The sequence below is a fragment of the Lactuca virosa genome, chromosome 2 (assembly GCF_052849685.1).
Source record: "Lactuca virosa cultivar CGN04683 chromosome 2, Lactuca_virosa_CGN04683_v6, whole genome shotgun sequence".
In the NCBI taxonomy this organism is placed as follows: domain Eukaryota; kingdom Viridiplantae; phylum Streptophyta; class Magnoliopsida; order Asterales; family Asteraceae; genus Lactuca; species Lactuca virosa.
This window is the reverse complement of record NC_136427.1, coordinates 248,785,570-248,857,658: the sequence shown is the minus strand read 5'-3', so window position 1 is coordinate 248,857,658 and position 72,089 is coordinate 248,785,570. Positions and strand designations below refer to the sequence as shown.

The window sequence follows — 72,089 nt, the reverse complement described above, 5'->3', positions numbered from 1 at the left end:
GGACAGTGGGAGTCTTAAAGATCCTAAAAAGAATTTCAAGAACTAATCAAGAATAAAACCTGAGTTTCTTCACTAGCACACGACTTGAGGTTTATAACCTATCGTGCTGACATATTCTGTGCCAATTCCAGTTAAAGTTGGCTTTGCATAGGAGTTCTGAAAGTTCTCAGTTGGTTGCATAACAACTTGGAAGCAATGGCAGGCCCTGTACTGCCAGGTGGCAAGAAGTTAAGATTGCATAAGTTCAGTCCATATGAGTTTGGATTTGTCATTATCCTTGTCTTGTGACGATGGTTTTGACGATTCACATGGATAAGAACACATACACCATAAAATCTAAGGGTCATAAGGTTTCTCTCCGATTCATGAAAATGATGGTGAGGAAACACTTCCACCAAGTAGATTTGAAGCAGATGGCAAAAGGTCTAAACAATTGAGACTACGGTTACGGCATCCCTTTTCATAGTTCTGAAATTGTTTAGACACACATGCATGCTATCTAAGGAAAGATGTATGATTTTGATAAAGTTTTATCAAAGCATCTCGTATCAGAAATCTGAACTTTGGTAAGAAAGTCAATAAAGTATTGATTTCTAGAAGTCCAGCTGATTTCTGAGTACATGTCAAAGCTAGTGGGAGCATAAGTGTTATGCTAATAATCATCATGTTAGTGGGAGCATGATAATTATTGTTAGTGTTGCAAGTTAGCAATGTTAATTATAGAAAACAAAAGTTTTAATTCGTGAGGCTGCAGGGATTGAAAAAGTTGTTTTGCTATAATTAAGGGAGAGGATATACTTCATTTCAGTTCTAAAGGCTTAGATTGAGACCTTAATCATCTTTAGTCAAAAATATATATATGAATTTCATGTTGGATTGGTTCAACTTAAGGAAATTCTATATATTGCGTTCTCAAAATTCGATTATGATTACGACATCCCTCTTCATAGTCAAATTTTGAAAACATGGCAAATAAAAATATTGTAGCAAAAGACTGGTCTAGAATCATGTCTTTATGTGAGACATCATGAATCGTGTACCATTTGCTTTGGGTACAGGATCGATTGCATGTGCTATAATATTTGTCATTTCTAAATTTTTCCAAATGCCCAGAGGCATTAAGAAGGGAAAAGGTCTAGAATTGGATATGACTAAAATGATTAAGCAATTGTCGAGGACAATCTGAGGTTTACCAAAGATTGGTTGCTCAGGGACAGTTGGAAGTATAGTGCTAATTTTGGAAGGACCATATTGACATATTCTGAAAAGAGGCATCTCTTATTCAGAAGTGATAGTCAAAATGAGAATATGGAGTTGTCTCCATAGGTGGAAGTTATCTGTGTAAGATTAGAAAACTTAATGCAAGAAGCATGTCCAAAGCAATGTACTTTGAATATGAGACTTAGTTTCCATGGAGTTGATCTCCATTGGAATACCATATAATGACTGTTGACAAGTCTTTGTGACTTTGTACATATTCATTACAGGAGGGTCAGTGCATATAAGTTTAAAATCTAAACAGATTTCGATAAATGATAGGAATTTGAAATTCTCACATTTTTCGATAAGGATTTGGGAGTGTGAAATTAGAATCATTGAAATTATGTTCAATTGGTTTATTTCACAAAGTAAGGATCATAGACAAACATAGAGTGCATACTTGGTGTATGGCAAAGCTATTGTTTAAGAAAAACATAGTGTACATGCTTGGAGCATGGGACAACTAGTGTTTTTAATTCAAGTATAAAGTTGATAAAACCGAAACAATGAATAATGAGTAATCAGTATGGTGATAAATAAAAGTGTTTATTTATATTCATAGGGTTTGATACCATATTTGATTCATTTATTCTTGTGTTTCACTTTGCATGTTTTGACTTCCAGAATAACTAAGTCGCTCTTCCTGAATGATTAAGTTATTCAAACCATCCACAGTCGGTCATATGTTGGAAGTAGATATGAATCAAGATTGTCATGGGTTGGTTTGTAGAGGTCCAAGTTGGTGGACAAAGTGGTGCTACAACACTCATGAGTGCTCATAAGTTCTGAGTATTGGATTCAACCCGCGCTCATTTGAATCACTTCATGGATTTTATCACGATTGATCATGAGACGATAATATCTTATATTCTTCAAACCTAGAGATATGAGTTGTTACTATGAGTTGGTTATACATTGATTGTACGAAAACGCATTTGGTAACTCGATGTTATAAAACGTGCCTTTGTGTATGATTCAACAAGTAGTAGAACAAGCCATATGAGTCGAAGTTTATCCATTCCTTTTACCTTCGGGATAAAAGCGATATCTGTGGGCCCCTCGATGATTTAGCGATGACACATGTGAGTGCTTGGCCAAGCCAGGACTGATTTGATTTGTTCAATCAGTCAGTCATCATAAATCGAAAATCGGGAAACAACAAATGGACAGAGAGAATGATTATAATCCATGTCTCAGTCCATATGATATCGAGAATGGAAGAATATATGATCCCTTATCTAATGGACAAGTCATTGACAAGGTCAGAGTTCGACAGCGGCTTTAAGAGCTACGATTGCTAGTTAGGTTTTGAAGTCATACTCAATAATAGTTTTAGACTTATCCAAGTGGGAGACTGTTGGATTAATGTCTAAGTCCATAACTATATTTGGTATGTACTTGACCCGACCCGGCATGGTCCATTTGGGTTGCACTTCACCGGCACAATTTATATGGATAGTCTTTTGAGAATAGTATATTTATGATTTATATTAATATATTATAAGTTATAATATATTAATATGGAATCATATTATTTAATTAGTATTGATCAAGAATTAATTTAGAATTAATTAAGTGATCAAAAAGAACTAATTAAATATGGACTCTTATATATATGGAATGGGCCAAGTTCATTTAGGTTGGGCTAAGCTTTCATGGATGGTCCATGGAGCTTTTAACCCATGGATCCTATGTAAATGAAAGGTCATGGGTATTAGGGTTTACATGGATGTAACCCTAATCCTCCATAATATATAAAGGGGTCCTTGGCTCACAAAATTGGCACAAGTGTGTGAAAATAAGAGTGGACCGATTTTAGTGTGCATACATATTCTCTCAAGTTCTTCCAAGGTGTTTTGGTGATTTGTGATTCCATTTGAGGCTTCCACACTATTGGGGCTAAGCTCTTAAAGCTTGAAGACATCAAGCTACATCAAAAGGTATGTCATCTAACTAGAACTTTGTAGTATAGGTGCTTAATAATATGCTAGTTAGGATGAAACCTTGGAATAGTTAATATTTGCATGTATAATAGAGAAAACATAGATCCAAGGTTTATAGGGTTGCATGTACACCATAGGAGTGTTAGAATGCTCAAAACCCAACAGTGGTATCAGAGCCATGGGTTGTTTTCTGTTATATTGATGCAAATGTTTTATTTTCAAGTTGGAAAAAAAAGGAAAAAAAAATGACGTTTGTCAAATTTTAAGATAATTACTTGTTTTGTGAAAAACGAATTATTTGTAAAATTTGAATCATTTGTTATATGAGTTGAATTAGGTCAAATTTAATAAAAGATAAAATGATATGATTATTTTATTAGTTTTAAAAGTTTGATCTAAATGTTTTAAGGAGTTACAAATTTTGTCATAAAATTTTGGAGCTCAAAAAGTTTTTTTTTTAAAGTTGTGATCTTAAGGGTTTTTGAAACTTCCATAAGTTATGGATATGAAAGTTTTTTTTTTAAAAAAAAAAAATTTAATTCAAAGTTTTTATGGAGTTATAAAATTTGGTGTTAATGTTTTAAAGAATTCCATAACTTGTTCTTAAGTTATGGAACATGGAAAGTTTCATCATAAAACACCATTAATTCCATAAGTTATGGAATCCAAAGGTTTTCAAGAATTACAAAACTTGCCCTCAAGTTTTGGAATTTGAAAGTTTTTTATGAAAAAAAGAATTGAATTCTAAAACTCTTGGGTTCATAACTTAAACAATTAATTAAATGGTTTTAATTTTGAGTTTAATAATTGGGAATTATGATGTTTTGTTGAATAGTTCAAATTAACTCTTATGGACTTTATTAATAGTTAATTAAAGCGTTTAATTAAAAGAGTATTATTAATCCATAAATATATGGTTTGAGTTTAATTAAATTAAAAGTCTAGTTTAATTAATAGATTAAACCACCAAGTATTTTAAATGTCTAAAATACACCCTTATACTATTATAATATTAAAAGTTTAATATATTATATGTATAAAAGCAAGTCGTCTTACCATTAGTAGACCTCATTCACGAAGCTGGTATATAAGGGGGGTATAAGGTTACTGCTTATAAAATGACAGTTTAATGGGTGTCCACTCTCACTCACCGCTTCCTTGACCGGTGGAGGGTCGTTAGCCGAACAGGTAGGACAAGGACTATAATTCTCCATTCATTATAAGTATAATGATAAATAGTAAGTAACTAAACACTTATAAATTCTCAATCTTAGTTACTTAGGAAAATGTGAATAAGGTGCTAATCCATGAAATTACACTTTGCACTTTGTTTAAGCTGTTAGTGGAGCGTGTGTGGTTAACCGGCAGAACGAATAAGTAGAATGTGGTTATACTTACAAGATTAAGTGTAATTCTGAATCATTGAAAAGTTTCAATGAATGGCAGAACGAATAAGTAGAATCAATGAAGGCAGAAAGATAAAAAGTTTCTCCAATCTAAGAAGAAATAAGAGTACTTTTGTATCGTGTTTTATGATCGTCTTGGTAATTGTAGGAACCATATTACAATTCATCCTCTAAGGACACCTTAGTGCACTAGTTAGGCTAAGAAGAGGAATGGAGAATTGTTGTAATGATTAAGTCAATAAGATGTATCGTACTTCGTTCCAAAATCAAGTCTTAGAATCATACTCCAAGATTGTGACTTGAGTGACATAATCTTAAGTAGGAATGTTCTTACACTTGCACATTTTGGTAAGTTGTGATGTCTTGAATAAGACAAAGACCAACTAGTACCAAATTGTGTATAGGTTTTGTCTTGATATAGACACACACTAACTCTTGGATTCTTTTTTTTTGTCAAGAAATGTTTCTTGATAGGAGAATCTAATATGTCAAGAGGTCAGTGGGAGTCTAAAGATCTTGAAAAGTTTCAAGAACAAATCAAGAAGTAAACCTATTAAACACTAGCACACGACTTGAGGATTGTAACCTATCGTGTTGACAAAATTTTATTTTTGTGCCAATCCAGTTGAGTGATTATGCATATGAGTTCTACGAGTTCTCAATTGAATGCATAAGGGAAAACACCTTGATCAATGAAAGTACATTGACTGACATAGGTGAGCTGCTAAATAACTTGGAAGCAATGGTGGGACCCTTGATGGCAAGAAATTAATAATGAACAAGTTTTGTCCATAAGAGTTTGAATTTGTCACAAACATTATCTTATGATTATGCTTATAACAAATTTGCATGGATAGGAACACATGCACCATAAAATCTAAGTGTCATAAGGTTTCTCTCCTTCATGAAAATGATTGTGAGGAAATTCTTTCACTAATATAGATTTTAAGGAGATAGTGATTATGTAAATTGCATTCTCAAATTCGATTATGATTACGGAATCCCTCTTCATAGTTCGAATTGTGAGATTTGACAATTAGTCTGAACATTTAGGACTTAGTAATATAAGTTTTGAATTAGTTTAGACACACATGTGAGCTGTCTAAGGAAAGGTGTGTGAGTTTGATAAGCTTAGATAAAAGCTTATCGAAGCACATCGTATTGGAAATATGAACTTTGGAAGTCAATAAGTATTGTCTTTTAGAAGTCCAACTGTTTTCTGAATACGTGTCAAAGCTAGTGGGAGTATAAATGTTATACTGGAATTGATATAATCATCATGTTAGTGTGAGCATGATAATTATTATTTTAAGTATTGCAAGTTAGCAATATTAATTATAGAAAAACAAAAGTTTCACTTTGCAAAGTTGCAGGGGTTGAAAAGTTGTTTTTGCCATAATTAAGGGAGAGAATGTTGTACTTCGTTTCCAATCTAAAAGCTTAGATCGAGAAATTTTAATTGAATTTAGTTAAGGATGTATTTATTATTTGCATTCTCAAAGTTCGATTATTATTACGGCATCCCTCTTCATAGTTCAAATTTTGAGAACACGGCAAATAGAAATATTATGACAATATTATAGCAAGAAACTGGTAAAGTATCACGTTTTTCATTTTGAATCGTATCCCATACACTTCGGGTATAGGATCGATTGCATATACTGTAATATTCGACCGTTCTAAAATTTTCCAAATGCCTAGGGCATTTAGAGGGAAAAAGGGAATAGAACCGGTTTTGACTAAAATAATTAAACAACTGTCAAGGACAATCTAAGGTTCGCCAAGGATTGGTCGCTTGTGGACAGTTGGAAGTATAGTCATTGATGGACCCTATTGACATTATCATGAATAGATAAGATTCTATTTAGAATGAGTTATCATATGGCAAATATGGAAATGTTTCAATATTGGGAGTTGGATATCGAGAATCAATGTCTAGATTATAAACTTTTATGCAAGAAGGATGTTCAAAGGAATGTACTTTGAATGTGAGACTTCATGACTATGGAATTGTCTTGTAACAATCTCCAATATAGCACTTTGTGATTTCATTGGCAAAGTCTGGTGACTTTGGCGCTATGATATTACGAAAGGACCGTTGCATAAAAATGTTAGAATCTAACATATTCTATAAGTGGCAAGAATTTAATATTCTCACACTTGAGGTAAGGGTTCGTAATTGTGAAATGAGTGTGATTGAGAATGTTATTCAATTATACTATTTCACAAAGTAAGGACCATAGGTAAACATAGTGTGCATGCTAAGAGCATGGGACAATTGTTGTTATAATTCAAGTAAGAAGTTGATTACCCGAAACAACAAATAATGAGTAATCAATATGATGATTAAATAAAAGGTGTTTTATTTATACTCAAAAGTTTGGGGCCATATAGGATTAGTATTATTCTTGTGTTTCACTTTGCATGTTTTGCCTTCACGAATAATAAGATTATTCAAACCCTCCACAGTCACTCATACTTTGGAAGTAGGTATGAAAGGAGACTGTCATGAATCCGTCTGTAGATTGCCTAAAGTGCTTAGACATAGCACAAGTTTGTTGCAGAGTTCATGAGTGCTGCTATAAGATTAGAGTATTGGATTAAACCCACGCTCACTTGGATCGCTTCATGGATTTTATCACAAGTGATTGGTGAGACGATAATATCTTATATTCTTGAAACCGAGATGTGTGAGTTATATCTTGCGAGTCGGTTACACATTGATAATATGTAAACGCACCAGTAACTTGGTGTTATAAAACGTATTGTTGTGTGTGATTCGGTGAGTGAGTAGAAGCGAGCATTGAGTCGAAGTTTATCCGTTCCTTTTACCGAAAGTGGGATAAAAGCGATATCTGTGGGCCCCTCGATGATTTAGTGATGACACCCTAAGCGCTTGGCCAAGCCGGGACTAAGTTGATATGTTCAACTATAGTCTGTTGTCAGTCGTCATAAATCGGAAATCGGGAAACAACACGTGAACAGAGAGTATGATTACAATCCATGTCTCAGTTCATACGATATCTAGAATGGAGGAATATATGATCCCTTATCTAAAGGACAGGTTACTGATAAGATCAGAGTTTGCCAGCGTCTTTGAGAGCTACGATTGCTAATCGGATTGTACTTACATTATAGTTACTAGACTTATCCAAGTGGGAGACTGTTGGATTAGTGTCTAAGCCCGTAACTATATTTTGTATGTACTTGACCCGGTTGTGCATGGTCCTTTTGGGTTGCCTTCACCAATGCAACTTGATAGGATGATTTATGGAGAAAGAGGATTAATTATGATTTATTAATATATTATATGAATAATATATTAAAGGAGAAATCATATTGTTTAATTAATATTAGTCAAGAATTAATTGATAGTTAGTTTTGTGACTAAAAGACATTAATTAAACTTAGGGGACTGGAATTGTAATTATAAGATAATTGCAATTGGGCTATGGATCACCTTGGAACATAGGTTGGACGAATTCTATGGGAAGCCCATAAGGAATTCGTCCAAGGGGTGTTCTAAAGGGAGTCCATGGGCTGCTTAGGGCCTAAGCAGTCAAATTAGGGTTTCCTAGTTGAAAACCCTAATAGCCTCACTATATAAAGACCCCTATGGCCCCAAAAACGTGGTGAACTCCCTTGGAAGAACCCTAGGACGTTTTTGGTGATCCTCCTCTTTCTCATAAGTCATTATTTTGCTCTTGGTGTTTGTAAACCATTAGAGGAGTGACACTTGTGACTCTAAGCTCCAAAGAAAGAAGATTAAAGAGTCTCAAGCCATTCTACAAGAGGTAATCATCTAGATTTGCTCTTATGTGATAATTTCGAAATGCATATGCTAGATTAGGGTTCTTGAGCCTTGGATGAATTGCATGTACAATAGAGAAACCTAGATCCAAGCATTAGGGTTTGCATTAGCACATAGGATGTTCTTTTGTATAAAACCCATCAGTGGTATCAGAGCCTTGATTGGTTTCTGTTGTATGTGATGCAATGCTTGTTTATCTGCTGAAAATCGAGTTTCTGGCCTCTGCCCGACCCGACTCGACGAGTCAGTATCTGGACTCGGCGAGTCAGCCCAACTCGGCGAGTCCGGGAGTCAGGCAGAGGATATTTCGGGATTTATTGTTGTTTTGCTGAAGGATAATTGCTAAAATCGTTTTCTTATGATAAAATCCGAATTTTATTATTTCTATTTGATTATCCTTATCAAAACAAAAGATAATTTCAAATTGTTTGAATAATAATTTCCTTGTATGATAAAAGTTGATTATTTAAATTATTTGGTAAATTATCTTGTAAATAATCTTGATTAGGTCAAATTTAGATATTCATTAAATTAATTGTTTAATTTAAAATTATTTGCTATTTGATCCTTTGTGTTTTGAAAGGTTTCAAAACTTGCCCTCAAGTTTTGGAATTGAAATTTTTGATTAAAAAGTTTAATTTTGAAATATTTAAATTCTAAACCCTAATGATTTGAAATGTTTCAAAACTTGCCCTCAAGTTTTGGAATTTAAATTTTAATTAAAAGTTTAACTTTAAAATGTTAAATTCTAAACCCCTAATTTTTGAAAAGGTTTAAATTGCACCCATATGGTTTTATTAAATTAATTAAGTGTATAATTAAAAGAGAGTTAATAAATCCATAGTGATATGATTTACATTAAATTAAATTAAAAGTGTAATTTATAAAATTAGACCACATAGTATTTTAAAAGTGTAAAATACACCCTTATATTATATAAAATTAAATGTCTAATATTATATATGTATAACTTAAATGCTAGTCTTACCGTTAGTAGGCCTCATTCACGAAGCCGATCTATAAGGGGGTATAAGGTTATGACCTATAAAATAGCCGTTTAATGGGTGTCCACTCTCACCCACCGCTTCCTTGATTGGTGGAGGGTCGTTAGCCGAACGGGTAAGATAGGGCAAACCCTCTCCTCATTAAAAGTATAATGTTAAAGTAACTAAATGTTTTACAAAAAATTCCCAATCTTAGTTACTTTAGGCAAAAGTGAATTGATGCAATTCCATGAAATTAGACTGTGTACCCTTGCTAAGACGTTAGTGGAGCGTGTGTGGTTAACCGGCACACTAATTGGGTTCTAAGCAAAGGTGGCAAAGGGTGACTCGATGTTTTTCATAGTTCGGTGGAGCGTGTGTGGTTAACTGGCACATCGAATAGGTGACTGTAACATTAGGGGCACCATGTAAGTTTGCATGGTTATTCACACCCTGTTTTGTGATCCTCGGCATCCCAGTCGCAAATCGAGGGGCATATTGAGATTTAAACATGCCATTGAAAAGTTCAATGAATCTCAAAGGATCTAGGAGTTTTTCAATACATTTAAAACTTAATCCTTTTTTTCGTTTTTCATGGTGGAAAGTTAGTGAATCGTCATTCACTTACCTTCAAATGTTCTGCAATTTGGGTTACGGCATCCCTCTCCCAAGTTGTAGAATATTGTGTTGGGTCCTAGCCTTATATTTCATTTAGGAGTTTTATTAAGGACTCAATCAACTGACTTGAATTATTCTTCCGTTTTGTAGATGTCAATGTCTGAATCTAACCAAGGTCTTCCCGAATCCCATGGAAAAGGTTTTCCTGCTCAAAGTGAATGTCTGTTCCACAATGAAGGTGAAAGATCAATCCCTTCCTCGTGGACTAGCTTGGTTTCACTTCCTCCACCTCCTCCCGTTGTTCTCCCAAACCCACAAAATCGAAGACTTGAAACGTTCAAGATCACTGAAACCCTGTTGGCAATGAAACATGAAGATGGAAAACCCGTGTGTGCTCACATCCTAGGGATGAAATCACACATTGATAGGTTGATAATGTTGGGTGCGACTTTTCCCAAGAAGTTGGCTGTGGACTGGGTTCTTCAGTCACTCCCTGAATCATATAATAAGTTCAAAAGAGAGTATTATATGATGGATCTTGACACAACCCTCATTGACCTAACTTACATGCTCATTGCTGCTGAATCAGAAATGATTTGGCAAAGCAATGGGGCATATTTGTCTGGTATATCAACCTACCATGCTTCCGTGGACATTCCAGAAGAACCCACCTGTTTCTGCTGCCAAGAGAAGGGGCGTTGGATACAAATCTGCCCTGAGAACCTGAAGAGTCCAAGAGATGGGCGAGTCAAGGAGTATGGCTCTGCTTCAGGTAAAATCCACTATCTAACTCTGTTAAGTTCCTATTCATTGATTCTTAATACATGATGTGATAAGATTACATTTGGATGTTTCTGCAGGATCGAAGAAAGGAAAGGAAGCTTGATGGAAGAAGCAAGATGAGTCTGATCACGAAGAAATGGATTACGATCGCATGGATTCGAAGATCAGATTTTGAGCTTAGAAAGTTATGATAGATTTGTTAGGGATATTTAATTACATAGTTTTTCATTTGATTGTTGCATTGTAAGGACATGTTTTCCGCTGCTTTTATGAATAAAATAAATTTTTGGTTATGACTTATTTATTTATATCCTTGCAATGACATGTATGAAAAATTGATGGTTGTGTATTTCTATGATTAGCAATGTTGAAATGGATGTAATTCTTGGTCATGTTATTTATGGTAGTGTCATAATTTTCTAAGTAAAGAAAGATTCCCATCGCCCAAGTTTCAATTGGACAGAAACTTGGAATCTTACAACCTGTATTGTGTGATGTATGGAAATCTTGGTACTTAAGTAATTAAGACTAATTCCTTGTTCACATAAGTATGTGAGTCAAGTGAAAAGGAACTAGTACACAATGTTGTGCACTAGTCAAGTCCACCATAAATAATAATAACATAGCACATACATATCACATAACAACATACATCACATATTCTGCACAGCATATAAGACCTTCCGGTCACACATAATTACCACTCTAGGTAAAGTATAGTGAGAAGACTCACCTCGTACGATGTCGGATAACCTCTCGTGCTCGATAACCCGACCTAGCCTCCTCCTATTAACATAATAACATCTCTAATCAATACTTTCTCTTGTCCTCATATCTAAGGAGTGGGTAAAAGACCATCCCACCCCTCCCAGATCTCTCTCAAGAACCAGCTTGACCAAAACCCTAAGGTCAACTGAAGTCAACTCAAGTCAACGGTCAAACTTTGACCAGACTCGTCGAGTACACTCGTGTGACTCGGCGAGTCCAGTCGTCTTCATAATCCTCATATATCTCCACTCGACTCGTCGAGTTAACCCTTTACTCGACGGTTACCACTGGTCATGAATCGCGGGGCAACCCCGACTCAACTCATCGAGTGCACTAATGGACTCGGCGAGTTCCTTCCATAGCAACACTCAAATGACCTTCTAAGGTCAGATCTGTTTCTCTAACCTATAGATCTGACCTTACCATACCCAAAAATCACGTAAAGGTCCGACCTTTACACTCATGCAATGTCCATAAAGCTTCTTTTGGTGAAATAGCCTCTAAAATGGCAACCTAGGTTCAAATCTCTAATGGAATAACATAAAGCAAGATAGATAGGACTCTCTGGACCTCTTAAGGTCCAGATCTAAGAAGAACTCCACCTTGGGACCTCACATACTTCGAATCCAAGCTAAAGAAGGCATAATAAAACCCTAGATTCAAGTAGATCACCAAATACATGAGATTGAGCACAGATTTATACCTCTAGCAGCCTCTTCTGATCAAATGGTGGTAGATCTGAGCTCCTCAATCTTCCTTGCTTGCCCTCCTTCCTTCTTTCTTGCAAAAATCACACTTAGAATGATGAAAACAGCTTCTTCTCTCTCTCACAACGCTCTCAGGTGCTCTGGTGCTTTCAAGGGTGAAGGTGGTCGCAAATGAGGGCCATAAGGTCCCTTAAATAGGGCACAAGCCCAGGGATTTAGGGTTTCCACCCACAGTGCCTACTCGGCGAGTCTACTCTTGGACTCGTCGAGTAGTTCATTAAACTTACGTGGCCACCCCGCTCCTACTCGACGAGTTATCGCACCAACTCGTCGAGTAGATCAAAGATTCTCAAAAATAAATAATTAAAAATAATATACCTGGAAATCCGGGTGTTACAATTCTCCCCCACTAGAATCAGACTTCGCCCTCGAAGTCTCGCTCCGCAAATAACTCAGGATGCTGCTCCCGCATCTCCGCCTCCGGCTCCCAAGTCAACTCGGACCCTCTCCGATGTTGCCACTGGACCTGAACCAGGGGCACCTCCTTGTTTCGCAGGACCTTGATCTTTCGATCGAGGATCGCGATCGGTCTCTCAACATAATTCAGTCTCGCATCCAACTGAATATCCTCCAGCGGCACCACCGCCGACTCGTCTAAAAACTTCGTTTTTGCCATAATTAAGGGAGAGAATGTTGTACTTCGTTTCCAATCTAAAAGCTTAGATCGAGAAATTTTAATTGAATTTAGTTAAGGATGTATTTATTATTTGCATTCTCAAAGTTCGATTATGATTACGGCATCCCTCTTCATAGTTCAAATTTTGAGAACACGGCAAATAGAAATATTATGACAATATTATAGCAAGAAACTGGTAAAGTATCACGTTTTTCATTATGAATCGTATCCCATACACTTCGGGTATAGGATCGATTGCATATACTGTAATATTTGACCGTTCTAAAATTTTCCAAATGCCTAGGGCATTTAGAGGGAAATAGGGAATAGAACCGGTTTTGACTAAAATAATTAAACAACTGTCAAGGACAATCTAAGGTTCGCCAATGATTTGTCGCTTGTGGACAGTTGGAAGTATAGTCATGGACGGACCATATTGACATTATCATGAATAGATAAGATTCTATTTAGAATGAGTTATCATATGGCAAATATGGAAATGTTTCAATATTGGGAGTTGGATATCGAGAATCAATGTCTAGATTAGAAACTTTTATGCAAGAAGGATGTTCAAAGGAATGTACTTTGAATGTGAGACTTCATGACTATGGAATTGTCTTGTAACAATCTCCAATATAGCACTTTGTGATTTCATTGGCAAAGTCTGGTGACTTTGGCGCTATGATATTACGAAAGGACCGTTGCATAAAAATGTTAGAATCTAACATATTCTATAAGTGGCAAGAATTTGATATTCTCACACTTGAGGTAAGGGTTCGTAATTGTGAAATGAGTGTGATTGAGAATGTTATTCAATTATACTATTTCACAAAGTAAGGACCATAGGTAAACATAGTGTGCATGCTAAGAGCATGGGACAATTGTTGTTATAATTCAAGTAAGAAGTTGATTACCCGAAACAACAAATAATGAGTAATCAATATGATGATTAAATAAAAGGTGTTTTATTTATACTCAAAAGTTTGGGGCCATATAGGATTAGTATTATTCTTGTGTTTCACTTTGCATGTTTTGCCTTCACGAATAATAAGATTATTCAAACCCTCCACAGTCACTCATACTTTGGAAGTAGGTATGAAAGGAGACTGTCATGAATCCGTCTGTAGATTGCCTAAAGTGCTTAGACATAGCACAAGTTTGTTGCAGAGTTCATGAGTGCTGCTATAAGATTAGAGTATTGGATTAAACCCACGCTCACTTGGATCGCTTCATGGATTTTATCACAAGTGATTGGTGAGACGATAATATCTTATATTCTTGAAACCGAGATGTGTGAGTTATATCTTGCGAGTCGGTTACACATTGATAATATGTAAACGCACCAGTAACTTGGTGTTATAAAACGTATTGTTGTGTGTGATTCGGTGAGTGAGTAGAAGCGAGCATTGAGTCGAAGTTTATCCGTTCCTTTTACCGAAAGTGGGATAAAAGCGATATCTGTGGGCCCCTCGATGATTTAGTGATGACACCCTAAGCGCTTGGCCAAGCCGGGACTAAGTTGATGTGTTCAACTATAGTCTGTTGTCAGTCGTCATAAATCGGAAATCGGGAAACAACACGTGAACAGAGAGTATGATTACAATCCATGTCTCAGTTCATACGATATCTAGAATGGAGGAATATATGATCCCTTATCTAAAGGACAGGTTACTGATAAGATCAGAGTTTGCCAGCGTCTTTGAGAGCTACGATTGCTAATCGGATTGTACTTACATTATAGTTACTAGACTTATCCAAGTGGGAGACTGTTGGATTAGTGTCTAAGCCCGTAACTATATTTTGTATGTACTTGACCCGGTTGTGCATGGTCCTTTTGGGTTGCCTTCACCAATGCAACTTGATAGGATGATTTATGGAGAAAGAGGATTAATTATGATTTATTAATATATTATATGAATAATATATTAAAGGAGAAATCATATTGTTTAATTAATATTAGTCAAGAATTAATTGATAGTTAGTTTTGTGACTAAAAGACATTAATTAAACTTAGGGGACTGGAATTGTAATTATAAGATAATTGCAATTGGGCTATGGATCACCTTGGAACATAGGTTGGACGAATTCTATGGGAAGCCCATAAGGAATTCGTCCAAGGGGTGTTCTAAAGGGAGTCCATGGGCTGCTTAGGGCCTAAGCAGTCAAATTAGGGTTTCCTAGTTGAAAACCTTAATAGCCTCACTATATAAAGACCCCTATGGCCCCAAAAACGTGGTGAACTCCCTTGGAAGAACCCTAGGACGTTTTTGGTGATCCTCCTCTTTCTCATAAGTCATTATCTTGCTCTTGGTGTTTGTAAACCATTAGAGGAGTGACACTTGTGACTCTAAGCTCCAAAGAAAGAAGATTGAAGAGATTCAAGCCATTCTACAAGAGGTAATCATCTAGATCTGCTCTTATGTGATAATTTCGAAATGCTTATGCTAGATTAGGGTTCTTGAGCCTTGGATGAATTGCATGTACAATAGAGAAACCTAGATCCAAGCATTAGGGTTTGCATGAGCACATAGGATGTTCTTTTGTATAAAACCCATCAATGAGGCCTCGCACCCCCGCACCATCCTTCGTATTACGCCCAACGTAATCCCTTGATACGCCCCACATACCAGGGTTCCCTCTAAAACCCTAAATACTCTGAAGGCCATAACTTCCTCGTTTTAAGTATGTTCCCGTCGAACTTTATATCCACGAAAAGGTGACGAGAAGCCCTACACTTCCAGCAACCCGTCATAGCCTTGAAGTTCCCCGAAGCAAACCCAAAATTCATTAAGGACCGAGATAACAAATTACAATTATGCCCTTGGGCTCTGAAACACCTTCGAACACTTAGATCACTTAGACTTTAACACCCTCATCCAAAAAGGGCCAAATCCTTTCTTCCACAAGCTCCCAAGCCTTATGATAACTGGTGATCGGGCCACAACCCCGAATAATGAGGCGATTCGAAATCGGGTGTTACAACTCTCCCCCACTTAAATTCGATTTCGTCCTCGATATCATTCCTTACCAATCCCGGCATGTCCGATAGCCTAAGGGGCACAACCACAACCTTGAGCATACATCGACCTTCCTAGAGCAACCGGACCCATCAGAATTTCCCACTCAAAGAATACAAAATCCACAATCCCATACAAAAACCCAACCTGTATATCTGAAGCCTGAAGACTCGAACTGGTCTGACTCCCTGACAGACCGCCCAAACTGAACCAATGCTAAATCCATGACACGTATCCATCAAACTATCTATTCAACTCTTAATGACAACAAAAAGATACAAGATATAGATTTCCTTAACCGTCGGATCGACGCCCTGCTGCTAGAAGCCTGAAACCTCATCACTTGCCCGACCTTCACACAAGTAGAACCATCCTATAGTACAGACACATAGGCTAAATCCTGAACCCTCCAGCTGATGCCCTTGACATACAGATTTCTTAATCCACATCTTTCTGAGCACAGACCTTGCACGGACACACTCGCGATTCCCAACACGAGTTTTCACCAAAAGCCCACTCGAAAATGGCTACTCATAATCTTCTCGAAGACCCTTCTCTACAACTGAGGAGCATCCATTTATGAATCTACCCCCAGTCCCTGACTGGAGACACTACCAGAAACACGCATAGTTGATCCTCAAAACACACCGATCTTGAACTCCACCCAAAAGCACGTAACCCTAGAGAGATAGCTGAAATTCTCAATCTCCCTTCTCCTATCTCCTCTCTCATCCTCTTGCTAGTGTTGGGTGTGATCTACTAGAGGCACAACGTTTTTGGTGCTTGCTCTCTAAGCTTCAACAACACAAGGGTTTCTTGTTATTCATCAATAACAATTAAAGGTATGTATTCTAACCCTAGTTACTATTTTCGAAATTAATATAGGTTTCCTAGGGTTTTCCTTTTGATGTTCAAAGTTGTTTGTTCAATTAGAGAAAACATAGATCAAGAATTATAGGGTTGCATACACACATAGGAATTTTGTTTGTTATGCTCAAAACCCATCAATATTGAAATCCCTACTAAAAGACTGAGATACAAAGGATCGTCTCGCGCCCGAGTCAAATAACACAAGAGCAGGCAAATAATTCAGTAAGAATGTACCTATCAGAAACATAAACATAAGCATATAATAAAATAATTGACAGAATGATAAATGGAAACATACCAGTAACGACGTTTGGCGCCACCCTGGCCTCCTCTACTGTGAGATGGAAAGCGCGACCTCGAGCCCTCGGGGCTCCGCCCTACCCTGGAACCCATCGATGATCCTCAAAGTAGCTAGCACTGGAGCCTGCGCCGATCTTGCATTGAGCAAAGGACAGTTGGCCTTAATATGGCCAACCCGCTCACAGTGATAATAGATCATGGTGGTTGGTGCGGAAACCTGTTGGCGACAGTCCTTGGCGTAATGCCCCTCCTTGCCACATTTGTGGCACCCAAAAGTAGATCGACAGGGACCCTCATGAACCTTTCCGCACTTCTCTAACTCCCAGATCTCACATCGGCGGCCTTGAACTGCTTCGTCGCAGGCTGCGACTTCACCAGAGCCTGCCTCCGCTCCCTCGTCTGGAGCTCCAACTCAATCTCCAACCTCCAAGCGGCCTCCTGTAGCTCCACAAGTGTACCATAACGCTGAGTAGACACAAACTGACGGATGTTCGTCTTAAGCATGCTCAAGTACCGGGTCATCCGAGCTTGCTCAGAAGCAACAAAATCATGACAAAACAGTGTTCTCTCAGTAAACATCTTGGTGATCTCGGTCACCGACTCAGTCTCCTGCCTCAAGTCCAAATACTCCTGGGCTAGTCTCTCCCTCTCAACTAATGGAACATATCTCGTGCGGAACATCTCAGAGAACTGCTCCCATGATACAACAGCCCTCTGCTCTGGAGTGTAATAGCTAGTAACCAACCTCCACCAATCCTTCGCCCCCAACCGGAGAAGGTTTAGGGCGCACTTGACCTTCTGGTCAGCTGGACAGGAGCAAGTAAAGAAACATCCCTCGACATCGGACACCCACCTCAGCAATGATCGGGTATTGAACCCCATCGATCATCGGGGGCTTTGTATTGTCGAAGTGAAACATCCCAAAAATACGGTCCAAAAAGTTTGTTTTAAAACCATTTAAGAAAACCATAATTCATCAACATCATAATAAAATCACAAGTCATGTATTCCCAAACATCATATCCAAATATTGTATCAAAACCATGTGTCAAAACATCAGAGTCTAAAACATCCCAGGCTATAAACTATGGTGTGTGTCATGCAGTCATCCCGAGCTCTTCCCCTTGCTAGTGGAAGTACCTGAAACCAAAATTGAAAATTGTAAGCACGAAGCTTAGTGAGTCCCCCCAACTACCACATACCATACACATAACATGCAACTAGGAGATACGGGCCCCGCCCACTCTCTAGGAGATTCGGGCCCCGCCCACACTCCGCTGTCTAGGAGATGCAGGCCCCGCCCACACTCCGTTGTCTAGGAGATTTGGACCCCGCCCACACTCCGCTACTAACATGCATACAAGTATCACCCAGACAACAAGTATATATATTCATATCAAGCAGTCACATACCTATACTCAAATATACTACGATATTCGGGCCCCGCCCACACTCGGATACTATGAGATTCGGGCCCCGCCCACACTCAGCTACTAACATATCACATATACGGGCTGACCTTGGTGATGTAGACCCGTTCCTACTGAAGGAAACTCACCTTGCAAAGCTGACTGCTGAAATATCAAGTGAGGAATCTCCGACGGCTGCTCCAACGACTCCCCGACTATTAATATCACAATAACACTTAGTCAAAACCTAATAATCCTCCTTAGGGTAAAATGACAATTTTACCCCTGGTCAAAGTCAACGCTTTGGTCAAAGTCAACCTTCAGATTGACCCAACTCGCCGAGTTGCTCCATCAACTCGTCGAGTCCTAGAATCCTGAAATCGCGATCTAACTCGTCGAGTCACCTCCCCAACTCGTCGAGTTCCCTGGCTACTCTTAGTCGCGATTTATCGAAACAACTCGTCGAGTCCCTTCACCGACTCGTCGAGTTCTACCTTAATCTAAAACGGGACAACACAACCCAACTCGTCGAGTTCCTCTATGGACTCGACGAGTTCCTCTGTCTGTTTGGCCATCTTAACAGATTAAGCCTCTACTCTCCAAATCCAACGTCCATACTTCATCTACATACTGGAAATGATCTTTTAAGGGTAAAGTTTCCAACTTTACCCGTTGATAACCCTTCTTAAAGGGTTTAGCTAAAACCCTAGTTCTTTTAGGACATAGATCTTTATCCAAAAGCCTTATCACCCCAAACCAAAGCATGAAAACCCAGATCTAGGTCCTAGATACCAAAATAACACGTAAAGCCTCAGACTTTCCTTCCATGCATGGCCTTTTGGGCTCAAAAGGCCATAACAACACCTTAGATCTTGCATGTGGGCTTCAATGGCATAAAGTTTGCACCTTTATGCCTTAACAACCCTTAATGATCCCAGATCTGAAAGGATCCTAGCTTGGGACGTCCAAATCCCAAGGTTCAAGCTTCTTGGACCAAAATCCTCAAAAAATGGAAATAATGAGATCTAATGAAAAAATGATCAAGTTAGAGACTTGATTACCAGAAAGTGAAGGGGGTAGAAGGAAGTCTCTGGATCTACTATCTTCTCCTTGAACCCTCTAACTCCTTCTTCTTCTTCAAGCTTCAAGAATACACAAAAGTTACTCAAGAATGGCTCACACACTCACAAAATGCTCTAGGGTTTCGAGGATTAGGGTTTGGGACTTGGAGGTTGGAAATGAGGCCAAAAATTGGGTATTAAGATGCTTAAATAGGGTGCAAAACCCCTAAATTAGGGTTTCACTCTGGCAGACCTACTCGCCGAGTTGAGGGCTCTCGACTCGTCGAGTAGATAGCTTAAAACTCACGTCCGAGACTCGTTTCTACTCGACGAGTCTGGGACTTCCAACTCGTCGAGTAGCTCTATTAAAATGAATAATTTTATAAATAAAAGCGTACCAGAAACTAGGCGTTACAAGAAGTCCCGATACTGGAAGGCTCTCTCTCTCTCCACGAACCCCAACGGTTACAACGGTCGCAAAGGCTCTCTCTCTCTCCACGAACCCCAACGGTCGCAATGGCGGTCTTGATAGACCCGAACAGATCCGGTATCTGCCCCCGGATAACAGTTACAACCTCAGATTAAATCAACACCCTAATCTCATCCTCAGTTATCCACGACCTATCTTGGCCACTCGTTCCAGCTCCTAATCTGGATCCCCTCGTGAACACCATACTAAAAAATAAACCAGAAAATATCAGATAAGGCGCATTTCATACCATAAGAGCTATTCTAAATAACGAACCCTAGGGGTTGTGACTTCCCTGTTACGCATACGGGTCTTGTGCTTCTGGTAGTACGGGCTCATACTATCTTCCACACCCACCCGTATTTGTCTCAGAATATCATCACAACAACCCTAACAACGCACACTGGAATACACATACATCCTATTCTCACTCCCTAGAGAAAGGCTAAACATTCCTCAACCGGTCGGCTGCTTACACATAACTTATCCATGGAACTTCCAACACTTGCAAGAAAACGCATCATGAGTACTACATACTCCCTAGGCTATCCTAGGATCCACACCTCACCCTATCATCAACTGCCAAACGACCCCCTTGGTGCCAATTAACTATTGCATGTATACAATCACATATAACATAACTTAAATAATCTTAGATTAAAAGACCAACCCTACGACGGTTGGACTCAGACAAGAGCTGTGTCATAAGACCAAATCCTTCACTCTAAAATTATTAACCCATGCAGCATGTGACTTAACGTATTCAATTAATAGTCAATTCACACCCGAAAGAGTCCTACAACAATAAGCAAGAAAACTCTATAGGAAATAAGACATCATACATCAGACAGTTCTATCATGTAATTCCTAAAGATCCCTATCCTACAACTAGAATGTTGTTCTACCATATCATAAAAAATAACAGTGTGGGTAACTTGGGGTATACTTTCTTGCTCTGGATGATCATACACATCGCATCCTTCCTTGGTTATTTTAAAAACAATTTTGAAAACCATTTAAAAACTTTTGGAGTTCCCTAGTTTGAGTCTGGATTCACACGAATGTTCATCCAATTCTCTCAAACCAAGGCTCTGATACCAACTTGTAACACTCCAAAAATCAAAAAAATTTAAAATTTTCAAAATCAACCATTAACCAACATTGTTTACAAAAAGAGTCATTGTTTCAAAAGCATTATTTCAAAATCAGAGTTTCCCCAAGACCTAGTGACATAAAACCGGAAGATGTGCACGATCACGCCTTTACTTTCCCACGATCCTCAAAAGTACCTAAAAGGATAAACTACAAATTGTAAGTCAAAGCTTAGTGAGTTCCTCCAAAGTACCAGCACACCATATAGCAAACAAGCATACAAATATGAGCAACCATCCTGACTGGACCGCCTCGCATGGCCTACAACCTATCCGGACTGCTCTACGGGTCGTCGGCTTGACTGGACCGTCTCGCAGGGTCTACAACCTATCCGATCGTCCTCAGGTGTCTTAGCCTACAACACAAAGCAGGACCGCCTCAACCCAACACAATATGTCGACATATGCAATAGATAAACATAAACATATAACCAACAAATACATGTAATCATACGGATCTATTGAACAACTACAAACTATCATAACACTATCCCTTCCTCTTGGTGTGGAAACCCATTATTTCATGGTATCAGGCCAAAAACCCCTCCCTTCCTCTCCCTCTTCTTAGCCGATCATTCTCCTCTCTTCTTCTCCTATCTTTCAGTTTTTTCTTGTCACCATCACAACTTCATCCATGGCTGGATCCTCCACTGATGCTACTCTATCCATGAACACTTTCCTTCACCTCATTATCATCCGCCTCTCCTCTAACAATTATCTCTTGTGGGTGAACCAAATGACTCTCCTCCTTAACTATCAACAACTCCTTGCTCACGTTGATGGCTCCTTTGCAGCCCCTCCTTCACACCTTCTGGTTGACAACAAGCAAGTTGAGAACCCCGCTTTTGCGGAATGGCATGCTGAGGATCAACGGGCAGTCATCATTCTTCAAGCCTCTCTCACGGAAGAAGCATTTTCTGAGGTCGTGGGCCTCTCTTCCGCTCGTGATATATGGACCGCTCTTGAATCCGCCTATGGGAACTCTTCTATGGAACGTGTACAAAATCTTCGTGATCAACTACGGCTTCTCTCTAAAGGCACCTCCACCGTCTCCGAATATGGCGGAAATTTAAGGCGATTTGTGATCAACTTGCGGCTATCGGCCAAGCTGTTACCGAATCTGATAAAAATCATTGGTTCCTATGTGGTCTTGGCAGCGATTTTCAAGTCTTCTCCATTGGGGTTCGGACCTCTCGCCTCTCTCCAACTTTTCGGGACCTCCTTGCTCAAGCCGAAAGTCATGAGCTTTTCATGAAATCCCTCCACGCCAACTCCACACCTGCCGTCGCTTTCTCTGTTGAATCAGCGCCCATTGGGGCTGCTGCCTCTGCCTCTGCTGGTCGGGGTCGGGGTGGTGACTCCGGTGGTCGTGGTGGTCCTCGCGGTGGTCGTGGTCGTGGCCGGCGGTCACCCCACTGCTAACTATGCCGACAAAACGGTCATTTTGCTAATGCTTGTCCACAACTTCCGACCTTTGCTTCTAAGTCTGCCCCTAGTGAAGCCGATTTAGCAAAAGCTTTCCTTGCAAATTGTCGTGTGACCCCATCCGGCCCGGATTGGTATGTTGATTCCGGTGCCTCGGATCACATGGTTTCTTCTTCGGGCTCGGTTGCTAAACCCGAACCTTTTGTTGGTGATGGCTCGGTTCACTTCGGTAATGGTAATACTCTTCCCATTGTTGCTATTGGGACTTCCTCTCTTCCCACTGATATTCGGTTGCGGGATGTTTTAGTGGTTCCCCGTCTTACTAAAAATTTATTGTCTATTAGCAAGTTAACATATGATAATAACGTGGATATGCTTTTCTCCAAATCTTTGTTTTCCATTCAGGATCGGGCAATGAAACAAATTCTGGCTCAAGGAACGTGTGATCGGGGGCTTTATGTTCTTCCAAATAAGCCAATGGCTTGTGCGTTTTATGCTAAGAAGCGACCCAAGGCGTCTTTTGAATTATGGCACTCCCGTTTAGGGCATGTGTCTTTTGATGTTATTTCTATATTAAATAAACTTGGTCATGTGTTTGTTTCTTCTATTTTACCTAAACCGGTTACTTGTTCTCCTTGCCAACTTGCTAAGTCTCATCGGTTGCCTTTTGACAATAATGACCAACGTGCCGCCCATGTTTTAGATTTGATCCATTGTGATCTTTGGGGTCCTTCCCCGATTGATTCGGTTGCTTCATACCGATATTATGTCACATTTGTGGACGATTTCTCTCGCTTTACATGGCTTTACCCGCTCAAGTCTAAATCGGATTTTTTAGCATTTTCGAGTTATTTATCACCTTTGTAGAGACTCAATTCTCTACCAAAATCAAAAAATTTCAAAGTGACGGGGGTACGAAATTTCTAAATAACAAAGTAAAGGCGTTATTGCATAAACATGGTATATTTCACCGCATCTCATGCCCGGATACCCCCCAACAAAATGGGCGGGTTGAACGCAAACATCGTCACGTTGTGGAGACGGGACTCGCCATGATGTTTCATGCTCACATTCCAGTTTCTTATTGGGTTCATGCTTTTAGCTCTGCTGTGCATGTTATTAATCGTCTCCCCACAAAGGTGTTGTCCATGAAATCACCATTTGAGGTCTTGTTCGGACGGGTGCCATCTTATGAGAATTTTCGCATTTTTGGGTGTCGCGTCTATCCGTATTTGTGTGACTATGAGTGTCTAGATCTATAAGAAAATATGATCAAGCTAGGAGCTTTTTACCTCATGAAGGTTGCTAGCAAGGTAAGAATCCCAGATCCAAACTTCCTTCAAGCTCCAAAGTCCTACCACCTTCTTCTTCTTCTTCTTCTTCTTATTCTTCTTCGAGAACACCACCAAAACACACAAGTGAGCTCGCACTCTTCACACTTAAGGTTAGCTAGAGGGACGATTTTTAGATGGAGATTGATGAAGGTGAAGGTCTTGGGGCCATAAAGGGGATTATATAGGGTGTAAACCCTCAAAACTAGGGTTTTGATCTGAACAGGGTACGCGCGGCGTACCTGCTGAGTACGCCCAACGTACGCGCGCGATTCCCGCTTTTCTCATGCATGAGTACGCCATGCGCACACTCCAAGTACACACGGCGTACGGACCAAAAAGGCAAACTTAACATATTTAGGGTTAAAAACGAACCTTCTCGGGACGGGTGTTACAATATTATTTCGCTACCTTTTTTATGTGTATTTGATGCTAATAAAACCCAACAACATTAAAACTTTTATGTATTTTGTTACTTCTTACCTATTTATATTATATTTTTATGTGCTAACCTTTTATGATACAAAATAGGTTCATAAAGAGGCAGGAAAATGAAGAAATAAGATATTTCCTCATTTCGACGATTTATGTATCCTTTTTGGAAATGATAGAGCTCAAGGGAATAAAGGCAAAGATTTTGTCCAAACGGAAGAAGATGCAAACAATGAAATACAATCCAAACAAATAAAAGACGGTTTTAAAGAACAAACCATAGAAAATGAAAAATCTCTAAACGCATGCTCAAAAAAGAGAAAAAATAGTGTTGATTTTGTTATTAAAGGAATAACTATTGCATCTAACGTCATTGGAGAAAAACTTGAAAAAAAAAACAACGAATAGCATGAATCAAGCAATTCTAGGAGAAACAATAGTACCAAAAAAAAAAAAAAAAAAAAAAACAACAACAACACTTCTATGGTAATTCATGAAATTTCAAAAATGTTGTCATTTAGTGTCTTGGATAGGCTCAAAGCAAGTAGGAAAATAATACGTGATTCGGAAACCGTGTTAAGTTTTTGGAATTTAGAAGGAGAAAACCGTGAGGATCAGTGGCGTAGTTAGGATTTTGTTTTACGGTAGGCCAAACAATTTACAAAATATAAACGAGTAGCAAAATAATTCAAAAACTTGCAACCACAATTCTGTAAAAATTGTCTAACATTAAAAATAAATTAGTTAATTGATTAATTTAGAAATAGAAAAATAAAATAACGAATCTGATGAACAATGATTTGATCTATTCAAAAACTTGCAACCTCAATTCTTTAATCAACATGCCGCTGCAAAAAAATACTCTCTTCATACATAATTTGAAGTTTTTAATGGATAGCTCGTGTGTGTATGTGTGTGTATATATATATATATATATATATATATATATATATATATATATATATAACAAAATTAATTTTTCAATTCGTTTGAGCAAACCAAACAAAAAACAAATTATGTTCCATGTCAACCACTCCCTTTCAAAAACATTTTGCGAACCAAACGCAAGCCTAGAGTTTGACCCAAAAATGTTCGAAAAAATAGAATTTACCTGCTTGTTTAAAGCAAAAAGACTCTTTTTGTTTGTTTAGTGGAATCATAAGCCAAAACCGCCTGTAACCACATAAAACAATGATTGTTATGATAAATTGGCAAACCTTAAAATATTAAGATAAAAATTGAGATTCCTCACCAAGGCATTATAACTTTTCCTCATGCCTCACTTTTTTAGGATATACCTCCTCTAATAAAAAAAAATTAGCCGCCCACTTAAGTCAATAAATAAGACACATTAATTCGAATAAATACAAAAACAACTCTTTTCTTAATCTCATCTAATTACCTGAAATTTTGCAACATATTTTCAGTATCACCTAAATCTTGCAGATATTAACTTGTACATCATGTGCTTGTCTTGGAAACTTCTTCCAAATGAATCTGCACAATGATGTGATTCCATATTATTAAACAAAAAACATTTTTGCAGTAACAATTTATATATCACTCATGCAACATGATATGCCACGAAGTCCCAATGCTCTTATGAGAATTTACCTAATGAAAACAAGTTGATATGAAATGACGATAATGCCCCCAATACAATAAACATCACCTAACAATCTTTGGGTATGCATATGACAATTCTTGTTTTCGGTTCACGTTATGGAAACAATGATTAAGTCACCAATAATCTCCACAAGAACACTCACCATTTTCAAATTTATGAAACCTATTAGCATCTCTAACTAAAAACACTTTGGTTAATATCTTCGACAACCCCTTTATAAACTCGTGACAATCCCCACAAACCCTCAAGTTTTTAAAAATCCGGATACAACTCCTATCCTTTTCAATCCCATCATTATGAACCAAAAAAAGCCCGATAGCCAACTTCTCACTATGAACCCTCAAACTCTCCTCCCTTGATTCCTCCTCCACATCATGCAATGAAAACCTAACTTCATAAGCAAATTGCACTTCCTCCTTCAATCTCTTTTCAATTTCCTTCAACTTTTCATGGATTCTTGATGTCAATGGATGCCTCTCATCTCCATTGTAGAAAAAGTGAATCGATTTATCAATCTCCACCCAACTTTGACCACCTACTTTATTTAACCCCTTCGCTTTGACCGACTTTCTAACCTTTTCACTCTCTTTCCATAAACCTGCATTGGCATAGATGCTTGACATCATGACATAGTTTACAGCACTTACATCATCCATTTTCATAAGAATTTCACCAACTTCACGTCCCATTTCCAAATCTTTGTGTAGTTTACAAGCACTAAGCAATGTCTGCCAGATACCTGAAATTGGCTTCATGGGCATGTTCTTGATAAGATTTCTTGCTTCTTTTAAACGACCAGACCTACCAAGAAGATCAACCATGCAAGCATAATGCTCCACATTCGGTTTGATTGTGGGGTCCTTGAGTAATCTTGAAAAGTATTGTTGACTTTTCTCAACTAAACCAGAGTGGCTACAAGACGAGAGTATGGCCAAGTAAGTTACTCCATCAGGTGAAATGTTTTCTGATTTCATGTTCTCAAAGATGTTAATCGCTTGTTCACCAAGACCATGTTTTCCATATCCTGTTATCATGATTGTCCAAGATACCACGTTTCTCTTGGGCATTTCTTCAAACACCTTATCTGCATCTTCTATTACACCACACTTCAGATACATATCTATCACTGAATTTGCCACAGAGATGTCTAGACCGAATGGGACTTTGGTTATGTATGTGTGCATTTGCTTACCTTGTTCAAGAAGAGCAAAATCAGCAAACACTGCCATCACACTGGAAAGAACAAACCCATCAACAGGAAAGCTGCTTTTTCTAAGTGCATTATATGACTCCATAGCTTTTGACAAGTTTCCTTCTTGAGCATAGCCTACAACTAGCGTTGTCCAGGAGATGACACTCTTTCTTTCAACTTGATCAAACACCTTCTGTGCATCACGTAAAGACCCACATTTTGCATACAAATCAATAAGTGAACCTGCAACGATTGTTTGTTGTGACAAAAGAAAACCCATTGAAATTAGAAACCCGTGGATTTGCCTCCCGGCATCCAATTCTCCAAGACCAGCACAAGCTTTCAAAGTGCTTGTGAAAGTAAACCCATCGGGGGTTTTTCCTTGTATCTGCATCTCCTTGAATAAATCCAAGGATTTGTCACCCATGTGTCCGACTGCATATCCTGATATCATTGCATTCCAAGTTATCAGACTTCTCTCAGGCACTTCATCGAACACCTGAAATGCAGCCTCGATTCTCCCACATTTTGAATACATGTCTATCAAAGAATTTCCCACCACTGGGAACCATTCAAAGCCCGTTTTACAGCACCAGCCATGAACCTGCATCCCATTCTCAGGAACACCTACGAATCCACAAGCTTTAAAGTTCGTAGAAAATGTGAACTCATTCGGTTTAACCATGGAACTTCCCATTCGACATAAGAGTAATAATGAGCTTTTGGCATTGCCTTGATTTAGGTACCCGCACATAAGAGACGTCCAAGAAACAACGTTTCTTTGAGGCATTCTATCAAACACTTTGCATGCTATCTCGACCCTGCCACATTTTCCATACATATCTATAAGGTCATTGTTTATCATCATATCAAACCCATAACCCAATTTCACAACTGTAGTATGAACCTGCAATCCTTGATCTAAAAACAAATTCTTTGAGCAAACCCTCAAGAGCTGAGCAAACCGTTGCCTCTCGCTCATCATGAGAATCCTTTATTGAACCTTCTTCCCAAGCATCACAATTTCACGCTTGATATGATAATAGTGTCTGTAAAGTCTTGGCTCATGTCGTTGTTCAACTATTTTCTGTCACTTGTCATCTTTTAAGCATTTTTCCACATGTATTTTTTTATAATTTAGGTCGCATTATAACAAATATTGATTCCTAATTTATAAAGAATAATTTTTAGGAATCATCGAGGTAATTTTATATGATTTTAAGTTAATTTTTTTTTAAAATAAGATGATTGGTCGGTAGGGTAAATAATCCTAACAAATATTGGTTCATGTGGTTGTTCAACAATTAGGCTTGAAGATATTCCGATAAACATACTTCGTGTTGAAAATGTTGTTGGCTAGGAAGAACATAACCAATATGTTGAATTATCACCATTTTCTATTAGTATTTTACATTAACATAACCAAAACATCGTCCGCACTCAACGGGAATACGAAATAAAACAGACATTAGAGAAGAAAGAAAAGCAAACCTATCTGGATTTTTGTAAGCAAAGTGGTTATAAATGGAAAAAATCGTCTAAGCTAAGTAAATGAATACATAATTAAAAAAACGGAAGACTTAAAAAAAGTATATAATTTTGAAACTACACCTATTTGGTAAATATTTTTGAAACTACATGGTAATATAATACTAATAGAAAATGGTGATAAATCAACATATTGGTTATGTTTTTCCTGGCCAACAACATTTTCAACATAAAGTATTGTTTACACTTTACCGTGCAAGAAAATGAGCCACCCAAGTACTTCGGCTCCTCAAAAGTCGACAATTATGAAACCATCGTTGTCTATTTTAAAACCCACATTGTTACTTGACGCATCTACACTTAAACATGGGAAAATACCTGCAATAGTCAAAAAATGGGGAGTATTTCCAAAATATAGACACAAAAATTGACATTTCCGGATATAGACATGCATTCCGCGGAGGTAGCTCCGCGGAATCTACTGTAGCTCCGCGGAATGACAAAATCGTAAATAAATAAGTGTATTTAAAAAAAAAAAAAAAAAAACTCAAGATCCATTCCGCGGAGCTACCTCAAAGGAATGAACTCATTCCGCGGAGGTAGCTCCGAGGAATGGATCTTCAGTTTTTTTTTTTTTCTTCTTTTTCACATCGATTCTTCGGGGTTTATATTAATTCTCCAACTAATTATTTTCAAGAAAAGATTATCATACTATGATAATCTTTTCTTGAAAATAATTAGTTGGAGAATTAATATAAACCCCGAACAATCGTTGTGAAAAAAAAAATGAAGATCCATACCGCGGAGCTACAGTTGATTCCGCGGAGCTACCTCCGCGGAATGCATGTCTATATCCGGAAATGTCCATTTTTGTGTCTATATTTTGAAAATACCCCCCATTTTTTGACTATTGCCGGTATTTTCCCCTTAAACATGGGTACATTGCTGAAATTATAATAGTTAAAAAAACTGAAAATTTTAGAAAAACATAAAATTTTGAAACTACACCTACTTGATAAATATTTTTAAAACTATACTTATTTGATAAATATTTTTATGAAAAATACCATTTTGGTCAAAAACTTCTTCTTCAAGCTGCCGATTTCTAAAACGATGTCGTTATTGGAAGTTAAATAAGCTTTTTATATTTCTTACTCTGTGAACATATGGCTCTATCCTAGTGGTAGAATCTACTTTTATATTGACGGTGAGAATGAACATACAGAGAAAATCACGCGACGAACTCTCTTTTTGATGAAATAGAAAACCGCCAGAAGAGCGTTTATCTTGCTGATACTAACTTACCTTAATTTTTCCATTGATTCAAGCTTGTGTTTGAGTGGTATGAACTTTACAAAAAAAATAGTATTGAAGAAATGGTGCAAGAAATGTTGGATAGTAAGGTGACTAGACCTGGTAATAGTGAGTTTGCGTCTCATGTAGTGTTTGTTAAAAAGAAATATAGAAGTTGGAGGTTTTGTGTGGACTATAGGAGGCTTAATCACTTCACTATAAGGAACCAATTCCCTTAGGTACAAGAGTTGATTGATGAGTTGCATAAAGCATATCGCTTTTCCAAGCTAGAAACTAACATAGGAAATATAGCTTTTAGAACTCATGATTGATAATACGAGTTCGCGGTTGATGTCGTTTGGACTAATAAATGCCTCGGCGAAATTTCAAAACCTAATGAATTCGGTTTTTAAACCATTCCTTAAGATATTTGTTATATCATTCTTTGACGATATTCTAGTTCATAGTAAAAGTTGGAGCGACCATTGTAAGATTTTAAAGGATGCCTTAGGGGTATTGAAATCACACACCTTATTTACTAAATTATCCAAATGCAATTTTGCTAGTAAACACGTCGAATATATGGGTCATCTAAGAGGGTGTTACAGCCATGAAATTTCCAAACTTATTATGGGAAGCAATGGATTTTATATAAGGGTTTCCCAAATCAACGGGTTTTAGGATCATCTTGATGGTAGTAGACAATCTAAGCAAATATGGTCACTTTATGGGTTTAAAACATCCTTATGGTGCCTTTGTCATAGCTTAAAGCTTCCTGGACAATGTGTCAAAAACTGTATGAGTTTCCTGCCAAAATAATTTCCAACAGAGACCCTGTCTTCTTAAGCAATTTTTGGAAAGAGCTTTGTAAAGCCTATCATATAACCTTCACATTCACCACATCTTATCACCCACAATCTCACGGCTAACTAATGTTGTGAATCGTTGTTTAGAGACGTGTCTACATTATTTTTCTCTTGATGCTCCTACTAGTTAAGCTAAGTGGCTTCCTTTAGCGCAATATCAGTGCAATTTCACTCATCACTCCAGCCTTGGGATGTCCCCTTAGCGGACACTTTTTGGACAATCTCCCCTAACTACATCCACTACCATCCAAAAGATTCTTCAAACCAATAAGTTGATTCACCGTTGAAAGCAAAGAGAAATAACCATCCAACTTCTAAAATCAAATTTAGCCACAGCCACAACAAAACGAACGAAAGCGGAAAAGCATAAAAATGAACGAGTTTTTGAAGTAGGTAAATAGGTTTATTTAAAAATATAGTCATATAGGCAATAATCGGCTCTGCTAGGTACTATGGACCATACAAGATCCTAGCATGGATCCGATAAGTAGCTTTAAATAGACCCGTTCACATAACCCTACTCTCACCCATAATTTTACCCATGATTTACAAAGTGAACATGTCATCATCATCTCTCCCACACCACCCACCCACCTAACCCTACTCCCACCAACACTGTCTACCCACTGCTACATACCTAACCCTACTCCCACTCACACTACCTACACACTGCTACATACATAACCCTACTTCCACCCACACTACCTACCCAGTGTTATACACCCACACACACGCTTATGCTCACGCCCGCCTCCATTCCTACATATCCACCCCACCTTTATCCTCATCCACCCAAAACCTACGCCCACACCACTCCATACCCACAACCACACACATATACTTACCCTCACTCACCATACCCTACCACATCCCCATACCCACACCTACATACACACGTCTACACACTACACCACCCTCAACCACACCCATACCCACATGCTTATGCCAATATCCATATGCTTATGACAATACCAATGCCAACCCTTAGCCCACACCTACACCCACATCTATACCCATGCCTACACGTATACATATATATGTTTTTTATTTTTTTTTTAACTCTTTGAATTTGCATCCAACTACTTATTAAGTCCTCAGATCTAGCCTAAAAGCAAGATATCTATTAATTGTTATTAATTGTTTTTATCAAGTACAATTATATATATTTGTTTTGTAAAGCTATTTTTTTACTATATATATATATATATATATATATATATATATATATATATATATATATATATATATATAGTGTGTGTGCAAATTCAATAAAAACGTTGATTTGAACGGATAAGAGATTAATAAATGAAAATTTTTAATGAAATCTTTTTTATTTTATAATAATAAGTTACAAAAATCAATAAAAATAGTATTTTGGTCACATACTCACATTATATAATTTACTTTCCAATTTCTTTAACAAATATGCAAACGAAGTAGAAAAACGAATTTCATTACATGTCAACCAAATGCATAATTGATTTCAGTTCGTTGAGATTCCAATTTTTCATATTTTAATTACAATTTCTTTAACAATCTGTACCAAATGTTCTATGCTGTGAAGTTTTCTAATGCATGAGTTCTGTTTGATGTATTCTTTTATATGTTGAAAATCCATATGCTTAGTGGTTCGGGTTGTAACAAAACTTTCGTAGATGCTTTATCTTTCGTTAAAGAGCTATTTGCATGCTGATATGTTATCGTTCATTCAAACTTGATGATTTTGACGTCAGTTTGTCTTCTAAAATGCATGATTTTTATTTGTTGATTTTAAATAAATTATAAATTATAATAACGTCAATATTATTCTTGGTATATGATGAATGTATAAATCTGTAACCTCTCATTAAACTATATCTTGTATATTAATATAAAATCGGAGATTAATCATTGTTGCGGGTTTAGAGAAAAATATGGTTCTAGCGTCTAGTGTCTACCAGCGAATGTAAGGATTTTCTTGAAAGAAAAGTTTGTTAAAAAGAACAGGTCTAGAAACTATAACACTACATTTAATCATCATCCGACAAACAAACTAGGTCACCATCGCCACATTTACCAAATACCTCAGATGGAGATGGAGATGGAGATGGAGATGGCATCGGCAACACATTATCTTTCTGATGAAAACCAGCTTCTTTATCAACATCCATAAGCAAATTCATAAAACCACCTGATGATGATGGTGATGATGAGCTATAAAGACCAGTGTGACTTACGGATACCGATGGCATAGGTGGCAGTGAGGATGATAATGTGGCAGGTGGATGCTGCTCAGATGGTGGAGGTGGTGCTACTGGCTGTGGCTGAGCAGGGTGGCTGTTATGGTTTGTTGGCATTTGTAATGATGGTGCTGCTGGCACTGGTTGAGTAGGGTGGCTGCTGGTATGATTTGTTGGTGTTTGTGATGGTGGTGCAAGTGGTGGTTTAGACGGAGTATGAGAAAAAGTGGTGGAGGATGGCGGCAGGCTGCTGGATCCATGCTGACCTAACATCACCCTCTGCTCTGTTGAAGGCTTAAAAGGTCGAATATGTGGGGCCGGAGCACGGATTTCACCAGTTACTCGTGTGTTTCTGATAGAAGGGGTGGTGGAGGTTATATTAGGTGGTGGTTTGTTTGGTGTGTTTAAAGGGAGGCTCATTTGTGGTGGTCTAGTTGGTGGTGTGCTTGAAGGGTGGTTCATGTTTGGTGGTAGTCTGGTAGCGGGGCTGTTGGTAGGTGGTGGTATGGTGGTGCTGATGTTAGATGGTGGTGGGGTGATTGGGTTGGGGTAAGATTGTGGTCTGGTAGGTGTGTGTGAGAAAAGATTTGCAGACTGATGAACAATATGGGGTGTTTGGTGCAGCTTGTTGCTTCCGGAAGATTGACCTGGTGAAGAGAAATGTTGACCATGAAATTGATGCAGATGCTGCATTTCTCCTGTTTGAAAAACTGCAGGTCATACATATAATATGGATGGTGACAACTAAAAACAAATCATTTTGACAAGTATAAATACTAAATAGAGACAGATAAATCAATCTATCAACAACAAGTCAAGAAAGAAGACCTACTTTGTATTTGGGAATGGTCAAAAGGGTTGAGATCTCTGCATTTTGACCTGAAAGCGTCGGCCAATATTTTATTCCTTACCACTTTATTAAGATTGATATCAATTTCATTCTTTTTTGTGTGAAACGCCAGCTCAGCTTTATGAGATTTATCATCATATTTACGATTAAGCCGAGCAAGAATTTCTGCTCTTTCCTTCTCATACTCAGCTTTTAGCTTCACCTTCTGCACAAACACAAAAACAGACACCAACAAGCATTAAATATTAATTACTACACACACCAAAAAAAAAGTTTATAAAAAGTTAAGTAAAGTAAGGTAGTCAAACGGGATAGATAATACTCACAATCGCTTCATAAAAATTGTTAACAGTATTCTTCAGTTCACTTAATTTTTCCAACTCAGCTTGAAGTGGATCAGTAGAAGATGGCAGCATTCGTGTGGGCCCGAGCCCACGGTTATGACTTTCAAATTCTAGAAGATGATTAAACAGGTTTGGCCAAGATTGTGTAGCAGTGTGATTTGGGTCATCTGCAGTAGTCTCTAAAACTTGAGGAGGTGCTTCATTATGCTGTTGTTCAGCCTCTGAAATAATCTGATTCTGATCATCATCAACTTTTTCAGCATCCTTTTTAGTTTGCAGATTATCTTGATTTGGAGAAACTAAAGGCTGAACTGGAGCAGGAGGTGCTACTTTCTGCTGTGATGCAGGTGCAGGAGGTGAGTGTGGGTGTGAGTTACTATTATTATTATTGGAGTCGTGAGAATCGTTCTGATCTTCTGGAACATCTGACATGTCAGGACTGATAGTCACATATTCATCTTCTGGGCTGCCTCGAATCTCCTCTACTTTTACGACATGTGGGTTATTAATTTCATTACTTTTCTTTTGGTTGTGTGTGTGAATTAAAAACATCTCTTTTGCTTGTTCCAGTTTCAAGTACACTGAGTTTGTTTCCTCTTCTTCACAAGTGAAATTTAAGCGCTTCCTCACAACAGAAAGGCTTTGTTTCCTATCAACCTTCTTCTTTAACAATGCACAACCAATCCAACACTGCAACAAAAAACAAAATTTAATAAATTATACCAGTTAGTAAAAAAATTTAAGATTCGAAAAGAACAGACCAGAGATATTAAGAACGCCTGCACTGTATTTGCAGGTTCCTTGTTCACTTGATAATTCTCAATAACATATTCAAGAAATCTTTCCACCATTTTCTTCACTTCCTCCTGTACATGTTTACATTTGGAAATAACAAGATATATACAACTATTATTATTCAGTAGTATTGATATAAACTGTATGAAAAAAAATAATAAGCCAAGAAACATACCGAGAGCTTCAGGACTCGACATAGTTCAGATATGTTGAGCTTCAGAAGGTGTCGAAAGCTTGTTTCATCACATGAAAAGCTATCACCAGGGGACAGTTGTGACCCATCACTGGAAATAACTGTAGAAAGTATACATGAAAATCTTAAATTCAGAAAACACAATTATAGTAATATGAATATCACTGATTTATTATTTACCTGTACACCCTTCTTTAATTTCACCTTTTTCTGTTACAGGTGTAGTCTTTTTACGTTTGCGTCCAACATCATCACTGCTAGCATTTGTTTTCTCAATTGACTCATAAAACTGTGGTCTTTTCCTTTGCCTTGGAGTTGAAGTAGTCAAATACTTCCAGCATGGATCCCTTCCTGCCAACAATTTTTTCCAAAATGTATGCGGTTGTTCGCCATCTGGCAACTCATTTGGCATTGGGAGATTTTCTCTACTTTGTTGAACTCTTGTAATTATTAACTTGGCTGGATAATGTTTGTCAGAATTCAAGTTTAAAAACTCCACCATCAGTTCATTCAAAAAGCAGTCTTCAGATGATGTATTTGCATGGTGAAACTCGGTTAGTTTGCTGAAAAGATATGTAGCACCCCACATGAGTAATGCATCACATGTGTTCCTACTTAGACTCTGTAATCCTTTATCAATAGTTGCATTGTGCTCTGAAAGTTTGAGAATTTTCTCTTCTAGTGTCCATGAAGTATATAACCGGAAAATCTTGATTTGTTCTTGATGTGAATCGATTGCTATCTTCTGTAATGCTCTTAAATCATTTGCAGGATTCCACTCACTGTCGAATATGATTACAGTGTCTACTGATGATAATTTTATGCTTGGAAGACACGCGCGATAATCTAGTAAAAAGATGAATCTACCCATTTCTTTATTGTTGAAGTTATTTAAAGCAGCATGTCTCTTTGAAGGGGTAGTTATAACTGCATCAACACGCTCATAGGAGTCTTCACCAAATCTTTGACGAACAAAATCGTCCAATATGTCTCCAATAGAAGTTGAATCTTTTCCAGAACCACTTAAAGGCTGTAAAAAAGAGAAATTTATATCTCACCCTTTAAAGAAAATGGCATAAACAGATTGAATAAAACATACCTGAAAAAGAATAAGTACTCTGAGTTCACGTTTTCTCATCTCGGGAAGTATGAGGTCAAGAAACTGTAGTTTGCCACTTGCTTTTATGCCAACTTCTAGAAACTTTGCAGGCTCAAGATCCTTTGTAAGGGCACCTTGAAGAGATTGGTCAACAATGTAGGGGTGATCACAACACTACAAAAGGAAACATAAGATCAACCAAAGAAATGAAAATGTGCATTATGCATTGTGCTATTTGGTGATTAAATCTTCAAAACCTTGCGATTAGAAACAAGAATGTCATGAAGAGCACCAACAGTATCACTTTTTGAACATGAACTAAGAGCCATGGCATTTGTAAGTAGCATAGAGCAATACTGTTCAAGCTGCACATTGGATATCTGAACAGGAACCCAAAATTCTTTAATATCTGTGCTAACATCAGGATCTGTCTTTTTTGAAGATGATGAGCCTTTGCCACTATTTGGTGTCACAGTCACACTGCCATTTTCAATAGACTCACCATGAATGGATTTTTTTGAAGGGGACCCAACATGTTCTGCTTCTACTTGTTCTAAATCCACAAATCTGTCATTTGATATATCTTTTACAGCATCAATGGGGTCTCCTTCAACTGTTTTGCTATTTGGTGATTCTTCTACTTCAATGGGATCATTTATTTCTTCTACACTAAAGTTTGTAAGACTAGAATTTGACGTGCTGCATTGCGCTTCAGAGGCTTTCTGAGCAGATTCTTCCCCTGTTCTATCACTGCATTCTTCAACTTCATCATCACCTTTATTTTCCACAGACTTGGAGCCACTATTTTCGTTTTTGCTATTATCCACATCTATGTTCCAAAATAAATTGAACACGTGATAATCTACTAATTTTAAGCAACTGTTGCAAGAAATGACAATAAAAATATCACAATTTTAGAAACACTTGGTAAGAAGTTGTACCTCTGTTGCTGCTGGAAGTAGCTTGAGATGACTCATCTTGACTTTCTTTATCATTATCATTACCTACACGGCAACAAACAAGAGTGTTCATAACATAGATGTTCATTTGCCAAAAGAAACTGCAGATAAGTTTCAACAAAGATACTAGTTACATAATGAATGCTAAACTAGAACTGAAGATAGATAAAATAAGGCAAACTATATAAGTTCACCCACTTGCTTCAGTTCTTCTTCGTGAAGATCTAGATAAAGCCTTATCAACAGAACTGGTGGCTGCTCTCTTCCTTTTCCTACCACCAACATCCAAACTCTGCTTTTCTTGTCTCTTATCTTCTTTAGAGTCCATCTTCAAATTCCTTTTAACTTTTTCATTCTTTGACTTCATACTTGATGAAGTAGGCTCTTCAACAAGCTTCTTTGTTCCCGAAGAACCTACAGAGGTGTTTTTCTTACGTCTATCATACCTCTTCAGAGGAGTTGTCATCTGTTCCTGGGTTCTCTTTGATTTCCTAAAAATTGGAGGACTATCTGATGGTTTATTCTTCTCCAATCGTTTAGACTTACGAGTACTACTTGGAATCTCTTTTGCCTGTTTACTGGATGCTGTTTCTCTGGATGCCCTTTTTGAGCTAGATGTTTCAGGAGATGCATCTTGTGTTGCCATCTTCTTCTTTGACTTAATTCTTTCATCATTTTTTACCTTTTGACTACGATGGTTGTCGTTTGCCATCCTGGCAGCTGAAATTGAAAAGGTATTAGCTAAAAGGTCAAGCTTGAGATAGGTCTATAGGAGTGTTTGGATGTGCCAAAATCAGATAATGGTTTGATGAAATCATGCAAACTTAGGTATTGAGTATTTATCCTCCATATTCGATTTGTTCCTACCTCCAATCTGATTAATTTGAGTTTTAAAGAATCAGAAAATCATAATCATAGTCCTTTTGGAGCACGTCCAAACACCCCTAAAGTTTACAAACGACAATGTGAGATTCACGCAAGAAAATCCCTAGCATTGTGCCATATGTAGATCATGGCACGGCTCAAATTGCAGAAGATACATTCGAAGACCTAAATTAACAACTTACTCTAATTTCGTGTCATCATACACAATCGGAAAGCAAGTGATCGACACGCATAACTGTATGAACTCCACCTAATTAGCATTAAATCCGCAAATGTATCTGTCAAAACAAAATGAATCATAACTAAAACAACATCTGAAACAATATTAAGCACAAAAACAACAAGGAATAATAAACTACAGATCAGAATTTCAACGACAGACAAACCTGGATTCAATATTAGGGTTTTAGATGATTATGCATGCCATGACTGTTCGTTCAAGTCCGATTAAAGATTTTCTGGCACGCAAACATAAAACAATCTCCAACTGGAGCATCTACACACGCAGTTTTAAGCCTGATTTTCCGGTTCGTAAAGGAAGTACACAAGGGTTGTTTTTCATTGGGGAAGTGGCAAAATTCGTTCCGATACACTGAGGTTCCGTTCAGTTTACTACTATTACTCAAACCAAACCAAACCAACCCAAATAAAATATATGGGTATTTGAGTTATTTGGATTTTATTTTATTTTTGAGTAAATTACATGAATGGTCCCTATGGTTTAGGGTAATTTGTAAGTTTGGTCCCTAACTTATTTTTTAACTCAGAAGGTCCCTACTGTTTGTTTTTGTTACGCACTTGGTCCCTGTCTAACCTAAAAAGACTATTTTTTCTTTGATTTTTTAATTTATTTAAATAAACACACCCCCAACTTCACCCCCTCACCTTACCTTACCTACCCCATCATTTTTCCATATTTAAATAATAGTCTTTTTAGTTAAGAGAGAGACCAAGCGTGTAACAAAAATAAACAGTAGGAACCAAGCGCGTAACAAAAACAAACAGTAAGAACCTTCCGAGTTAAAAAAATAAGTTAAGGACCAAGCGTGCAAATTACCAAACCATAGGGACCATTCGTGTAATTTACTCTTTATTTTATGTATTTTTTTATAAATTCCACAAAAATAATTAACTTTTTATAAAAAATTAATTTGATATTTTGTTTTTTTTTTCTCAAATTGGTCACTACCTTGAGGCCTTCCGGTATGAACCCTTCTTCACGCGTGAAGAGCTGAGTTGGCACAGATTTTCACACTACAAACATATTCTTCCAACACGAATAATTTTGTCTTCAAATTGCCGAGAACGGCAAAGGGTTTCGATGCTATATGGGTCATCGTGGATCGATTAACCAAGAGTGCCCATTTTCTGCCCATTCAGGAGAGCTCATCGGCCGAAAAGCTAGCTGATGTGTACATACACGAGATCGTTGCTCGTCATGGGGTTCCAGTCTCTATTGTTTCAGACTGTGATGTTCGGTTCACCTCCCGTTTCTGGCAGAAGTTCCACGAGGAACTGGGCACACGATTGCACTTTAGTACAACTTATCATCCGCAGACGGACACCCAGAGCGAGCGGACCATTCAGACCTTCGAGGATATGTTGAGGGGTTGCGTCATTGACTTCGGTGGGAGCTGGGACTCCTACCTACCCCTTGCAGAGTTCTCCTACAACAATAATTATCACTCCAGCATTGGTGCTCCACCTTATGAGCTGTTGTATGGACGGAGATGTCGTACCCCAATCTGTTGGAGCGAGGTTGGTCACAGGGTGATGGGACGGACCGAGGTAGTTCTGCAGACTACCGAGATGATTTAGCAGATCAGATAGAGGCTACAGACTGCTCAGAGTCGGCAGAAGAGTCACGCCGACCGGCGCCGATCTGAGTTAGAGTTTTAGGTTGGTGACATGGTACTCCTGAAGGTCTCACCCTGGAAAGGTGTGATTCGCTTCAGGAAGAGGGGGAAGTTGGGTCTCCGATACATTGGGTCATTCAGGATCACTGCCAGGGTTGGCAATGTGGCATATAGACTAGATCTCCCTGAGGAGCTCAGTCAGATTCATAGCACATTCCATGTTTCACAGTTGCGGAAGTGCATACTAGATGAGGAGGCAGTGGTGTCATTAGATGATATTCAGGTCGATGAGCGCCTGAATTACGTGGAGAGGCCAGTGGCCATTCTGGAGAGGAAAGCGAAGGTTCTACGGAACAAGGAGGTACCTTTGGTAAAGGTACAATGGGAGCACCGGAGGGGATCCGAGTGGACTTGGGAGCCAGAAGCAAAGATGTGGGAGCATTATCCAGAGTTGTTCACCGTAGCAGACTTCAAGGACGAAGTATAGTTCAAGTGGGGGAGAATTGTAACATCCCGACTCCTAGGTATAAAATTTAAAGCTTTATTTATTCACATTTTAGACCTACTCGACGAGTTGGCTGCCCCAACTCGTCGTGTAGAGACGGATCAGGCCACATGGTTTATGGAACCTACTCGACGAGTTGGGGGACCCCAACTCGACGAGTAGAGGTCGTACATGAAAACTCTAATTTTTAGGGTTTGCACCCTATTTAAAGAACCTTAAGTCCTCCTTCCAGCCTCCTTACCACCTTTTGACGTCCAGAAGCAAACCTTAATCGATCTAACCCCTATTTTGAGTGTGTGTGAGGCTAAAAGTGTGTTTTGGTGCATTTGTTGAAGAAGCTTGGAATGAGAAGGAGCTTGTAGATCCAGCATCTACATCGTCTTGGCTTTCATTTGAAGGTAAAAAGTCATTACCTTGACTTCTCATTGCTTAGATCTCCCCTTGTGAAAGAAAATGGTCATTTCTAGTGCAAAATGGAGTCACTTTTGTATTTGAGCTTGTCACAAGGGCATACTTGGATAAGGTACTAAAGAGGTTTAGTATGGAAAATTGGACTTAGTCAGAGCACATACTTGGATAAGGTACTAAAGAGGTTTAGTATGGAAAATTCCAAGAAGGGAAAGCTACCTATCCAGAGCAATACCAAATTGAGTAAGACTCAATGCCCGAGTACAGATGAGGAAATAGATGACATGAGTCGTGTACCTTATGCTTCCGCTGTCGGATCGATCATGTACGCTATGACATGTACTCGCCCTGATGTGGCATTTGCTTTGAGCATGGTCAGTCGTTATCAGGGAAACCCATGTATAGCTCATTGGATAGCAGTTAAGAATATACTCAAGTATTTGCGAAGGACAAAGGACTGGGTCCTTGTGCTTGGTGGCAATGATACTTTGAGAGTAGATGGTTACAGTGACGCCAGCTTTCAGACGGATAGAGATAACTTCCGTTCTCAGTCAGGCTGGGTATTTTTACTGAATGGAGGAGCAGTTACTTTCCAAGCAAGATACGGTGGTTGATTCTACTTGTGAATCAGAGTACATAGCAGCGAGTGAAGCGTCGAAAGAAGCAGCTTGGTTGAGGAACTTCATCGGAGATCTCGGAGTTGTTCCAACCATCCAGGAGCCTATGGAACTGTTCTGCGATAATGAAGGAGCGGTTGCCTTGACAAAGGAACCGAAAGATCATGGTAAAACCAAACATATCGACAGAAAGTACCATTTCATCAGACATAGAGTAGAAGAAGGCCATCTTATAGTAAAGAGGGTGTCATCTGAAGATAACCCAGCAGATCCCCTCACAAAGGGTCTGAGTAGGGCTAAGCATATTCAGCATGCTCGGAGCATAGGACTGAAAGATGATATTAGTTTTAGTAGTTAGATTAGTTTTGTTCTGAAACTTGTAACAAAGTAAATGTAATTGACTTTTGGTGATTAAATAATAAAGTATTATTTATAAGTTTGGTTACTGCCTTTTGTCGATTGGTTGTTATTGTGTTTCATATTTTGCATGTTTTACTTCCTGAATAATTTAATTATTCAAACTCCACAGTCGCTCGTACTTTTGGAAGTAAGCAGTGAATTAAGACTGTCATGAACTAGATTGTAGATTGTCTGAGGATAGACATGGCAATAGAATTGCTGCAATGTTCATGAGTACTCAGAAATTGAGATTTGAGTATTGGATAAACCCTCGCTCAGAGTATCACTTCATGGAATTCATCACGAGTAATACTGAGACGATAATATCTTATAATCTTGAAACGAAGATATATGAGTTGTAATTTACAAAGTCGGTTATACATTGGTGATACGAAACCGCATCAGTAACTTGGTGTTATAAAACGTATTGTCATGTATAATTTGATGAGTAAAAGATACAAGCATATGAGCCAACGTTTATTCGTTCCTTTTGCCCTAACCGGAAAAGCGATATATGTGGGCCCCTCGATGATTTGGTGTTGACTTATGTGTTGGGCCCAGCCAGGACTAAATTGATGTGTTCAATTAGAAGTCCTACATCATCACAAATCAGAAATCGGGAAACATAGATTCTGGACAAAGAGATTGATTACATTCCATGTCTTATGTCTAGGGATATCTAGCAGAACGAAGGATTATATGATCACTTATCTTAGGACACGTAACTGACTGGGTCAGAGTTCGGCAGCAGCTTTTGGAAGCTACAATTTGCTGGTCAAATTTAGAAGGCATACTAGCAATTATAGTTACAGACTTATCCAAGTGGGAGACTGTTGGATTAGGTGTCTAAGCCCATAACTATAATTGGTATGTACTTGAATTGATAGCAGCACAGTCCTTTTGGGTTGCCCTCAACCTAGCAACTGGACAAGGAAATTATGAAAGGAGAGATATTAATTTATAAGATTAATAAATTAATATAAATGATTTATTAATATGTTAAAAGATTAATATATTAATTAGAAATCATTATGTTTAATTAATAGTTAGCCAGAAATTAATCAGAATTAATTTTGGGGTTAAAAGTATTAATTATAAAGTGCAGGGACTAGTTTGCAATTATCATATAGTTGACTGGAAGGCTCCAGAACCTCCTTGGAAGGAGGTGGACGAAATCTATAGGGGAAACCCTAAGAATTTCGACCAAGGGGGCTTTGGATAAGGCCCTTGGGTTTGCTTAGGCCTTAAGCAAATGAGCATTAGGGTTTTCCCAAAACCCTAGATCCCTCAGCTATATAAGGAGCCTCCCAGCTCTCAAAATCGGTCACCACTTCTGGGAAGAAACCCTAGGCCGAAATTGCATACTCTCTCTACCCTCTCTCCTCCAAGTTTCCTTCTTGCTAGTTCTTGGGTGTGATTCCATTAGAGGCATTACACTTGTGGTGCTAAGCTTCCAAGAAGATCAAGATCAAGATCAAGGGAATTATCAATTGTTTGCTATAACAATTGAAAGGTATGTAACTCCTAAACCCTAGTTTACTATTTTCGAAAATAGCCTCCTCCTCTAGGGTTCTTGTTTTGCAATTCAAAGTTGTATGTTCAATAGTTAAAACATAGATCCAAAGTAGGTTGCATGTGAACTTAGGAATTGTTTTCTGGTTTATTTGTTTTACCTTAAACCCATCAGTTATTGTATATGTGTTATATGTTGTGCGGGTATTTTGGGGGAACTCACTAAGCTTCGGGCTTACAGTTGTTGATTTTGTTTCAGGTACTTCAGATGATCGCGGGAAGGCGAAGGCATGATCGTGCACCTCCTTATGTTTTTATGATTTGATTTCTAGGACACTCTGATATGAAACTATTTTAAAAACATTTTGTAATAATTAATGGTTTTTGATTGGTTGGAAAAGTTTTAAATTGGCTTGAATTTTATGGATGTTATAGTTCAAGTTATCATAGGAATTGGAAATGAAGGATGTGGAACTGGCATTTGGTATCCTCAAACAAAAGTGGCACATAATCAAACAGTCGGCACGATCATGGGACATGGCAAAATTAACGAAGGTGTTGACTACTTGTGTTATTTTACATAACATGATAATAGAAGAAGAAGGTAGGGATATTTGTATGTATAATCTGAACGATATACTTAATCCACCTACACTTATAGTCGGCAACTCAACATACTTGATAAGACTTTTGGCAATATAAAACAGTGAAACACCTCGTAATCTACGTTACGATTTGACTGAGCACATATGGAAAAGGCAATTTGAACAGCACAATTACAATGCTGCGAAGGATGGTGAGGATGTGGACGATGAGAACAAGGACGATGAAGACGAAGATTGTAACACCCGTTTTCTTGGTCAAATTGAATTAGGATTTCAGAGAGTCAAAAGGTTTTTTGGAAAGAAAGTGGGCGATAATCCTAAAGGGATCAATAAACCGGGGGATATTTGTAACACCATGGTGTACAAGTATTTACACTTTTAACCTTGTTGTGTTAATTTTTGGCACTTTGGTCCAAACGCCAGACGTTTGGCATAGGACGCTAGGCGTTCTATGATGGACGTCAGGCGTTTGAACGCAGAGACCAAACCCTAAATTTTAGGGTTTGCACCCTAATTAAAGAAAATTATGGCCTCAAAACCCTTCACCACTCCAGCCTCCATCCTCATTTCAAAAACCCTAAGTGTGTATGAGAGTTTGAAGCCTTGGTTCATCTTTTTGGTATCATTTAGTGTTCTTGATAAGAGAAGGAAGATCTTTGGAGTATTATGGTTGCTCTCTAGTTTGTGGATCTGGACTCTTGACATATTGGAGCATCATTTTGAGGAATAAAGTTCAGATCTTGATGTCTCATTTGTTAGATCTTAAATTAGGGCTAGTTTATGTTCTTTTTGGTCCCAAAGACTTGATCTTTGTGAGTTTGGAATGCTCCAGAGGTTTGGACTGTCCTTTCAAGCATATTAGTGAGTCTAGAATCATAAAAATGCAATCTTGGGTCTTCATAATCTTCCATGCAAGAGTTTTGGAGCCTTATAGTTGATTTTGAGTTTAGGATCTTGGTGTTGGGCTCATTGTAGTCATGCATGGCCATAAAGTTTGCAACTTTATGGCTTTAGACGTTCCATTATGATTGGATATGAGGTTTGGGAATGAGATCTTAAGCCATTAAGACATTGGTTTGGAAGTGGGTAATCAGCGAGCAAACGCCAGGCGTTTGCATGGGAACGCCCATCGTTCGGACGCCAAGCGTCATTGGGTGGAACACCATGCGTTCTCAGCAGAAGCCCAATGGATTGATTTTGGGCCTTGGGGCATTAGGGGTTTTGGGCTTAGTTTAGTTGGGCTTGTATATAAGGGAAAAATGGTCTTTTTTCCCTCATCATGATGAGGAATGGACTAGACCATAAGTTTGGGTTAAACCCTAATTATTGATTGGGATTGTTTATGGTTTTGGTTTAGAGTGAGGAGTAGTGTTTGTCGCGGATCGAGTGTTGTTTCAGTTATCATCACTAGAGGTGAGTGTCTTCACTATACTCGTGTTTCGAAGGCACCAATGTCGGCCCACTGAATTATGTTGTAGGATGATAGTTGTCTTTGTGACTACTACTGATATGACTTTATGTTTTGTTATATGGGGTTGATACAGACCCGACAAAACTATGTGTTGTTATATAGGGTTGATACGGACCCGACACAGCTATATGCTGTTATATAGGGTTGATACGGACCCGACACGACTACATGCTATTATATGGGGTTGATACGGACCCGAAACGACTACGTGTTGGTATATGGGGTTGATACGGATCCAACACAACTATGTGTTGTTATATGGGGTTGATACGGACCCAACACGGCTATGTGTTATTATATGGGGTTGATTCGGACCTAACATAGCTATGTGATGTTATATGGGGTTGATACGGTCCTGACACAACCATGTGTTGTTATATGTATATGTGTATGGTATGTGGTATTTTGGGGAAATCCATAAGCTTTATGCTTACGGTTTTCAATTTATGTTTCAGGTACTTCCAATGCGAAAGGGAAGGGCCCAACGTGACTGCACTGCATCAACCCAAGTTTCCGCAATGTGAGGATTTTGAGATTGTACTCTGATAACTGTTTTTACATTAATATACTTTTGAATGATTGGTATTACTAAATGGTGTTTTATGGTTGAATTAAAAACAAAATTTTTACCTTGCAATTTTGGGACGTTACAACGATGACCACGAGGACGAGAGCAATAATGATGACAACGATAAGGATGAGAACGACGACGACGACGAATAGTAGTATTTTCTATTTGCTAGTTTAATTTCAATGTTTAATTTATTTCGTAATGTAAGCTTTAATTTTTATGTATTTTTAATTTCTAATGTAGAATTAAATTTCCAAGTTGTAATGCTTCATGTAATTTTTTTTATTAGTAAAATGTTTATTTAAGTTTAAATTTATGTTTTTTATCAGTAAAAAATAAAAAATAAAAAGATAAATGTGGTAACAATTTCCAAGGTTTGTGGTGTGGTAGTGAAGATGTAGTGACATATATGTATCGACACTTTTTCTAGTGAAGATGTAGTGACCATACCCCTTAGCCTTACTGAAACATCCCAAAAATACCGAGTAAAATTTTGATTTTTAAATAAGTCAAACCTATCATTCATTAACTCAAAGACAATCAGAATAAAGGTATTATCAAAACATCAGAGTAATTTGTAAACATTCAATGCGGGATAAATCTCCAGGGGATGCAGTGCGATCAAGCCGGACCCTTCCTTTTGAAACCAGAAGTACTTAAAAACATTTCAAACATAAACCGTAAGCACAAAGCTTAGTGAGTTCCCCAAAATACCACATACAACATGTATACAAATATAACAACACATGGATGTGTCAGGTCCGTATCAACCCCGAGTCCATAATGACTCTATGTAATAGCTTGTAGCTGTGTCGGGTCTGTATCGACCCCCAAATCTGTATCAACCTCGAGTCCATAATGACTCTATATAACAACTTGTAGCTGTGTCGGGTCCGTATCAACCCCCGGGTCCGTTTCACCCCACATACATAAGCATACAAACATATAAACATGAGTCACAAAGACAACAAGCACATACATGCATATCAGCAAGTGTCACAAAGACAGCCATCATCCTACAAACATAATCCAGTGGGTCGATATTGGTGCGTTCGACCCACGAGTACAGTGAAAAGACTCACATCAACGATAACATATAAATCTCACACTCGAGCTGCTGGTGCGAGAACATCCTCACACTATATATATCCAATACAACCTTAATTAGCAATTAAGGTAATTATTCCAACTTAGCAAGTCCGAAATACCAAGGCAAATCCTTATTTTGGTAAAAGACCATTTTTCCCTTCCAAGCCTTAAACCCCTCACAATTGACCAAAAGTCAAACTGGTCATAAAGTCAGCGGTCAATCTTTTGTTGACCTACGCGTTGCGTACTCTATCTCTACGTTGGGCATAAATCCTTAATCTAGAAAGACAGGTGGGAACCAGGCTACGATGGGTGTAGCCCAGATTACGCACCGCGTACAGATCCTAAAGCCAAACTTCATTTTAAGCACTTAATACATTAATACCTAGCACTCCCAGCTCATATATGGTTCCTAATAGCTCCATAATGGATAAAGTTTCCAACTTTATCCATTAGGATGGTCCAAACAACCAAGATCTAGTCTTTAAGTCTCAAAGGGACCAAAAATGCATCTTTCTCAACTTAATCCATTAAGGCCAAGTCTCCAACCTTTAGATCTGAATCAATATGATGTTTAGATGGATAAAGTTTCCAACTTTATCCATAACAAGGTCAAAAACTTTCAAGATCTAAATTTTATGCACTAAAGTGACCAAAAAGCAAAACATATGAAAATTAACAAGATCTATGAAACTAATGAGCAATTTTGAAGCTTTTTACTCACAATGGACCATAAATTATGTAATCTTGCTGGATTTATACTTGAATCCTTCTTCCATACACTTTTCCACCACCTTTTTCTTCAAGATTCCACTTTCTAATGGAGAAATAGGCTCATAAATGATGCCAAGGCTCAAAATAAATGAGAGGAGGATAGGGTTTCGAGTTAATGGCTCAAGAGGATGGAGGCTGATGATAGGAAAGACCCTCAAAGGGTTAGAGACCTTAAATAGGGCTCAAAACCCCAAAATTAGGGTTTTTACACTGCAGAATTAAGCCCTACATAACTTTGGGTATGCCCTACGCTCCACTAAAAACGTGCCACCCTCAGCATGTACGCCCTGCATACTCCCTTGTGTATGCCCTGCGTACTACCTGACTCCCTTTGCCTAACTTCAAACAGCCACAACTTCTTCATTTCAACTCCGTTTTTGATGATCTTTATATCCACAGAAAGGTATTGATGAGCCCCAAAACTCCATCCGATTACTTATGACTAAAAACATCTTCGAAATAAAATCCTTAATTTATGCAAGAAGATCAAAACATTACCTTTCCCATTTTACCCCTTACCTTCCAACGGACAATCCAAGTTTTAAATCACTTATCCAACGCCATCAACATCCAATAGATTCTAAACTTTATTCCCTTGAAACTTAAGGCCTTACATGGTCGAATTACGGTCCACATGTAACACCTCAAATTTCAAAACAAATTTTTCATTTTTATTTCACCAATCATTATTCATAAATCTAAGTCATCACAGAAATCATAAGTCAATATCAGAGTATCCCAAAATCCATACATAACTTTGGGTACGCCCTACGCTCCACTAAAAACGCGCCACCCTCAGCATGTACGCCCTGCGTACTCCCTTGTGTATGCCCTGCGTACTACCGGACTCCCTTTGCCTGACTTCAAACAGCCACAACTTCTTCGTTTCAACTCCGTTTTTGATGATCTTTATATCCACAGAAAGGTATTGACGAGCCCCAAAACTCCATCCGATTACTTATGACTAAAAACATCTCGAAATAAAATCCTTAATTTATGCAAGAAGACCAAAACATTACCTTTCCCATTTTACCCCTTAGCTTCCAACGAACAATCCAAGTTTTAAATCACTTATCCAACACCATCAACATCCAATAGATTCTAAACTTCATTCCCTTGAAACCTAAGGCCTTACATGGTCGAATTACGGTCCACATGTAACACCTCAAATTTCAAAACAAATTTTTCATTTTTATTTCACCAAACATTATTCATAAATCCAAGTCATCAGAGAAATCATAAGTCAATATCAGAGTATCCCAAAATCCACAAGACATCATAAGTCGGCGAATGTGTACAATCATGCCTCCGCCTTCCCTAAATCTATAAAAGTACCTGAAACACATTTAAATCAACACTGTAAGCACGAAGCTTAGTGAGTTCCCCAAAATACCACGTACACAAATAATTAGCCTCTCATGGCTAAATCTCGATAAGGACCCTCCGGTCATGTGTCCCAGTGAAGACCCTTCGGTCTCACGTCTCGGTATGGACCCTCCGGTCATAACTCAATACATATACAGAATAATATAACAACATAAGTCACAAAGACATAATGCATAATAACACATATCTCAGTATAAACAAATAAGACCCTCCGGTCAATAATACAAATAAGACCCTCCGGTAAATGACACGAATAAGACCCTCCGGTCACACATAAATTACCACACAGGTAAGTATAGTGAGAAGACTCACATTAGTCGACGACTAACAAATCCTACACTCGTGTCCGCTGCACAACGACTCTACACACTAAGCCAAACAAGATCATTCTCAGATAACATTCAGAGTTATATCCAAAGCACAAGGTCCAATCTAAACAGGCCCTCTAAGGCCCAAACCCAAATAGGCTCACTAGGGCCCAACTCACTAACTCCCTAGGCCCAACAGGGCAACCCAACAAGGCAAGCCCAATAAGGCCCAAAACAGCAAAGCCCAATCTCAAGAACAAGTCTAAGTCCAAAGCCCACAACTCCAATGATCAGAGGAATGCACGACGTTCGTTGTCGGATCGCTTGACGGGGACTCAGGCCGGAACGTACTGCGTTCCCAGAGATTATGCACGACGTTCCCGGTGAAACTCCAATTCTTGTTCTAATGACTTATTCCATTAAGTCCAGCGTCCAACACCTCAGAATAATCCCATAATAATGAAATAATCCATAAAGTCGAAGGCTTTAAGCCTTAGCATGGCTCAAAGGGGCCCAGACATGATTTCAAGCACTTTAACTCCATAAATAGGCCAATAACTCACATTTAGTCCTTAACTCCTTAAGTCCTTTCACCCAACACTTAGATCTGGTCCAAGAAGGCATTTTACAACATAAATTTCCCAAATTTATGCCTTGTCATGGATAAATGTGCTCAAACCAAAACCCTAACTTTTAACACAAAAACCCAAACTTCATAATCCTTTGTATGGATGGGAGGAATGGACCAAGATCACATTTTTAAGACTTAGAACACTCAAAAACCTCATAAAGTACAACTCAAATGGTCTAGAGTAGCCCATACTCATAAAGACCAAGGCTTTGGGACAAAAAGCACATAAAACCCAAAATTAGCTAGATCAAACACATGATTCATCAAGATAGATACTTTATACCTCTAGAAGCCTGAAAAGTTGATGAAGGTTCTGGATCTAGAAGCTTTACTCCAACCATAGCTTGATCACCAAGTTCCTTCTTCTTCAAGGGCCAAACATACCAAGTCATAACCCAACTAGATCCACATGAGAAAGCCACCAAGATTCAAACTTTATACTTTCTGGAGCTAGATCAATATGATTATGGATTAGATCCACAAGCTCCAAGCCAAGCAATGCTTCCTCAATAAACTCCTTCTTCCACAATAAGCACCAAAAACCCACTAAATCACCAAAAAGCTCAAGAATCACTCAAATGGAGGCTAGGGTTTCGTTCTTAGGGTGAGAGAGGATGTAGGTTGAAGAATGGAAAAGGTTTGGGTCCATAATGATGCTTATAAAGGGGCTAAACCCTAAAAACGAGTCTATGATGCCACTCAGCGAACACCCAGCGTTCCCATCTTGGCCTGCGATACTTTTCCCTTGAACGCCATGCGTTCCCATCTGGTACGCCACGCGTACCCGGTTCGACCCAAAACTTGACGTACTTTATATCCACAGAAAGGTAACGAGAAGTCCTACACTTCTATCAACTTTATTTTTCCTAAAACCTACTCGAACTCAGATCCAAAATTCATGAAAGTCCTGAACCAACACCTTTACCGATACCCTTGGGCTCTAAAGTGCAAACCGAACTCTTATATCACAAAACCTACCTTACCTACATCCAAAAGGGTCTAAACCTTTCTTATTTAAAGCCTGAAAACCTTACATGCCCGAATTACGGCCCACGAGCCTTAAATCATAGAACACTCCTAAACAGGATGTTACACCACAAACCCTGAATTAAGAAACGTCCCGAAACAGGATGTTACACTTACCAGTTTGTTACAAAACCTAACTATTTTAACCGGTCAACCAAGTTTTTGGCTAACATGTCAAGCTAGCATGCCAGTTAGATGAAGTTGCATGCTGACATGGCATGATGAAGTGGCACTATTTTGTGACATCATATTTTAAGTGTCAAATTATATATATATATATATATATATATATATATATATATATATATATATATATATATAGAGAGAGAGAGCTAGGTTTAAATATGGATTGACATCTATTGTGCGGATGTGTGGACAATGCTATTCTGTGAGAATGACAAAGAAAATATGTTGTTTGATAATGTGAATACATTCATTCTTACATAATTATTGTCATTATCACATATTCTCACTAATTAAATCGTCTATAAGGTTATTATAGACTTTTTTTTATTATTCTCATTCAGTCAGAATGTTTATTGAGTCATATTCTGTAAGAATGAAAATGAGTGAAAAACGATGGGTGAGAAAAAAAATGAATAAGAATTAGTGAGAATGCATGAAAATGACAATAGTTGTGTGAGTTTGAACGTATTCACATTACTAAACAACCTATTCTCTTCGTAATTCTCGTAGAATCGCATTGTCCACACGTTCACACAATAGTTGTCAATCCACATTATAACCTACACCTATATATATATATATATATATATATATATATATATATATATATATATATATATATATATAACATAGTAAATTTTATGATAATTATCCAAAATACAATGAGTCGAAATAAAATATTGTGTGCCCAAGTTATTTATTACATGCTAATGGACATTGGTTATGTTTTCATAATTGAATTGGAATTTAAGGGAAGTTAAACATGTGGGTCTTAATCATCCGACACTAAACTACAAGTAACCTTATTTTTCTCATTGGTAATAATTTGCAATATAAAATTTGTAGCTTTTTTTTATTTAAATCGTAGTTTAATTTGATTTCGTGACAATTACAAGTATTAGTTCTTTCCTTTTGACTATATTAACAGAAGGTTTAACCACAAACTTCTCATAGATTCGACCGTTACTTACCCTTGCTATGTAGTATGTGTGAGGTTTATTTTTGAACAAGTCAACAACAACTATCACTAATACTGTAAAAAAACTTCTATAATATTTGCGGGTGAGGTTTTTTTGGGTTGGGAGAATGATGTATGAAAAATACAATGGGTTAAATGGATTTAAGATAGAAAAATGTGGCATTAATATAGGGTGCTTGCAGATTTTTGACCATGCTCTCCTAAAAAAATGGAGATGGTGATTTGTGAAAGAGGAAAAGGCCGTTTGGATGAAAGTTATTAATGCCTTGCTTGGTGGGAGGTAGTGAGTTTTGATTTGGTGAGTCGAGGATGTAAAGGAATTGAGTATGGGACCGTATTACAAAGTTCCTTAAATAGTATGAATGATAAAGTGTAATTCCTCATACTTTTTTTGGTCAAGCGTGTGGGAGATGGTAATGCTACTAGGTTTTGGATATATGTTTGGATTGGGAATGTTGCTTCACAATCTAGGTTTTAGAGTTTGTTTTTCATCTAGTTAGATAGAGATTGCTATATTGAGGATCGTTAGGGAGAGTTGGCTCAAAATTTGAATTAGAGAAGACAAATTAGGGGTGGAGCCGAACAAACCCAGTTCGAGGACTTGTTTCATAGACTCATGGGATTGGAAGTTGGATAACATGGATAGGTTCTCAGTAAATACTGTAAGGAAAGTTCTTGATGATTTTTTTCTTACCGAATAGGATTGGTGTCACTAGATGGAATCCGTATGTTCTTAGAAAGGTTAATATATTTTTTTGGATATTGTTTATGAATCGACTTCTTGTTAGGAAAAATTAGTGAATAAAGGGATTGATGTGCATGATTTATTATGTCTAATGTTCACAGGTGTTTATGAATGGCTCAATTTTTATTCAAGGGTGAAGTAGCGGCTAGAACCTAGCATGATGTTGGGAAATCGATTGAATTTGCATTGCCTGCTTGGGATTCGGTTTTAGAGATCTACTCAATGGATAGACTCGATGCCTTTATACGGGAAAAAGACACTAGCGGTTGAATCTTTCATTAACAATACATGGTGGGTTCATTCGTGTTTTAGATATGATATGGTGTTTGGTGAAAAGAAATACAAAAAATAGATGATTTTTAACACAATTAGAGAGTACTCTTTTAATTGGTTTTAATGGAACCAAAACTAGTGTTTAGTTGGATTGATTAGCTAAAAAAATCCAATCAATGTCATTTCATGTAATCTATTTTTCTATGGGCTTAAAGCTACTTTCTAGCCCCTCTTAATAATATGAATTTATTTCTAATAAAATGTACTACAAAATCAGCCTACAGCCTTCAACTGGGTGCCTATAATTTAATTGGGGTGGCAAATGTTAAAAGTGGATGAATCCACACCAAAATTACATTACATATATGTAAGGTAAAGAACATTCATTAGCAATCTTCAACAACATAACTAATTAAAAGTCGATAACATATCCACTAACTTTTCATGACACTTTGTGAACCTAAATCGTTAAATTAGATGGGACAATTTCAACCTTGGTCAATACATTCACCATTTTGAAACAATAGGGTGACCTTCATTCAAATATTTTTGCGCCGCTCGAAGCCTCTAGACCACCACAAGCCACATAACAGATAAGATCGCCATAAAGACTTATCTAGAACTTTCCTTTAAATTATAGCAGAGTTAAAGCTAGCATTAGTTGGATCGAGGTTCCCATAATTCTTGAATAAAAACAAGACCTTGCTACGGTCTCTTTGGAGGCTAGAATATGTAAGTGAATAAGCCTCTAACTTTTTCATATAACTAACAGTTACTAATTAATTAGACATCCAAATGAAGCATAGCCAAAATCCAAAAAGCATAAAGCCTAGTAATCTATATGATGATTGAAAAAAGCAATCAAGCTCAACAAATTCTTAAAATCAATGCTATAAATGGATAAATTATCCTGTGTACCCATATAAACCGGGGGAACACCATTAACAATGTACAACCTATTGGAAAGATCATTACACTAAATCTACACCATTTTCAAATGAAACACCACTAAAAAACACAACACTATATGCACACCCGACCGACCCACACAAAAAAGGAAACTCAATGCTAAACACACACACAAACAATCCATCAATAAACACAACACATATAAACACTTGAAAAATGACATTCTGCCGACCTAATGAAGAAATATTGGTCTCAAAGTCACCCCCTTCACAACTATAATTAAAAGCCTACACAAAGAAAGGAAACCCAACACCCAATACCACACGAAGACAGTCAGTCATTTAAAGTGAACACAATACCTTATGGGTACTTACAAAAGATAATCTACCCACTCACTACAACCATGAATAAAAGCCTACAAAACCACACCAAACACACCCCACTTTCGAACGAAGGATCAACACATCGGGAACACAATATCATACATACATACTCAATGAAAGAAGGTAGTACACCAAATACACACACCTAGAGATAGATAGGGGAGAGGGAGGGGAAGAGAGAGATGAAATACACCAAACCCCCTCTCACTATACATATCACTATACCAAGAACCACACAAGATGTTAAATTATATCACAATTAATCATAAAACTATGTTGCAAGTTAGTAGCACATAAATTGAGATTGAGTATGTTTTAAGCCTATCATTTTGTTTAGAAATAGTTTGCGAGGATTTTTTGTAGATTACCATTTCTCTATACATTACATGATTTTAGTCACACTTTATCATTTTAGCTTGGGTTCATGTGACGAATGCCTATGTTCATTGTTGTGATCATGCATAATCATTATGTACTCGACTTAAGAAGTAATTAATACACTCAATGATGTAAAATATGTTGAACTGGTATTATGGAATTATATGCAAGATAATAAATTGATTGATTGATATAGAGGGTTAAACCTTATATATATATATATATATATATATATATATATATATATATATATATATATATATATATATAGGAGACATAAAGGGACTAGCCAAATTTAAACTCTAAGGTACTTGGGTCTAAACCTAGCTAAATGCAAACATACTAACAAATACGGTGGATTTTGAGGAGGTGGCTCGTTTTGCTAATACTCTATTTTGTGATTCGACGTCGTTTCCTTTTAAATCTAAACTTCCCAATTGGAATTCTAAAAACCTTTCGTACGGTGGGAGACGCACTTTATTCAAGTCCGTTTTGAGGAGCCTTATGTTATACTATTTTTCTCTTTTTAAAACCCTTTTTGAAAGTTATTGAGCTTTTGGAGAGAACTAGGTGAAAGTTTCTTTGGGGAGGTGTTGAAGTCAAAAGATCGATCCATTGGGTAGCTTGGGATGTACTGACTAGGCCTAAAGATAATGGAGATCTAGGCATGGGATGTCTTCGCTCTCTAATCTTGCTCCTTTTGTTAAATGGTTGTGGAGATTGAAAAGTGAAAAAAAATATCTTTGGTCCGCTTGTATCTCTAGTCTTCATAACATTTCTTTTGTGGATGAAAAGCCTCTTGCTAAGCGAGGTATACTAGGTACGTGGCTGTCTATTTCTTAAGTTCATTTAGGATTATGGTTTGGGGTATTTCTATTATTCATCTTTTTAAAAGGTTTGTGGGGGATGGGAAAGACGCGTTTTTTTGGAAAGATAAACGCTTGGGTGATTTAATTTTTAAAGATTTTTTTTCTCGAGTTATATAAAATCGAATTTGAGAAGAATTGCAAAGTGAGGGACATATTATTGGACTCAAATGGGCTATTTTGAATGAAGGTGGTTGAGACAACCTAGGAGAGGGTGTGAGTCAACTGCATTGGTGAATCTGATGACTGCCATAGTTGATGTTAAGCTTTCTAATGGTGCTGAATTGTGGAAATGGACAGATGACAGTTCAGGTCTCTTCTCGGTTCACTCTCTTAGGCACTTGTTACCAGAAAATAGTTGGAATGGTGAAATTTTTTGACCTTTCAATTTGTCTAATTGGGTGCCTTTAAAAATTAATTGCTTTGCTTGGAGAATCTTTTTAAACAGGGTCCCTGCAGCGACTAACTTAGTTCATGTTTGATTTGGTGCTGACGGGTCCGACCAAATATTTTTTCTGACTCGGTCTGGTCAGAGTGCTTGATTTTCATCTGACTCGGTCCAAAAAATTGGCTTACCCGGTCCACTAAAATGTTAACACTAATCGAGACTAAAACTTCAATTTCCCTAATTTTCCCTTCTTCTCTTCCTTCTCATAAGTTCCTTCTCTGTCGACCTCCATCTGCACTGCACTTCCCTCATCCCTCATCTGAAAGTCTTCCTCCTTCCCCTAATAAGCAAAAATAGGCCCATCTTCTTTCTATTCTTCCTAATTCCATCATCAACTTTTTTGAAGCAGCAATAGCCTCCACATCGCCATCGTCTTCATCAAGCGAGCAAAGCAAAACCTCATTTTTTTGTTCATTCTCTGAATAAACACTCAAATGTCGAAGTTTGTTTTTTCTGCCATGAACGCATGCCTCCATCCATGTTTTGGCTCGTTTTTTCCCTACAAATAACCTAATTTTCATTTGTATGTGTGTAACGTCCAAAAAACTATAGTAAAAAACTTCATTTTTCAAAAGACATTTCCCATAAAGTAATCAATCATTGTTTCAAAACCAAACCATAAAAATCGGAGTATCAATATCATCTCTCAACATAAATCTAAAGGAGGACATGTATGATTATTCCTTCGTCATGCCCCGATCATCTAAAGTACCTGAAAACATTTAAATACAAAACTATAAGCCAAATCTTATTGAGTTCCCCCAAAATACTCCACACAAAAATACACATACAATGCATGCACACATGGGCCTATAGTCTTCCTGGACCGCCTCACAGGGCCTATAGTCTACATGGATCGTTGTACCAAGCCTACAACCTACTGGCCCGCCTTGCATGGCATATAGTAGCTGGACTGCTCCCTTGGTCCTACAGTCTGACTGGACCACCTCACGAGGCCTATAGTACATTGGACCGCCCATGTGTCTTGGCCTACAACACAAAACAGGACCGCCTCAACCCAACCAACCACAATATGTCGACATATGCAAACAAATATACAATAACCAACAAACACAACTTATCATACATATCTACCAATCTAACAGATCAGTACAACATACCAACATCCTACGCACAAGGATACATACTGCACTACAAAGTATAATGAGAAAACTTACCTCGCGGTCTAGTAGATTGCAACACAGCTCTCGTAAATCCAAAAACTGGTACTACAGGTCGCCTATACAACAATCAGGGACCAATCGTTAAACTACAACCCAAAACCCTCAAATTGACCTAAAGTCAAACTTGGTTAAAAAGTCAATGGTCAAAGTCAACAGTCAAAAGTCTCATAGTCAGCCGCCACGGTGGCCAAGCTTCTGCCATGTCGTGGTGGCCTCAGGAAAAAATAGTCGTGGAGACTGTCTGTCATCACGTCGAGGAGACCAACCCTCCACGTCGTAGGAACTGTTATGACATTCTTAATATATTAAGTGTTGGATTAAGTGTCTAAGGTCCTAACTAAATTGGTATAATTTTGATAAATAAAAGTAAAGTCTTTTTTGGGTTGCCCTCATAACCAGGAAATGGCTTGGATTGATCAAAGGAGAGATAGATAAAATGTTTTGTTAATATATTATGTGATTAATATACTAATTAGAATTTGTTAATTAATTTTATGTTAATTTATTATATGAATAATAAATTAATTAGAAATAAGTAATAATTGATTAATTATTAATCAGAATTGATCTGGAATTAATTCAGGATTAATTGGAATTAATTAAAGGTATAAGGGGTGAATTTTAATTGTTCAATAGTTAAAAAAAAGTGGCAATTCTAGAATGGTCCATGGCATGGACTATTTTGGAGCATTTCTTAGGGTTTCCAAAAGCCTCCTAATGGTAAATAAGTAATGGATTTGGATTGGGATTAAATCTATTATTTAATCCTTCAAATCTTGCTTTGTCCCTAAGTTACCTAGACTATAAATAGGACCCTTGGGTGTCTAATTTTCGTGACTCTCACATACGTTAAAGGGAAGAACTAAATTCTCTTCCTCTTTCCCCTCTTTCCTTCAATCCTAGGATTTCTTGTGTTTTGAGTGTGAACCATTAGAGGCTCGCACACTATTGGAGCTAGGTTTTCCAAGGAGACAAGAAGACTTTGATTAACTTGATTGGGATCTACAAAAGGTATGTAACCCTCCATTTAACGTGAATTTTGATTTCATCTAGGGTTTATAAGTTTTGTTGTTCAATAGTATGTTGCTATAATAGTGTTATGACATAGATCTATTAGGTTGAATGTACCCTTAAGAGTATAAGGATTTTTCCACATTATTGCATGTAAAACTCATCAGTGGTATAAGAGCATTAGGTTGTCTAACAATTGAATGTGCATAAGTTGAACTCGAACAACTGAAGGATTGCATAATCGTCATTATGTCACATCACCACGTTGTGAGGACCTCCTGTTCAGCTAAACTTTATGGATAATTGAGATTTTGATTAGGATAATTACATTTTTAAATATTGTTTTAGTTGGATAAAATCTGAATATTTAACTTGGTAATTCGATCTCCTAATATCTTGAATCTCTGAATTATCCTCATGATTTAATTAAATTTAATTAATTGATTAATTAAATGAAAAGGATTAATTTTGAAATGATTAATATAATTTATGAACATTATTTATTAAAAGTTAATTACTATATGTATAAGAAAGGTCAGTCACATCAATAGTAGGACTCATTCATGAAGCCATACTCTAAGGGTGTATAAGGAAACGGCCTATAAAATGATCGTCATTGGGTGTCCACTCTAACCCACCGCTCCCTTGTAAGGTGGAGGGTCGTTAGCCAAATGGTTCGATAGGATATAATCTCATTAAAAGTATAATGATATAAAGTAATAGAACCTTTTAAAATCACACTCTAGTTACTTTAGAAAATTGTGAAATTATATGCTAATCCATGAAAATGCACATCAATCTTTATGAGTCGTTAATGGAGCGTGTGTGGTTAACCATCACACTAATTTGGGACTATAAAGTTGTTATGATGGCACAAATCGAAAATTGTCATTAATTAACGGAGCATGTGTGGTTTACTAGCATATCAAATTTTAGATGATAAAAGACTTCGGGGTTGTCAAGCAAGTTTGCATGGTTATTCATATCTTATTTGTGATCCTCGGCATCCCAATTACAAATCGAAGAGTATAATCCAAGATTAACACGCCATTGATTGTTCAATGATCTCAATAAGATCTAGGAGTTTCATTTTGATTAAAACTAGTGAAGTGATTTACCTACCTAAAATAGATTCGTGATGTGATTACGACATCCCTCTTCATGTTACGAACCGTATTTATGGATCCTAGCCTTAATTTAAAACCGGTTTAATAATTAAGGATAAAATCAACTTAATTAAACTTTCTCTTTTAGGTTAGATAGATCCTCTCTCATCTCCTCAATCACTTTCTAATTATAGCTTATCTTGTTCTTTATTGAGAATGACTCGTTTGTTATAGGATTTTCCTCGTTTTTTTATATTGGGAAGATGTTCATAATGAGAATATCTCTTAAATTAATAATGTGTAAACTTTAGATAAGTTGTTATTCCCATAAAATATAGATTTGTCAAAAAAGTCTCTTGCATCATTATGTATATGTTCTCGATGTTCCATAATGAACTTTTTGTGAACATGTGAACATACGAAATAAATTTTCATTTGAGTGAAATGTTTCCCCAAATGGCTAGACAAAAGTGATATGAAAATCATTAAAATTTCCTAATTGCATTCGAAATGAAGAAAAGAGTTTTGTGTGTAATGAATGAGAGCTACATAGACAAACTCGAGAATCTCAATGTTACCCTTGACGAGAGTCTTGCTATAGATCTTGTGCTTGGATCTTTCATTAGTTCTTATGATAACTTCAACTTGATTTATCATATGTATAGTGTGGAGAAAACATTGATGATATTCTTAAAACTAAGAAAACTGGAAAGCAGTTCTATTTCTTATCCATTTTGAATTATCGCTTTTGAATGTTGGTGGAATGAATAGGAAAGGTTCGAATCCTAAATGGAAAGGAATGGTTTCAGCTGGAACTTCCCATTATGAAGTAATGGAATTAGGTGTCCTCTAATCCAAGCAACCATGATTCAAAAGAGGCAAGTTGTAATTAATGCAAAGATAAGGATCAAAGGAAACGAAGTTGCCCTAAGTACTTTGAGATGATAAAGTCAAATGTTTGACTCTACATCAAGTACTTGAATAATCAAACTCCAAACACATCCAATTCATAGTTCCTTGATGCACGATGTGATAATGACATTTGGATGGAATTCTAGAACCTATAGGAAGAAAAGAAAGGCTAAGCATCGAAAGCTAAATCTAATCATTGGAATGGACGAATGTCGCATGTCTTAATGATTGAGGATTTTGAGCTTATGTTTAGTAATGGAGTTAGGATAAATCTAGTCGCTTGCTATTACTCTTCGGAGATGTCTAGGAATCAAAATTTCATCTTATGCTTTGTATAAACATGAATTTCAATGTTCATTCCATTATGGAAAGGTGATAATTCTAGTTTATAAAGATGATGGTTTTATGTTTAAAACATCTTCTTGCAATTGGCATTCATGAAATTATAGTTTGCATTTCTAATAATAGCAATGATGACTTGAACATTTATTCTTCTAATAGTTTAGATATGATCATGCTTGTCGCATCATCGCCTTGGCCACATATGTAAGAATCGCATCACCAAGCTCCAAATGGACCAGACTTGGAATCATTCGAACTTGAGTTGGATGATGAATGTGAGCCTTGTATCTTTGCAAGAAGACTTATTCACCATCCACATGAACATGTAATGGAGACAAATGATTGTTGGATCTTGTACACACTAGTGTGTGTGGACCCATCAGATCCACCACAAGGGATGGCATATACTATTATATTTATTGATAGGTTTAATAAATATGGTTATGGTTATATGATTAAGTATAATTCTAACACTTTGAAAAGTTTCAAAGAGTATTAGGACAAAGTAGGGAATCAAGATTGGGCATGAAGATAAAGGTTCTTTAATCTGAAAAGGAAGGAGAATGCCTTAGTAGCGAGTTATACGATCATCTTAGAGATTGTGGAAGTGTTTCCATAATTAACTTCTCCAAGGACATCATAATGTAATGTTGTTACTTAAAGGAGAATCGAACGCTATGTACTTCGATCTATGATGAGTCGTGCTTCGCTACCATTCATGAATTTTTAGGAATATACACTTGAATTAGTAGAGCATTCTGAAACTTTGTATCCAACTAAGTAGGTTTTGATGACACCTCATGAAATGTAGAGTTGGAAAGTTCCATCACATTTAGATTTGGTGTTGTGAGGTCTTTAGTTAAACGAGAAACTAATAACCAACTTGAATCGAGATTTATGAAGTGTTACATTGTCGGGTATTCACTGAATACTTTTGATATTTGTGCTTATAGCTCAAAAGGAATGTTCCTAGAGAGAATGAACATATAGATATCAATAAGTCATTGGGATTCACATTGAACTTTAAGAAATTCAAGATATGACCAGCAATGAACCTATAGTTGGCACTAGCTCTCAACCCGAGGTTGATAAACCAGTTGAGTCAAATGACATCACCTTGTCTCTTAGCAGATCTAGAAGAGTTAGAGCACCTCCCAAGTTTTATGAGTTTCTTCTAACTATGGAAGGCAGTTCGTTGATTAGTGATAAAACATTGATCAATTTGGATAAGTATAATAACTACTAGGAAGCAATGGTGGGCCATATGGATGCCCTTAGAAGAGTCTAAGGATAGCAAAATTCTATCCATGAAGGATAACTAATTTTGAAATTAGTTGATCCAAATCCTAGTCTAATGACAGTGGGTTGCAATTAGATCTTCAATGTAAAGACTAACATGGATAAGAATGTACACACATTCAAAGCTAGTATGGTAGAAATGGGTTTCGTACAGAACTCAAGAAATTGATTATGATGAAACATTCTCACCAGTAGCTGAGAAAGGTCTATTTGGTTAATTGTTACCATTGTTTTCTTATTTGATTAACAACATGGTAAAGTGGATGTTTAAACAACTTTCCTCAAAAGGAAACCTTCAAAGAATATATGACATATTACGAAAGGATTTAAACATACAAAGTATCCAAATAAGGCGTGTAGGCTTGAGAAATGTATTCGTGGTTTTAGACAAGCATCGTGTAGCAGGAATCTTTTCTTCCATGAGAAAGTCAATGTCAGATTAGCCTTGAGTACATGTTAAAGCTAGTAGGAGTGTCACTGTATTCCTAGCATTGCATGTAGATAACAATACCACTCATAGGAAACATTGTCCTAAGTTGCAAGGTGCAAAAGCTCAGGAATTGTTTCGCTATGATGGACAAGGAGAAATGACATTGATATTTGGTATTTGGATCTAAAGGTATAAATAAAATTTTTTAATAGGATTCTAGTCAAAGCACAATGTGTTGAAAAGTTTTAATAATGAAAATTCCATAAGGATTGTCTGTATGCTTCATAGCAAGGAGTTGAGTGAATCTAAAAAGGTCCTTTATACTATTCATGAAAATGATAGGATGAGTTGAGTCTCATATGCTTCAAATATAGGATTGATCATGAATGCTATGACTTGTGCTTATTCTAATATCTCAGATGGTTTAAGCATCGTAAGATTGTATCCGTTTTTTGTTTGACCGAATCGCTAGACAACTGCCAAGAACATTTTGAGGTATTGGAAGATACAAATGAATGGTTGCTTGTAGACAATAGAGAACATGATTAAGAAGACTTATAGTGATATGAATTATAGAGATGACTTTGAGTCACAGTCAAAATGGATATTCATTTTGAGTTGTAGCATGAAAGGTATCATGTAGGAGATGGTGGTAGATTAGAAAATGCGGGTAAGCCCACATTAGTGCAAGTGAAGTATCCAAGGAGCATAGCTGGACAAGAAAACTTCATAACTGACCTTGGATTTGTTTTGATTAACAAATTGCATTAGAAATATTTTGTGAAAGTGTAGTCATATTGACTGAAGATTCTTGAGATCACAGAAGGTCAATGCATAGAAGGTGGAAATTCCACTGCATCCAAGAAAATGGTGAGGATGGAGATCTAATTGTGAAGTGAATATCTTTTCGATGATTCATTCAATAGTAATGACGAAAGGAAAACATGATATGCGTGCTAAGATCCTTGACATGAGAAATGTTGACAAGTTTAGTCATTAAGTCGATTGCCTAGAAACATTTATATAATAGATAAATATGTAATTGTTATGGTGATTAGATAATAAGGAATTATTTATGTTCAAAGAGTGTGAAGCCATATGACAATTAGTTTATTATTTTGTTTCATTTTGCGTGTTACTTCATAAATATTAATTTATTCAAAATGCCACAGTCAATCATATTTTTGGGAGTAAGTATTGATTTAAGACTGTCATGAATTGATTGTAGATTGTCCATAGGGTTGGACATTGTATAGGGATTGCTGTAATATTCATGAGTACTTTGAAAATAGGGATTTTAAGTATTGGTTAAACCCGTGCTTAGAGATTACTTCGTGGATTCAATCACGAGTAATTCTAAGACGATAACATCTTCTATTCTTCAAACAAAGATATATAAGTCATATTTTGCAAATCTGTTGTGCATTGGTTTACACCAACACATCCCATAACTGGGTGTTATAAAGTGTAATTCCATGCATGATTTGGTGAATAAAATTGATGATTATATAGTCGAAGTTTATTCGTTTCTTTTTCCTTAACAGGAAAAGTGTTATCTTTGGGCCCCTCGATGTTTTGTTGCTGAAATCTGAAGTGCTTGGCCGATCACAGACTAAACTGATGTGTTCATTTAGTAGTCTGAATTCAATCGTCATAAATCAGAAAATCGAGAAACAAAATCTTGGACTATGATATTGATTCTAATCTATGTCTCGTGTCCATATGATATCGTGTAGAATGAAGAGATAGATGATCACTTATCTTAGGACCAACGTCTAATAAGAGTTTGGCAATGTCTTTGGAAAACACTCTTTACTGGTTATTCGGAGTTGTACTTGAAATTGTAGTTAGTGACTTATCCAAGAGGGAGACTGTTGGATTAAGTTTCTAAGGTCCTAACTAAATTGGTATAATTTTGATGAATAAAAGTAAAGTCCTTTTTGGGTTGCCTTCATAACCAGGAAAAGGCTTGGATTCATCAAAGGAGAGAGAGAGAGAGAGAGAGAGAGAGAGAGAGAGAGATAAAATGTTTTGTTAATATATTATGTAATTAATATAATAATTAGAATTTGTTAATTAATTATTTGTTAATTTATTATATGAATAATAAATTAACTAGAAATAGGTAATAATTAATTAATTATTAATCAAAATTTATCTTGAATTAATTCGGGATTAATTAGAATTAATTAAAGGTGCAAGGGGTGAATTGTAATTGTTCAATAATTAAACAAAGGAGGCAATTCTACAATGGTCCATGGCATGGACGGTTTTGGAGCCTTTTTTAGGGTTTCTAAAAGCCTCCTAATGGTAAATAAGGAAATGATTTGGATTGAGATTAAATCGATTATTTAATCCTTCAAATCTTGTTGTGTCCCTAAGTTACTTGGACTATAAATAGTACACGTGGGCATCTAATTTTCGTGACTCTCACATACCTTAAAGGGGAGGATGAAATTCTCTTCCTCTCTCCTCTCTCTCCTTCAATTGTAGGGTGTCTTGCGTTTTGGGTGTGAACCATTAGAGGCCCGCACACTATTGGAGCTAGTTTTTCCAAGGAGACAAGAAGACTTTGATTAACTTGATTGGGATCTACAAAAGGTATGTAACCCTCCATTTAATTTGAATTTCGATTTCATATAGGATTTATAAGTTTTGTTGTTCAATAGTATGTTGCTTCAATAGTGTTATGACATAGATCTATTAGGTTGCATGTACCCTTAAGAGTATAAGGATTTTTCAGCATTATTGCATGAAAAACCCATCATTAAGCTCTTAACCCTTCAAGCTACATATTCATACTTTCTAGAAGGGTTCTCACACCCAAAAGATCATAAAAGTCGATGCTTTATAGATATGCATGTCCAATACATGTGTTAAACTCTAGCTAGTTCAAAAATGAAGAAAATAAGGTCCATACCTCATGAAAGGATTCAAAACTCAATTATTCTTCAAATCTAGGACATATAATCACAAGAGGACCCTAAGGATCCATAAAGTTGCTAATTTTATGGACTCCAACTACACGAACTAACCCAAACACAAAGAACAAGACAAAGAAACCTAGATATAGAAGCATAAAACATAAAGGTTGGAACTTGAAGACTCACAATGGTCCAGAAGACGAGCTAGGAAGTTGAGGAGGAGCTTGCTTGTTGGGTCTTCTCACAAAGGATGTCTTCTTCTTCTTCTCACCAAAAATCACAACAAAATTTCAAAAACTCAACAATAGAGTCTAAGGGTGCTTTTAGGTCGAAAAGGAGGTGATGGATGCTAAGGGTGTGCAAACCCTAGTCATCACATCCCTTAAATAGGGCTTAAGGCCCGAAAATTAAGGTTTTGCGTCTTGGCCGCCATCACGTCGTGGCCAGCTTCATGCCACGTCGTGAGGGCCAAAATGAATGCGCGTTTCATCAGGATGTAACACTCCAAAAATCACAATAATATAAAATTTTCAATACTCAACCTGTAACATCCCGTTATTTTCTAATTGTAAAGTCAAACTTGTGTCAACTAAAGTCTTCTTTATTGTTTTGGGTTTTTATTATGGTTAAAATAATAACCTTTGTTTATTAAAAATCCTTAAAATAATTGTGGTTGAAATAGGAAGGGAAATGCTTAGAAACCGAGAACTTTCGCATCTTATTCCTTCGCTTCGGACCGCAAACCTTCGGGCCGCAAAAGGTTCACGACCGTAAACACCTCGGACCGTGAACCCTCGCAGCCGTGATCATCCTAGTCGACCTCGCAGCCGTAAACACTTCTCGGCCAACCGACTTCGGACCGTATACGAGGTTCACAGTCGTGAACCCCTCGGACCGTGAACCCTCGCATATATATTCATTTCATCCGATTTTTCCTCACTTTTTACACATTCAAACATAATTCCAAGCTATTTTCTCTCAAGTATCATCAGCCAAGAACACGAAGAACAACCTCTCTCCTCAAGAACATGCTATAATCATCCCTTCTCATCATATTCAAGCAATAATCACTAGTTCTTCACAAGATCTAATAGGCATCATTTCTTGATCTTGTTAACACTTCAAGAACACCTTTCAATCTTCTTATATTAGATTGAAACCCGTTAATTTCATCTATTTTTCACGAAGAACAAGCACCTGAAAACCTTTGAATCTTCTTAGAATCTGGTCTAGGATCATCAAGTGTTCATCTTTCCTTAAGAACTTCTGGCCGTGAACACCTTCAGGGTCGTGAACCCTTCAAGCTAGGGCCGTGAACACCCCTCTCCTGGCCGTGAACACCTAACAACTTCCCTTTTAGCTTCTAACACTCCAATTTGTAAGTTATACTTACAAATTAATCCGATTTCCAATCATTCCTATGATTATTTTAGCTAATTGGATGCATATATGTTATACAAATTATTATATAGGACTTGTTTTGTTGCGGGATTTCACTCGTGGAACTAAACATCCTATAACAAATCATCATTTGAATCACCCTCCAAAAGGTGAGTTCATACCCCCGTATTTTCATAGTTTTTACTGTTTTAAGGGGGGGGGAATACAAGTCTAACACAAGGATTTTGTGTTACAAACAAATGTTTTCAAAATATCTTATCAAAATGGATTTCAGTTATCATCAAATCAAATGGTTTCAAAAATTGTGTTAAAATGACATCAAGTCACCAAAAGTGATTAAAAAAGTTAAATTCTTTAAATGATTTTATAAACTTATATTTACCCCAAAAATCATATATATATATATATATATATATTTATATATTTATATAAATAAGATTTAAAAGGATTAGGACTGATAACTCACTTTGGTTCCTTTTCCTTGTTTGGATGTGGGATTATAGGTATCGGTTATTTGTCCGAATCTCATTTAAATTTTACTTATATATATTTGTATATGTATATAAATATAAAAGTTATTTCATTCAGTCTAGATACCCTTTGTAACATGTTGAGCAAGGGGTTGCATTCATGAACAGTTAATACCAATTCAGAAAGTACATATAAATTATAATAGATATAATTTATGATTCATAAAACATTAATTCACGATTCAAGTATACTAGAGTACACCATTTTACAAGAATAAGGGTTTGATTCAGAATTAATCAAGGGTATACAGCTTTCAAATACATGTTAAGAGTACTAATTAAGGAACATACAATCAATCATTTATTTTAGAGTGATTGGGTTTTCATTATTATTATACATGTAAAGTCTATATGCTTTTTATGAGTCAATAGATTCAGGTTGTTTAATTCATTTAAACAATATAGTTAAGGTCCTGATATTATAACCAGAATCTCCAGTCGGGGATCGAAACAAGTGTGTATAGATCTATATTGGGATTGACAACCCCGCACTCAGATAGCTAGCTACAGCCAGACATATACGCCTACGAGTGACAATTGTTATCAACAGTTTTTAACGCCTTCAAAGTGTTGTTTCAGACCATCTAGTCTCAGTATGGTTATAATAACTCATTAAAAAGATATTAACAATACGTTAGTGTATAATTAACAAACATAAGTACATTTTCAAAGTACTAGTTTACAAGATACAATTTACAATATTACATTACAGTTTACAATAACAGCCAGTGGAACCAGGCACACTCACAGTTTAAGATTTTACAAAAGGAATACAAATACAGAACATTGGTTTACAAACAGAACGGTTGTATGAGATTAAAACTACTTTTCATATACAACAGAAAATATAGGATTTTCTGGAACAGTTTACATATTCAAGAAACAGAAAACATTCTTTCAAACATAAATACTTATGCACTCACTCAACTTTATGTTGATACTCTCTTTTCAAATTACTTGTATTCTCATGGAATTAGTAGACAGGTACTCCCACAGATTTTGAGAAGATGAAGCTATTTTGAGTCGTGTCTTCTTCTTTTGTATAACTATTTTGGTGTCAATATACATTGATTGAACACATGTAAAAACTTATACATATTAATGCAATGGTTGTTTGTACTTTGATTACTATAATGCATATGTTGTGATACTACAAATGAAGTCATCCACCCCCGGATGTTTCCGCCGTCTGGTTTGGGGGTGTGACACAACCATTCATCATCATTGTTTACAAAATAGTCATTGTTCCAAAATTATTATTTCAAAACAAAGTTTTTCCCCAAGATCCATTGTCAAAACAGGAAGTTGTGTATGATCATGCCTTCGCCTTCCCACGATCCTCGGAAGTATCTAAAACCATAAACTAAAAATGTAAGCTAAAGTTTAGTGAGTTCCCCCAAAGTACCACCACACAAACATATAATCAAACAGATTACGGGTCCACAACCTCCTGGTTGGATTACCCTCGGCCCACAACCTTACGGTTGGAATGACCAATACATAACGGGTCCACAACCTTCTGGTTGGATTACCCTCGGCCCACAACCTTCCAGTTGGAACGCATTGGCCCACAAACTTATGGTTGGAATGCCCCGGTCTGTTGACTTATAACACAAAGCAGTACAGTCTCAACCCCACCATACCATGTCGACATGCACATAACAAATAGCATATATCCAACAACAGATAATCATATAACCAGTTAACAGACTAGCAAGCAGATCTACACATTTCTACTGTATAGCAACATCCTAGATACTAGGATACATAACCAAAGGGGTCGGTATTGGTGTCTTCGACCCCCAAGAACAGTGAGAAAACTCACATCACAGCCTGATGAATAGTTGAACAATACACTGCTCCAAATACCGGCTCTACAGGTCACCTATTCAATAGATAGAGACCGAGGCTTAACTATAGCTCAAAATACCCTTAAGTCAAAATTGGTCAACCATGGTCAAAGTCAAAGTCAACGGGTCATCTTGGTCTACTCAGCTGAGTACGCGGGGCGTACTCAGCTCCTACGTTGGGCGTACTCGATCTTTGACCGAAGTCGGGAGGTGTACCACATACACGTGGTGTATGTTGAGGTACGTACGACGTACGCTCAGAACCTTCTTTTCTCAACAAGAGCTTAATGCATTAATCTCTCACGTCCAAACTTCAGATCCAAGGCTAAAATACCACTAAGAGTCATAAAGTTTCCAACTTTATGACTTTGCATGTCCATTAAGTGCGTAATACCCAAAATCCCAACTTCTTAACACTTTAAGACCTTCTAGAGCATGCATGGAGGGAAACTAAGCATCAAGGCCACATTTTTATGACTCAAGACCCATCATAAAGTCTGAAAGGACGACTTATTTGGCTAAGAGCATGCCATGCTCAAGACTCACCATCTTTTGGGACCAAATGTAACATCCCAAAAATACGGTCCAAAAATTTCTTTTTAATTTCATTAATAAAACCATAATTCAACCATCATCATATAGAAAAATCCATATGTAGTGTATCTCAAAACATCATATCGAATATTGTATCAAAATCATGTAAAAATATCAGAGTCAATCTCCCAGGCTAGAAATCTGTGGTGTGTGCCATGCGATCATCCCGAGCCCTTCCCTTTGCTAGCTGAAGTACCTGAAACCAAACTGAAAACTGTAAGCACGAAGCTTAGTGAGTTCCCCCAAGCTACCACATACCATACACATAATCACTTACTGGGCCTAGCCCCTACATTGGGCCCCGCCCTACATCAGATCGAAGTCCGGTATACATATAATATCAACAGGCATAACCTAAACATAAACATAAACATAACATGAAAGCTAACATTCCTCGGGCTTGCCCCGACATCAGACCAAAGTCTGGAACACATAATCAGACACATACAAGAATCACGAAGACATCGAGCATACTAACTTCCTCGGGCTTGCCCCGGCATAGAACCGAAGACCGGAACATAAAATATACATCGGGCTAACCCCGACACATAGAATCATACATAAACGGGCTGGCGTTGGTGCCTTAGACCCGTTCCTATAGGAGAAGACTCACCTCTCAAAGTGGATGCTGAACTCGTGTGTGAGGAATTTCTGCTGGCTGCTCCCACGACTCCCCGGCTAACTCTATACAATAATACTTAGTCAGAAAACTAAGAATCCTTCTAAGGGTAAAATGACCATTTTACCCCTGCTCTAACTTTGGACCATATCCAAGGCCCAATTCCAACTAATCCTTCTAAGTCCACTAATGGCCCACTAAGGCCCAATTTTCTAAATTGGGCCCAACTTCTCAAGCGTACCTGCTGTATGGCTTGTACGTTGCGCGTACTGGCTGGTACGCCCAACGTACTACCCTGTTAAGCTACTTTTCCCATTAAGCACTAAATACTCAACTCCAGAGGCTATAACTGCATATCCAAGTCGTTTTCAACATCCTAATCCATAAAGTCGATCACTTGGTGGCTTGCAACCCACCAAACGAGCCCAAACATAGAATAATAGCAACTAACTCCATAAAAATGGCTAGATCTCATGCATGGTTCCATAAAAGCCTCAAATATTGAAACTTTACTGCTAGAGGAATGCTTTGAGCTCGAAGGGTGGCAACCCTAAGCTCAAAAACGAAGTTGCATGATAAAGATCCATCATTTGGACCTAAAAGGTCCAAAGCTCCATAATCCTAGATCTAAGCTTCTAAGAGGAAAGTCAGAAGCTTTATACCTCCTTTGAGTGCCAAAAGATGAATTAGTTCCAGATCCTTGAGCTCAAGATACTCAAGTTCTTCTTTTCCAACTCATCTTCACTTCTTCCAAGCTTTTCTTCACCAAAAATAAGCTCAAGAGGTCAAACACACACAACAATGGAGTATGAGGGTGTATTATGGTTTTCTGAGGGTGAGGGCTGGTAAGGAGGCCAGGGGGTGGATATAATGGGGTATTTATATGTCTTAAACACTAAAAATTAGGGTTTTGGCATCTGCTCAAGTACTCTGCGCATACACACGCGCCCCCTGTATCCAATGCATGCCTCTACGCCCCGCGTACACCAAGGCTACGCCCAGCGTACGTCTTATGGGCGGCGCAATTCTTTGGCCCATTTGCTTAAGTCCAATCCAATAGTCTGTTTTATCCGTATTTGGCCCAACAATAGTTTAAGAAATAATTAATAATTAATACCTCAAATGACGGTCGTTACAATTCACCCCCACTTGAATTTGAATTCGTCCTCGAAGTCTGCTGCATCTAGAAACAATTCCGGGTAGTGCTCCCTCATCTCCTCCTCGGGCTCCCAGGTCCACTCCGAGCCCTTGCGGTGTTGCCATTGCACCTTCACCAGCTCCACTCTCTTTTTCTTCAGCTCTTTCGTCTTCCTGTCGAGGATAGCCACTGGT

General features: G+C 37.4%; 2 protein-coding genes across 6 annotated transcripts; both read right to left on the bottom strand.

Annotated features, from left to right (window-relative positions):
• Nucleotides 1–18,168: 18,168 nt before the first annotated feature.
• Nucleotides 18,169–28,397, bottom strand: LOC145160727 (Tetratricopeptide repeat (TPR)-like superfamily protein). 4 transcript variants are annotated; one of them, XM_079080024.1, is made up of 5 exons: nucleotides 26,190–28,397; nucleotides 25,823–25,917; nucleotides 25,673–25,723; nucleotides 25,532–25,593; nucleotides 18,169–18,282 (listed from the first exon to the last, which is right to left on the bottom strand). In XM_079080024.1, the coding sequence occupies exons 1-2, from the start codon at nucleotides 28,222–28,224 to the stop codon at nucleotides 25,850–25,852; spliced, it is 2,103 nt and encodes a 700-aa protein (XP_078936150.1). In that variant the 5' UTR covers nucleotides 28,225–28,397; the 3' UTR covers nucleotides 18,169–18,282; nucleotides 25,532–25,593; nucleotides 25,673–25,723; nucleotides 25,823–25,849. The 4 variants fall into 4 exon arrangements, with proteins under 4 accessions (XP_078936150.1, XP_078936151.1, XP_078936149.1 ...); XM_079080025.1 differs by lacking the exon at nucleotides 18,169–18,282 and adding an exon at nucleotides 25,229–25,268; XM_079080023.1 differs by lacking the exon at nucleotides 18,169–18,282 and having other exon boundaries at nucleotides 25,397–25,593.
• A 4,325-nt stretch (nucleotides 28,398–32,722) lies between these two features.
• Nucleotides 32,723–38,853, bottom strand: LOC145160726 (uncharacterized). Of its 2 annotated transcripts, none has more exons than XM_079080020.1 (12): nucleotides 38,617–38,853; nucleotides 38,413–38,508; nucleotides 37,544–38,065; nucleotides 37,328–37,390; nucleotides 36,644–37,215; nucleotides 36,387–36,560; nucleotides 35,468–36,317; nucleotides 35,270–35,388; nucleotides 35,061–35,165; nucleotides 34,282–34,989; nucleotides 33,938–34,160; nucleotides 32,723–33,815 (listed from the first exon to the last, which is right to left on the bottom strand). In XM_079080020.1, exons 3-12 carry the CDS (start codon nucleotides 38,055–38,057, stop codon nucleotides 32,896–32,898), a joined length of 4,248 nt encoding a protein of 1,415 aa, XP_078936146.1. In that variant the 5' UTR covers nucleotides 38,058–38,065; nucleotides 38,413–38,508; nucleotides 38,617–38,853; the 3' UTR covers nucleotides 32,723–32,895. The 2 variants fall into 2 exon arrangements, with proteins under 2 accessions (XP_078936146.1, XP_078936147.1); XM_079080021.1 differs by having other exon boundaries at nucleotides 32,723–33,803.
• Nucleotides 38,854–72,089: the final 33,236 nt, after the last annotated feature.

Bases quoted from the DNA above. Each gene is read 5' to 3' on its own strand.
- LOC145160727 (XM_079080024.1), bottom strand. From the start codon at position 28,224: ATGATGAGCGAGAGGCAACGGTTTGCTCAGCTCTTGAGGGTTTGCTCA. The intron at 25,918-26,189 runs GTGAGTGTTCTT...ATCATTGTGCAG, and splicing joins GTTTCATAAATTTGAAAATG to ATTCATTTGGAAGAAGTTTC.
- LOC145160726 (XM_079080020.1), bottom strand. From the start codon at position 38,057: ATGGCAAACGACAACCATCGTAGTCAAAAGGTAAAAAATGATGAAAGA. The intron at 34,161-34,281 runs GTGAGTATTATC...GTGTTTGTGCAG, and splicing joins ACAATTTTTATGAAGCGATT to AAGGTGAAGCTAAAAGCTGA. The intron at 33,816-33,937 runs GTAGGTCTTCTT...TATGACCTGCAG, and splicing joins TGACCATTCCCAAATACAAA to TTTTTCAAACAGGAGAAATG.